This window comes from Cornus florida, unplaced genomic scaffold, assembly GCF_030987335.1.
Source record: "Cornus florida cultivar Cherokee Brave unplaced genomic scaffold, ASM3098733v1 CherokeeBrave_3.0.0_Hap2_Chr10, whole genome shotgun sequence".
Classification (NCBI taxonomy): domain Eukaryota; kingdom Viridiplantae; phylum Streptophyta; class Magnoliopsida; order Cornales; family Cornaceae; genus Cornus; species Cornus florida.
Genome location: NW_026775580.1, coordinates 70,395,368 through 70,467,456, shown reverse-complemented (window position 1 = coordinate 70,467,456; position 72,089 = coordinate 70,395,368). Strand labels below are relative to the sequence as shown.

The window sequence follows — 72,089 nt, the reverse complement described above, 5'->3', positions numbered from 1 at the left end:
CTATCCTTTAAGGAGAATGGGAAGAGATGGAGATGAAGTGCATTGTCCGGAAAACCTCTCAACCGGATGGTTGAACAGATTTCAAGGAACTCATCAAGATGCTTGTATGGATCTTCATTATCAAAGCCATGAAATGATGGAAGCATTTGAATGGTACTAGACTTGATCTCATATTGAGCTGCATCGATGTTTGGCATCACTATGCAAGATGGAGAAGCATAGGTGGTAGGGATGAAATGATCTCTAAGAGTCATTGGCTCGATATTAGGAATTTCAGCCCTTTCATTCCCCGGATTTCCTACGTTATCCCCCATTATATTGAATTCAGTTTCAAGGTCCCTTGTAAGAGTGGGTTCCCTAAGGTTCCGTCTAAGAGTTCTTTCAAGAGAATTGATATCAATGGGCGAATCGATTGTGGGTAAGGAAAGTGACCTACGACCGAACATCAACAATAAAGCATATACTCAACAAAGCAATTCATCAACCACAACTCCACATACGATGTTCCCTTTCTCCTCAATTATCAAGACGGAAAATGTAAATGGCCACGACAAGGACCGATGCTTTAACACAAAATTTAAACAGGATAAGAGCCTCAACAAGTGCTTCACAACTAAACTAAAACTAAATTTAACACATGCACAATATTCACAACTCGAAACTAGAAGTCACGAGACTTACCTGGGATCCTCTAGACTTACAATTTGCTAGCATTCCCACGGCGAGCTTCGAGTCCCTAGAATCTTACAACACTTAAAACACAAAGGTGGTCAAAACACACAAGGAATATTCACAAGACACAATATTCACAATCAAACTAAATTTAACCCTAGAAACTTCGGTTGCTAAACCGTTTGCAGTCCCCGGCAACGGCGCCAAAAATTGATCGGTTGGTCAATTAACATCAACCTTCGCAATAGCACGAATCATTGTAAAATAGGGCTATTGGTCGGGTAAGTCGAACCACAGGGACTACGCTAGTCTAATACAACCTAAATGTCTAGAATCATTCTTAGAATGATGAAGGGTGTATAGAGGTTTTGTTGGATGTCACTTAAGCTAGGAAATTAAAAGTGCATAAAACAATAAATTGCAAGAATTCAAGGGAGTGAAGTACAAGTAAAGAAGGCTAGGGAAATGAATCCACCTCCATCCCTATACACATGCTAGGTTAAGATTAATTTAAGGGGAAAACAACATATATGATAGTCATGATACATAACAATACTAGGTTGCTATAATATCCTTAAGAAGTTCATTTAATTAGAAAGGCAAGAATAAACCATCAAAGGTTCACATGATCAACTACCTAAACTAAAATGTAGCTTAGAACATGCTTACTAAGCCAAGGATTATCAAGCCCTAATTTAAATGGTGAATGCACATAAAGCTAAGAATCAAGTATAGCCCATCAAAGGGAAACCCTAAGCCATGAACTATCTAGGTTCTCCAACTCCATGCCATTAAAATCATTCCATGATTTAACTTCCATTGTCACCATGGAAGTGCAAGCAATATGATTAAGAAAAGCAACCATCCAAGACAAGATGAATAACTCACAATAATCATTTAAAACATTCAACATTCATTACAACAAAAATGAGGCTCTTGATCATGGAAAGACTATCAAAAATACATTGTAATCCCCAAAAATAAACTATACTAACACATGCTTACAAGGGAGGGGTTTCATCACCTCCCTAGATGAGGTTTAGTTACCCATTGGTGAACTAGAAGAAGGAAGAAGCATCATCCTCATCTCCATTTTCGAGCTCCTACTGTAGCACTCAAGAACACCCTTCTCCTTACTCTCTTCTCTCTCCTTTCTCTTGCTCAAGATAAAGCTTAATGATATATGTGGCCTTTGGGTAGCCTTTTATGCTCCAACAATACCCTCTCTCTCCTCCAAGGAACACCTCCAACCACTTCATAAAGAAGGAAGATGGCATTGAGGAAACCAATGTGCAAGTGGGCTGAAATGAGCCATTTCCGAAGGGCATTCTGCCTGATTTTCGAGCACACGCTTGGTGACTTCGAGCACTCTAACTTAGTGCAATGTGCAACATGCTCCTCTTGCTCAGTGTTGACCTATTTTGGGAAAACTGCTATAACTTTGTGCCCCGAACTCTGAATGACGATCTGTTTGAAGCTTTGGAGAGCTGATTCAGTGCTTTAAAAACTTCATGTTTTGATGAAGACCCAATTCTCAAGTCTGGTTGGTCGAAAATGGGGAGAAAGGCAGTACATCAGTGCTGCTAGGCAGTTATGCGCACCTCTGTTGTGAAGATCATAACTCTCTGCTCCGAACTCCGAATGATGAACCACTTGAAGATTTGGAAAGCTGATTCAGAGCTCTAAATCTTTCATGTTATGAGGGAAGTCCAGTTCTCGAGTTTGGAAGGTCAAAATGGCAAGCAAAGTCCAGGCTCTACTGCTGCCAGAATTCAGCATTGGCACCTTTTGTTGCTCAAGATTCCACAAGGCCTTATTCTTGTTCCATTTTGGCCAATGAACCTGAAAATGCATAAAAACATAGAATTGGAGTTAATCTACATAAAATAATCAATAACTGGACTTTGTTAATGTAATTTAGGGCGCTTGAATATACATTATTCGGCGCTTATCAATATGCAGTGGATGCGTAGCTGGTTATAATAGGTTGAGGTGTACCCTGTTAGGTCTAGGTACTCATGCCCACCTTTGGGTGCGTATTCGCATGTTGCCTTCTATTCAAGTTGAGACCCCTATTATAGACTAGTGAATGTCCCTTAGTGTGGATATATTTATATGTATGGACTAGATAGATATTGTGAGGTGTCTACGGTGTATCTGCGTATCGGGTCACTGTATAGATTGCAGTTAGATTAGAACTTGCTCGTGGGTCTGACCCACTCCTTTATTATTCTTTTCAGGTACTGGCCGGTTCCAGCCTTAGAGCTTGATCGTGCTTGTCGAGGACAGTCTCACATTCATCTGATTACGTAGAACTTCTCTCGATGTTTCTAGCATTATCTATTTTCAGTTTTCAGTTTCAGATGAACTTTTGGTTAGGGGTCCATCAGTGGATTCCCAAGTTGTAACCTTGAAGTTTTTGAGGATTGGAGTTTCAATTTTCAGTTACACATTGATAAGTGCTTAAATGTTGCACATTTCAGCACCTAAGCTAGGGTATTTCAGTCTTTACATCTATTTTAATTTCATGTTTTAGTCCTAATTTATGTTTATGTGTATTTCAGGGCAATAAAGTTAAAATGAGCTAAGAACGATCCATTAAAGCCTTTTTGGAGTCAAGCAAAGATATTCAGAAAAAGTTCAGAAAATAACAAAAAGAGGTCGTAGCCCATCGCTTGTATAGTGTGTTTATTCTTCGAAAGCGGTCAATCTCAGGCCTTTGATGATGTTCCCAAAGATGAAGAAGCAAACTAATGAGCTCGGGGCCAAAATGGAGCTAAATAAGGATTAAAAGAAATTTCCAACTCTGGGGGGATCGATCCCCCAGGGTGGGGGATCGATCCCCCAGGACTTGGCAACATTACAGATTTTTCTTATTGTTTGGGCTTATTTTGTGAACTATTGGGTTTTAATAGGGTTATTACTTAAGGCCCAGTAAGCCATTAGTTTAGGGTTAGTTTTTATTTTATTTAGGAGAGAGTTTTATTTTTTTATTATTAAGTTTTTTTTAGTTTTTCTATACCGTGATATCACGTTCTCTCTGGGGGAAAAAGGAAAAGCTAGGGTTTGAAGAACATTTTTACAGAGGCTTTGTCTACAATTGAAGGAAGAAGAAGAAGGAGCCAAAAGATGGAGATGGAGCTTGTTGACACCATGATCATTTTCTCCATGAGCTAGTTCTTCACTTAGGGCTTGGATGAGCCCTAAGTTCATGTAACCCTAACCTTTGTATTTCTTTTCTTGGGGAATTATTATGTTATAATTAAATTATATGGCATTGTGATTTCTTTATATATACATGCTTGATTTGATAAATTAGGGTTTGTATTGATGAATTCTTCCATTGAAATCTCCAATTGATTGTATGTCTATGTATGATTAATTAGGGATTTTATTCTTCATTAGATGATTAGAACTTAATTCTTTCATTAATTCTATATGTAATTTGCATGTCTATGTGTGATTGCTTTAGGATTATATTCTGCATTAAATACTTCTTGTAGTTGTGTTTAGTGATGGCTATAACATGATACTTATTTGATACAATTGTCAATTAATTTGATGGATAAAGGCTTAATCTTGATGGGTTGTTCTACAAATTAGCTTTCTTGTTATTAGTTAATTGTAGTTAAGTAGGCAATTTGTGCTTGATTATGTTAATCCATGCTTCTAATTACAATTAGTATTATTCTCTTGATTGATGTGTGCTCTTATTTGATACATTTGTGAATGTGTATGGTGGGTTATGACGTAGTCTTGAATGGGTTCTACTCTTTAGTTTAATTATCATTAAGTAGACAACTCATTCTTGATGTTGATAATCTATGCTTACAATTGTGATTTGTGATGATAATGTGGCTACATCTATAATTACACTAATGAATTCCCCATTAATTGAAAGCATGTGGTTAATTGCATGAGCTTAGTAGTGAATCCTAACCCTAAGACTCTCTTCATATCTCTTTAATTCTTAGTTTAATTTAATTTAATTTACTTGCATTGTCATTTCTATTTCATGCTTTCGATTTCTAGTTTAATCACTTCACCAAAAATCTTTTTTTCTCTCTCTCAATCTCTCTCTCTTGTGCAATCTCATTAGCACTAAAATAAAGTTTAATCCCAACACGTGTTCAATCCCTTGGGTTCGATCCCTTCTCACTTCATACTACATAGTATAAGTGTCTGGCGGTTTATAAATGTAAACTATGATGCCCGTTTGATACCATTTCCAAAACCAAAGTGTTGTGCATTATTTTGTGCACACACTCAGGTCGCATCATAATTTTGGCGCCGTTATCGGGGATTGACGGTTTAGTTGGAATTGAATTAGGCATTAGGGCTAATTTGATTGTTTTCTTTAAATTACTATTTTCTTACTAATTCTTCTTGTTATATTAGGTACTTAAAAAGAAGAGGAGTAAGCATTGGATCTTGGCACCATTGTGACATTGTTGCTAGGGACTTTCGTGAGCTTTCTTTAATTTATTTTACTATAATTGTTCAATTCTCTACATGCTTGCGAGATAGCCCTTGTCGAGGCTATCACATTTTTTTTAAATTCTTCTCCAAGCATAAGCCCAAAAGGAGGCTATTACTTTCTTGATAGAAAGCATCGGCCCGTGTGGAGGCAATTTAATTTTGTATATTGATATAACATGGGAGTATGGGACCATCGTATGTGGAGGTGGTGAATTATTGTTGATTGTTGTTGTGGTTTGTTGTTTCTAGTAGAATTCTTCCCATTCTTGATTATCCCACATTTAATGAAAAATTAATTCTAAAATCTAGGGCATATGGATAATCTAGGTGAGTATCGCCCTCTTAATGGGCATCCACCTCAAGGTGTGCATCCACCCTTGAGAATTCCACATCCTAATGTGTTTCCACAACCCAATCAAATGCAGCAACCTCCAATAATACCAATCCATCCTCAAGATCATGTAGTGTATCCCCTAAATCCTCAATTATCTCTTTGGGATCACTACACTCCAAATGAATACAATGCACCAACATGTATCCGGTTGCCAAACTTTCGGGCAACCCATTATGAAATCAAGCCCGCAACCATCCAAATGTGCCCCATTTTCTATGGGGTGAGCAATGAAGAACCACATAAACATTTGGAGGAGTTTTTGGAAGTTTGTTCAACCGTAAAAATCACGGACCTTCCGGAAGAAGTCTTAAAAATGAAGCTTTTCCCTTTCACTCTTCGAGAAAAGGCTAAATATTGGTTCAATAACTTGAGGGCAAATTCAATCACATCTTGGGGTCAATTACAATATGAATTCCTAAAAAAATTTTACCCCCCAAGTAGAAACGATGCTATGAGAACTTCTATCCGTGAATTCTCCCAAAATGAGGGAGAACCTTTACATGAAGCATGGGAGCGTTTGAACAATTTGCTACGGAAGTGTCCACATCACGACATTCCAAAGTGGCAGTTAGTTCGCTGCTTCTATGAAAGCTTATCTGATACCCAAAAAGGTATTGTTGATGCTTCATGTGGAGGAGCTTATTTGGACAAAAATGAAGACGATGTGTGGCATCTTTTTGATCGCAAGAGCGAAAATTCAATGCATCGTTCTTTATCGTCCCGATTTGGCCAAAATTTGAATAAAGGAGGGAAGAAAACCTCCAGTCTTTCTCAAGTAGAGAGTTCCATGGAAATTGCCGTCGAAGTCAAAAATCTTACTCAAAGGTTCGATAAATTTCTTTCGAGCCAAAACCCAGCAATTCAATCATCCAACTCTTTCCATTCTCAAAGTGTGATGTGCATGACTTGCTCTAGTTATACTCACAATACTTCCAATTGTCCTCTTGAACAAGTTTTTCCGAATGAGTATCAAGAACAAGTCAATGTTGTTTTCATTCATCCGGAAAGTAATCCAAATTCTAACTCCTACAATTCCGGATGGAGTAATCCTCACTTCTCTTGGAGAAATCAAAGAGGAGGTATCATTCCTCCTCTTCATAAAAATTTTCAAGAAAAGTATGTACCGCCCCACCTCTGAAATGCAAAGTCTCAAGCATACCATTCTCCATCTTATCCTCTTCCAAATGTGAATCAATTCTCCAATTCTCATTCTTCAAATCATCAATCTTTTTCTCATCCACCTCAAGAGCCTCCTAAAAATCCCACTTTTGAGGATAAGGTTTTAGAAGCTTTGGGTGATCTTTGAAAGGAAAATCAAGTGTTTCATTCGCATTCTCAATCAATTGCAAAACTTGAAGCCCAAATTAGGCAAATGGTTCAAACAATGAAAGGGAAAGGGCCTATTCAATCCAAACTTAACCAAAAGGCATACTCCATTTCCACCTTGAGGAGTGGGAGAAAAATTGATAACAAAGTTGAGAGACCTAGTAAAGTTAGTGTTCCGGTGCAACCAAGTGTTAGCATATTTACCATTCCCAATTCCATTCCTACTTCACTAGGGACAAATGGTCACATTAATGAGCAAATTCTATCATCATCATCTTCCCCCCATGTAGAGAAGTCTTATGAGCCCAAAGCTCCATTTCCACAAGCTTTAAACGCTACTCCATTTTCGAGGCAAGAAGGAAAAATTCATGACATGATGGAAGTTTTTAAACAAGTTAAAATCAACCTTCCTCTTCTTGATGCTATTCAACAAATTCCACCATATGCCAAGTTCTTGAAGGACTTGCGTACTCAAAACAGGAAGAACAAGGGACCAAGCCCAAAGAAAGTGCTTCTCACGGAGTAAGTGAGCTCTATCATTAAGCTTAACACCCCACCTAAGTTCAAAGACCCCAGCGCGCCAACCATCTCTTGTACCATAGGGAACCATGAGGTCAAAAGGGCTCTTCTTGACTTAGGGGCTAGTGTTAATGTTATTCCTTACTCCGTGTATCTTCAATTAGGTCTGGGAAACCTTAAGCCAACTTCGGTAGTTATTCAACTCGCCGATAGGTCTACAAAACAACTAAGGGGAATTGTTGAGGCCATCCTCATCAAAGTTGACAAATTCTATTTCCTGGTTGATTTTGTTACGCTTGACACTGAGCCGGTTCCCAATCCTACCACTTACATTCCAATAATCTTAGGAAGACCATTCATTGCCACTGCTAATGCGACAATCAATTGTAAGTCCGGCATTATGGACATATCTTTTGGCAATATGATGGTTAAGCTTAATGTGTTCAACACGAGCCAACATCCTGTCAATGAAGGCGAGTGTTTCATGGTGAATGTCTTGGATGAAATTGTTGAAGAAGCTATTCCTTCCATTCCTTCTGAAGATCCTCTTGAGGCATGCCTCTCTCACTTCAATATGGACGCATTTGACATTGAAAGCTCCATATATGAAGTTAATTCTCTAATGGACTCCATGGCCATCTTAGACTTCCCGCCATAGAAAAACTCAAAAGAACCTCTTCCTCCAATCGCAAGTACTATTTCTTATCAAAAAAAGGAAGAAGTTGTAAGTTCACCAATGGCCAATCCAATTTATGAGGACATTCCTTGTAATATTGAGCATGAAGTCATTGAGGCAACCTTAGTGAAGGAGGAGAAAGTGATCAATGTGGAAGTTGACAAAAAAGATGAAGAGATTGAGTTTTCTAATAATCCAACCGAGTCTTTGAAAGACATTACCTTGGCAAGTGCAAGGCCAATCATGATGGACTTTATTTTCAAGACCGTGGATGAAAGGGAACAAATTGCATCTTCCATCATTTCTTTCCAAATCATTCTTTTAGGAGATGTATTCATTGTTGTGAGAGAACATCCATTGGGGAAAATAGATAAACGGATCAATGAGGATGTCTCATATCCGGTTTTTGATTCTTTCGACTAGTGAGTCGCCCCAATGTTTTTCTAGTGACGTTAAACACTAGTTTTTCGTAGAGTTTCCCGACTTTACTTCTCCCTCATTTCTTTTTATTTTATTTCTTACATCTTCGTCTAAATAAAATTTTATTTTATTTTCTTCTTTTACTTTATTTTATTTTTTGTGCAATTCTGCTTTCAGAAATTCAAAATAAAAAAAAAAATTGTAAATGGGTAATTTAGGTTGGTGTTTGATTTTATTTCTATTTTATTATTATTATTTTTATATATATTTCATGTTAGTTTTGTTTTATTCAAAAACATAAAAAAATTAGAAATTAAAAAAAAAAAAAAAAAGTACTAGTTACTATAGATTGATAAGTGATTTTATTTTAATTTTATTTATTTAGTATTATTATTTTTTATTTTTTATTTTTTTATCTATTTTTCATTTTAAAAAAAAAAATCGATTCCAAAATAGATGGAGATCAATCCCATTTTCTTGGCAGAGAACAACAAAAAAATAGCCCAAGTGGATTGATCCCCGTCCACGTGGATCGATCCCATTTTACTTGTATTTTTCCCTTCTTATTAAACAGTGAAGGGACATTTTTTTGCCTAAAATTGCCGATCCCCCGTCAAAGCAGATCGATCACCCCTTAGCCCTTGAAACCACGAATACATTCCTCTTGTCTGTTTCTTCAAATTTCTATTCCTCCCCATAAATTTCTTCACCCAATTTTCTTCCTGGCGTTCGAGTGGAACACGAACCGAGATCTCCCGCAACAGAACGATTCCGGCTGGGCTTTAATTCCAGCGCTGTTTGAGACTCACCCTTTATTTTTCCGGCGTTGCGATCTCGGCTAGGACGCTGTTCTTTTCTGATCGCGTCTGTTCTGTTCTTCTTTGGTCGCACCATCTGATCGTCTTTCCGGCGATCAAATCTGTTCGTATTCCGGCGTCGGATATGGGTCACGGCTGCTTCATATTCCGGCGATTTTGACTGGGCCTGTGCAGTGATTCGCGACTGGGTTCATTTTTTCGGCGTCGCGGGTTCGTTTCTCTCTGGCGATCTCGGCTTGGTTTCGCCGGCGAACAAGGCTGGTTTTTCTCCGGCCACGATTTCCGACGGTTGGTTCTTCCAACAGCGGTCGCGGCTGTTCATCTTCTCCGGCGAGCTTTTGGCTTCGCCGTTCCAATTGATACATAAAAAAAAAAAAAAAAAAAAAAAAAAAGAAAAAGAAAAAGAAAAAGAAAAAGAAAAGAAAAAAATTAAAATAATAAAAAAACAAAAAATAAAAAAATAAAAACATAACATAAAAATTTTAATAATTAAAAAGTATATATATATATATATATATATATATATATATATATATTGAATTGATTTATTAAAAAAAATAGATAAAAAATAAAAATAAAAATAAAAAGAGTAGCATTAATGTTTAAAAAAAAAAAAAAAGCTAAGTAGAATTTGTAATAGTGTTTTTCGTTATTTATTTCTTTATTTATTTTTGATAAAAATAAAAAAATATATTAAAATAAAATAAAATTTCAGTAACATTCTGTCTTGCTAGAGACGTTAAACTTAGCCCATTTTTCTTATTTTATTTATTTATTTTATTTTGTTGGTTGTATATACATGTTCTTTTCCTTTGTTTTTTTTTTTTTTTATAAAAAAAAAAAGAACACTGGGAGATCAATCCCATTCTTGAAATTAAAAAAAAAAAACATATCACAAAAATTTCAAAAATATGTGTCCCCGTTATGCCCTTCTGCTTAGTTATGCATGTTTTCATCTTTTACAAAGGGCTTGATATCATATCTCTTTACATCTTGTTCTATATTGTTTTGGAATGTATGCTTTATTTATCCCATTTGATATTTGATGTGAGTTGCTAGTGTGGCTTTTCTAGTAGGTATTGGCATCCAAGTTTGGGGGACCTCTTTTATCATGGATCATTGTCGGGCGTCATAAACTTTTGCAATCACGGTATACTCTTTTCATTTCTTCCATTGTTCTCATTGCACATTGAGGACAATGTGCAGTTTAAGTTTGGGGGTAAGGTAACCTTGTTACATTCTACTTTAAGTTGAGCTTTAAATGCATGATTGAGATTTGAGATATATTTGGCAATGATTTTGAACTTTTGAAGCATAGTGCCTTTAAAAAACAAGTTGTTAGAGTCTAATACTTCTTGTATGCTCTAAGATGCCATTTAGGGGTCAATTTTAATTTTTGACATCATGTTTGCTTTTGTGGTACACATCATCTTGTTGGTTGAAAATGCTTTGAGAGTTGATTCTAGAATTCTACATTTGCACTTGCGCACACTAGCATTCAATTTGTGGGGTACATGCTTAGTTGATTATTGTCTTGGTTTATCCTAATTGAGCTAGTATGTTTTGAAAGCTTTCATTCTTGATAAAATGACATTGCAGAAAAGAAATAAAAGCACTTACCAAAGTTGGAAGAAGAAGAAGAAAAAAAAAAAAAAAAAATTGCATTCTTTCAACATGTCAACTGATTAAAAAAGAAGACAAGGAAAGAATGTAAGATGTATGATTAGTTTGAGTTCGTAGCCTAGCCATTCCGAGTCATTACGCCCTTAGGAGTGTCTTTACACTTAACGCCCTAAGACCATCTGGTTTGGGAGTCGTTGGCTCAACGCTTGTTACATGGGGTGATTAGAGAGCTTAAGGAACTTGGACATTGCACATGGTCATACATAAAAAAATAAAAATGAAATCAATAAAAAATAAAAATAAAAATGTTTGATTGAATAATAAGGTTCATTCAATGTCTTGATATCTGGTACTATATTTATATGCTAGTTTGAGGGTAAGGCTATGCCATTACTTTGATTTGCTAGGATAGCAACACATTTTGATGCCGGTTCACTCAAAAAGGATGATAGAATTGATTCAATTTGCATGATTAATTGATTGATGTGTGGAGGACCATTTTTGCTTACATGATGTTGAAATGTTGATAATAGCTTAGAAATGGCAGAATTTGCATACTTGAGGTAGTCTACTTTCAACACTTGTTTAATATGTGTCGTTGCTTCTCAAGTAAGAAAGAGCTTTTGATGTTTGTGGGTACCATTTCTGGAAACCCTCACAAAACTTCACTCGTCCACTAGGGGAATCCTAGGGGTTTAAAAGGCTTGTTGCATATACTAAATGCAACCGTGATCCCTACGAAAGTGGTGTTATCTTTATTTGCTTTATTAGTTCATAGTTGTATATATGTTTGTTTTATTTCCATGCTTTAGTTCATTGCTAAGGACTAGCAATATTTAACACATGGAGGGTTTTATTATTATTATTTCTTTCAGCTTTATTATATCTTTATTGTTTCTTTTTGTCATCTGTGTTCGTTTTAAAATACTTTAATTGTTTGATATTCCCTCAGGTTTGGGCCTGAGCCTGATCAACCCGTGTCTCGGATCTGAGGGGTATCACAAAGAGTGACCATGTCACTAATAATTTTAGTGAGACATTAAATTTTGGGAAGCTTAGGTCTAAACATATTTTAGGGCTGCTTAATGGTATTAGGAGCAAATTGATGAGCAAACTCCAAATGAGGGTTGAAAAGGGTAGTACTTGGGTAGGATTGGTGACCCCAAACATTAGGAAAAAATTGAACAAGTTGATTGATGAGTTTAGATCATGTAATGTTACCCTAGCAGGGCAAGATGAGTATGAAGTCATAAATGGGGAAGGAAAACATATAGTAAAGCTTAGATCAAGGTTATGTGATTGTAGAGGATAGCAGATTTCTGGCCTCCATGCAAACATGCAACTACAACCATAACACACAAAAGAATAGATATTGAATAGTTCTGTGATCCGTGTTTCTATAATGAAACATACATGAGACTCATTCTAGTATGATTCACCCAGTACCTGATCAGAGAATGTGGACTCCTGTGCATTGTAACCCTGTGGAACCTCCAGTTCCAAGGAAAAAGTCTGGCAGACCAAAAAAAGCACAAGAAATGCAGATGTGCCTACAGCTGTAACTAGTGATGCTAGAAAGAGCAAATGCCTACTGATAAGTGCTCAAATGTGACAAATTTTAGTACGTAAGCTAGAAAAAATATATAAAGAAATATAGAAAAAATTTATTTCCTCTCTTTAGAACTAGGGTTTTTGGGAAGAAAGAAATAATGAAGATGATGATGCCAACCTCTAAGTTAGCCCTAGAGGGTTCCATGACCACTACAATGAGTGGCTAAATCCTTCTCTTAGGGCTAGAGATAGCCCCTAGGCTTGCTTCCTAAACCTAGGTTTTGTGTATTTTTGGAGATTTTAGTTGTAATAAATGTTTTGATCTTGAATTAATATAGATCTTGTGATTTCTACTTGATTTGTATGGATTAATGCTTTCAATTGATCATTTAGTTCTATCCATATGTCTATATATGCTAGAATGGATGTTCATGTGCTTTTCTCTAGATTTAATGAAATTAATGCATGTCTATGCGTGTTGATGATGTTAATCTAGTGATACTCAAAACATAGTGCTTAATTGAATACTCTTGTGATTTATTTGATGGTTCACACTTGTTTCTTGATGGATTGTACCACACCTTTAGTTTAATTAGTTTAATTTGCATGTCTCTAGCCTAGATGTAGTGTAATTGCTTTAATTTCTTAAATAGGTGGACAATCCATTCTTGTTTCTTTATGTTCCATACTTATGAATGCAAATAGTAAATTTCTCTAGACTTTTGTGTGTGCACTAATTATGGTTTAATTGAATGGTCATTGGTCTCATTTAATAGGTTGTGCTATTCACTAGATTAACTAGACAATTTATGCTTATTTGCCATCCATCATGCTTTGTTTTTAATTAGTGGCACACACACACATTTTACACTTAAATTTTCCATTAATTTACAATTGCTAGTGTTTAGTGAAGTGAAGCTTAGTGGTGAACTCTAAGCCCCAAGACTTCTCTCCTATATCTTTTCCCTAATTTTTAAATTGTTATTTACTTGCATTGTTTTTAATTGCATTTTAGTTTACTTAATCAATGACCAACTATCCTTGATCACTTGACCTACTAATCCGACATTAATTTCCAAGTACAAATACACCTCCTTTCCCTTGGGACAAACCTTACTCATTCTTGCTATATTTTAGTTAACAGAGGTAGTGACATTCTATAAATTCAAACTTGGCTATACTACACCCTTCATTGCATGCTTTGGTATTGACCACAACACCTACAATGTTCACAGTGTGAAGAATTTGGGCACAACAGGAGAACATGCAAAGTAGGTCAACCCAAACAGGTAACTCACTTTTAATATTAAGTCATGAGTTAATGCCCTTTAACTTGTGATATTATTTGACACTATATAAGAACTTACAGGGACATATAATTACAGCAACAACCAGTCAAGTTGGAAGTGGAACTTCAAGTTTTACCAGTTTAACAGAAAAGGTATAACTTTATTTTTATTTTTACAGAAGAAGTTTAACTTTATATCTATTTTTCTTAAATAGACTAAATTTATTTTAATTGTAATTACAGATGATGAGGCCTACATCAACTACTCAATTTGCGTGTCAAAACTCAACTTTTCCACAACAAGTATAACTTAACAACTTCTCCACAACAATTATAACTTAACATATATACCTAATGTCTTTTTTAACTGACAAACTAACATTGGTTTCCTTTTAATCATAGATAAAAGAGGAATGTAGGTAGAAAAGCCACTGCAAGCACCAACCAAGTTGGAAGAGGGTGTGCAACCTCAAATCAAACAAGAAACACTAACCAAGCTAGAAGAGGGTATGCAAGCTCAAGCTCAAATCAAGTAGGAAAAGGCATTAATGCAAGCACCAACCAAGCTGAAAAAGGCTCTGCAACATCAAATCAACCAAGAAGACCCAATGCAGTCAAATTTCAAGTTCGAAGAGGAACTGGAAGAAGCAGCCAATCTGGAAGGGACACTTGAAGATTGAGAAGAAGGCAGTTGAAGATGCAGCTATAATATAGTTTATATAAATATATTTTTGTGGACAATTTATGAAACTTTTGTTATTTTAGTACTTTTTGGGTGACACAGTTGTCCAAAAAGAATAGACAGGTATATAGTAGACTTTATGGAGTTGGGATTAACTTTTGGTATAGCTTTTGGTATAATTTTTGGACAATTGACTTTTGGTATACCTTTTGGACAACTCAATGTAATACTTTAAATTTTATTGCTAAATGATATAGGTCTGAATTATTTGTCAATGCAGAGTTTGTCAATGCAGTTTGTCAATACAATAGTCATATAGTAGTGAAAGCCATGCCATACCATCATTCATTAAGAACTGAAGATCATTCATTACAAAACATAATTACTGAAGGCATACCACCTTCACTATACAATTGAGAAAAATAATACAACTTCAACATATTAATGTAATCACAACTGAAAAAAATGCAAGAAATAAACTTGCATTGATAAACAGTTTCATGAATCCAAGGGGTTTTTCAAACATTGTAAATTAAGACCTTATCTCACCAATTTCACACATTGTCTCACCAATCTTAGACCTTAGTATACCAATTTCAGACCTTATCTCCCAAATTTCAGACCTTAGCTTACCAAGCTTAGAACTTATCTCAGCAACATGTATCATAATCTCAACAAATGCATCTTCTTGGTTACATGTAGTAGCAGAGTCCACCACATCGTCCGTAATGCAACTTATTGGATTGCACTATTCCTAAACACCACAACTTCTAGTTGGACAAACATAATACCACTTCCCCTTATTGTTATAATCAGTAGAATCTGTGACCTTAATTAGAGATTTTGTTTTTTATTTACATTTGCAATACAGATCCCTGTACCTTAAATCAACCAAGCTTGAAGCTTTTGCCTTTCAACTTGTAGACATGTTTTCAAAAATGAAAATCCAGATATTCGAAGAACAAATCGTAACCCACAAGACCTTTGTTATTCTCCAAATATTTGAAGAACAAATCATTACCCAAAAATATGAAATTTTCAGATTTTTGAAGAACAAATCGAACATCCAAATATTTGTTTTGAAGATGAACAAATCGTAACTCAGAATTCAACCTTTAATTTGTAGATCAACAAAACTTACCCAAATGGAACCCTAAGTTGCAGACAAAAGAACAATCTTCTTCTTCATCATTTTTCTTCAAATTACAGAACAATCTTCTTCTTCTTCTTCCTCTCCAAAGCTCCCAACACTTGATTTGCATAACACAACCAGTATGGAGCAGCTTCTCACAACGGCAACAGATTCGTCTTCTTCTTCTCTGTCTCACAACGGTTATATATGTCTATGTAATATATATATATATATATATATATATATATATATATATATATATATATAATTTTAAATATAATATAAAATAATATAGCCAAGGGTATTTTTGGTAGTTTAGTAAAAATAGTAGCTGATGTCATTATTTTCCGTCGTTGATTGCCGTTGACTCTAACAGAAGGGAGGTCCGTGTAGATTATTTTCATTTTTAGGGGAAGTTCGCATAATTTCCGAAACAGTAAGGGTGGTCCCTGTAATTAAGGCAAACCATAGGGGAGGTTTGTATAAATTACCCAATTGTGTTTGTACTAAAGTTTCTTTAGTTACATTTGAATTAAAAATTTCTTTTGCTACCCTTGTATTAAAGTTTCTGTTGTCATAATAAAGTCTAAAAATGAACTTTGCATGATATATATAGGCATGGATCTATCAAATGCATTGGTTAATGGCGATGATATATGTCTTATAGACAGTGAAATGACACACACAATTTTTCGAGATAAAAAATAATTTTTCCACTTAACATTGACTGAGGCTAGCGTTAGTACAATTTCTGGTCCCACAAGTTTGATTCAAAGCTCAAGAAAAGCCGATATTGTTTTATTGAGGTTTTCTAGCAATAGTTGCCTATCAGACGCGTGATTTAATTGGTCAGTTTTGAGCCATTTTCTTGGTTCAAGAAACCCAATTTGGGAATCACAAAAGCAGTTTATTTATATTCTAATTATATTATATTATGGAACATGCTTTGAAAAGGTTGCCTTTTCTTTTTCTTTTTTTTCTTTTTTTTTTCTCTCTCTCTCTCTATTCTATCTAGACGTCTCTCTCTTTTGCTAGCTTCTAACTTGTACTGAAAAAACTTGGCTAATTTTATCTATCAACGCCTCACTCAACGGTTTTGTTTAGAGGTATGTATTCTTTTTTGTTCTGTAAATTTCTTTTTTTTTTTTCCTTTGTTTTTCATATCATCTCTCTGTTTGTTAAAATATTTTTGTGCGTTGTTTGTTTGTATTTCACGGAGTCTAAATGTTGTTTTGGTAAAAATTTATGTAAAAATAATTCATGTAAGAATTTATGTAAAATTTATGTCAAAATAATAATTCATATGTGGAGGAGGAACTCCCTTGTAAAATTTTTAAATCCATAAATACATATCTTCAATACATAAGAATTTTTACTCAAAACTATTTGAAAAAAATGGACCAAATAACCTTGGGAAAAAAACAAGTGAAATGCATACTACAAAGTGGGACGCAAATCTAATTTTTCCATAAATAATGTTATATATATAATAATTTTACGGTAAAGAGAAATAATTATATATACTTTTTAAAATTTAATTTTTTTATAAAGTGCAACACACTAAGAAATTTATTGTAAAGGGGGAAAAAAATCATATATGTTTTTTAATTGAATTTTTTAAAATGTTATTGATTTCATGTTGTTTCTGCTGGTACATAACGCGTAGAAATCGGCCCATATGTTGTACTCGGTGTTTTGAATAGAAGTAATTGTTGATTTATTAGTTTGCAAAGAATGAAGAATCTGTTTAGCTAATTTTTTTATATATAATTTTATTAGCAAGCAAAATAGTGCATCCGTTTTTAATTTGTTGCCAATTGCTTAGGAGATAATGGTTGAAGACATCTCTAAATGTTTCTCCTATATTAGGTAATCATGGGTCAAAATATTGATTTGAATTTAGCATATGAGGAATGTGACAACTAGAATGTTTCACGTGGAAGTGACAATATGATGGATGGTGAAAGACACGAGGGGACGGGAAAGGAATTGGAACTTTACAATGGTATGGAATTTGATTCACATGAAGAAACATTTTCATTTTATCTAGAGTATGCAAAGTCTGCCGGGTTTGGTGCCTTAATAAAAGCTAGTCGATGGTCAAAGGCAAAAGGGGCAAATGTAGAATTTATTGATGTAAAGTTTGCTTGTTCAAGGTATGAGTTTAAACGAGAATCCGATGCATTTAATCCACGATCTTGTTTGAAGATCGATAAGGCAATTTTACATGTAAAGAGAATGCAAGATGGAAAATGGTTTATGATAAGCGAACAGAACTTGTTATTTTATACTTAACAATAAATGATTAATTAATATTTTTTATTAAATAAATGTTCTTATCTGTGCTTTTTATGTTTTATACGGGCTGATTTCAGAATAAAAAGAAAAGAGACAAAAATAACAAAAATGTGATATTACAAGATCAATGAAAGTCAAATTCAAATTTGACTTTTCCATCAAATCAACAAAGATCAAGCCAAATTGGAAAAAATATTATTCAAAATTGGAAAGCACATCAAGTTAAAGATATCAAGCCAGATTGGAAAGCATATAATTCAAAATTGGAAAGCATCAAGATTTTAAGAAGATTTTATTTTATTTTCACTTCTGTAATTAGAATTTTCCCCTCTCATTCTATTCTAAACTCTATAAATAGGGACATATGTAGAGGAGGTAAAATGTACATTATTAGTTTGGAGAAAATAATAAAAGTTAGAGAGTTTTTGTCTTCAAATTATTTCTTATAATTTTCGTTATGAAGATTGTTTTTATTTCGTTATTTTGTCTTCTTATTATACTAGCTTAAACACCTTATCTCGAGGGAATGATGAAGCCACCATGTTAACATATAATTGAATTTCTTTTATATCTTGTTTTAATTTTCCTCTTTAGAACATGTTTTTTTTATTATTATTCTTCTATTATGTATTATTTTATTGAAAAAGAAATCAGAGGGAGGATTCTTCGTGTTTGCCAATTAATGGTAATTCGGAGAATACCTACTTCTATTTACTAAAGATTTACCAGATTAAATAAAAAATTATTCTCTCTTATTTAAGCGAGTGTTGTTTAATTTTATATTTTCCTTCATCTTTCTAAGTTCTAATTGGATTAATGAAGTGAATTGCTTATAAAATAAAAATGCAAGAATAAAATAAATTTGTTTATATGGATATGTGGTGGTGGATTCTTACCCCTCTAGATTTTTTTCCCATTAGTTGAAAAAAAATTATTATTTAGTCCTATTTAATTATTTTGTTTTTAGTTCTTCAGTAAAAAATCATCAAATTGTTTTAAAAGTTTTTCTTCCTTAAATTTTGGTTTTAATTTTAATTTTGAGTTCAAATCTTGGATGTGTGTTCGACCCTGTTTATCACTATTCAATTGTTAATTTAGTCTTTGCAGGTATTTCTTTTATTTTTGTACGAAGTGTAGAAAAGTAACAACATAATCAATAAATCTACACACGTCAGTTTGTTCACGAGTTCATCAAGGAACAAAACCATAAACTTTTTTCTAACCATACACATTATTTGCCATGTCATAAGAGCATATCTCCCTCCATCAAGCATAGCATTGATACTTTACATGCAGTTAGGGTGAAGACAAGTAAGATTTTTGCTGCAATGGCCAAAGAAAATGGTGGATGTGAGACTATAAGATTTTTAGAAAAAGACATTCGAAACCATTTTGATAAGGAAAGACGTTTGGATTTAGCATAAGGGGATGCTTAAGTGATATTGGAATGTTTTATGCATATGCCTGAAGATAATGTTAATTTTTTTATGCATTGGATTTGGATGAAGAACAACCTTTAAGAAATAGTTTTTGGGTTGATGCAAGAGGAGGAAAAGATTATAAGATTTTTGGAGATGTTGTTTCTTTTGATACAACATACATCATAAACAAATACAAAATGCTATTCGCTCCATTTGTTGGTGTGAATAATCACTTTTAGTCCACACTTCTTGGATATGCATTACTTGCAGATGAGACTACGTCAATATTTATTTGGCGAATGTAAACTTGGATTAGAGAAATGGGTGGAAAATCTCTAAATGTTATATTAACTGACCAAGACAAGGCTATGAAAATAGCTATTTCAAAGGTATTCCCCAATACATTACATCGGTTTTGTTTGCGGCATATATTGAGAAAGATTCCTGAAAAACTTGGTCATGTTATAAGAAAATATGAAAATTTTATGGGAATATTCAATAGATGTATTTATAATTCTTGGACTGAAGAAGACTTTGAGATAAAATGGAGGAATATGATTGAAAGATTTGAACTTACAGAGAATGAATGGCTTGAAGCTTTATTTGAGGATCATAAACATTAGGTTTCAATATACATGATAGGTACTTTTTTTGCTGGAATGTCTACAACTCAAAGATCTGAAATTATAAACTCATTTTTTGATAAATATGTGAACAAGAAAACTTCATTGAAGGAGTTTGTTAAACAATATACAGTGACTTTGCAAAATAGAGAAGAAAATGAAACATATGCTAATTTTGGTACAATATACAAAAAACCCATTTAAAGGTCTTCTTCACCTTGCGAGAAACAAATGTCAAAAGTTTACACACCAAAAGTATTTAAGAAATGTCAAGTTGAGGTTTTGGGAGCATTTAGATGTTATTCTCAAAAAACATCGGAAGATGGTACATTTAAGAGTTTAAAAGTTTAAGATTTTGAAAAAAAGTAAGACTTCTTGGTAGAATGGGATGCAAGTAAGGAAAAGATTTTTTGTTTATGCTATCTATTTGACTACAATAGGTATCTCTGTAGACATGCCTTGGCGGTACTATAATCATTTGGTGTTTTTAACATCCCAGCTCAATGTATCTTAAAGAGATGGACTAAAGATGCAAAATGTGTTAATACCATAAGACACATTCCAAAAGATGTTCATTCGAAGAAGAAACGTTTTAATGAGCTGCTTCAAGAAGCCACCAAATTGAGTAAAGATGGGTCAACATGCACTGAGAGTTTTAACATTGCATATGATGCACTAAAGGAAGCTATGAAAAATGTGCAATGGTTAATAATTCTCTTATGGGCTTTGAAGATCCTTATAATTCTCATGATCTTGATAAAGAAAATGTTAATAATAATGTGATGTTTGACATTTCAGTCTTTGATGTAATGTTTCCGATTTTTGTCATTTTTCATTTCCTGGAATTGTTTCTTTGATTTTTTTTTCGGGATTAATTCAGTTTTGTCTCGTTTTGCGTGCCAAACATCGTGGGGTATGCCGGGTGTGTTTAATTATTGATTGGGATATTTCCTTAAATTCAGAACTCTTAAAAATGAATTGATTGCCATTTCGACATTTTTATGTTTTTCGGACCGGGAGGTCCTAGGTGGGACCCGCTACCGGGATTGTTGTGCATGGGGGTTATGTCATGGGTCCATTATATTTTATGCATTGTTTTATTATGCACATTTATCTGGTTAAATGATTAGTATGTGGTGATTAAGTGATTGGTGTATATTATATATATATATATAATAAAGTAAGTTATTTATAAAGCTAGTGGGACCCACCATTTTTATACATTTTAAAGGCCTTAAGGCCATTAACTAGATCAGCTCTTTCTCTCACTGCATGAATCTCTCTCTCTCCCTTTTATTTATTTTTTTTCTTTTTCTTTTATGCCACATCTTTCTCTTTCATTTTTCGGCCAATCGATCGAGTTTTCGGTCTTGGTTCCTTAACAAAAAACGTTCCTCTCATCGTTCTTTATCACATAGTTAAAGGGTTCATTTTTCAAAGGAGCGGTGATTATTTTACGAATTTTTGAAATTTTTGGATCTAAGGCTTCGGAGGGGGTTTTGGGCCACTTAAAGTCGGATTTCGGAACTGAGCCTTTGGAACAATAGAATCTCCTCGTCGACGGCTATGTTCCCACCAAACGGTTTTCTGTTCTGCAGCCGTTAACCAACGTTGACTTTTCCGGCCGGGGATGTATTTTGGCTACTTTCGAGGTAGGGATGCTCTAATTCACAATTTCTTAGGTTCTATGTGAATTTCCTTCTTAAATTGACTATAAGCATGTTTAATTTCAATTACTTTGGCTATGTGATTGTGGTTGATTTTATGTAAAGTGGTGGATGTATAATATGTGATAAATGAGTTTGTAAATTTAGTTACATCCTTGTAGTGAAGAAGCATGCATAGAAATGACAAGTTGTTTACTTTATGTATTTCAATTGCCATGAAAATTTGATGTCATAATCGTAGAAATAAATGTTTAAAATATTCTTTTACAAGTTATGATTATGATATGGGTAAAATGTATAGAGTATAGTTGTTGAATTTGACATTTGGAGTCATGAAGCATTTATGCATCCATTGGGAAAGAAAAAGGGGAAAAATATATATTTAAAAAAAAAAAACCAATGAAATTGTTTTGGGGAAAAGTTTTTTTGAAAAGTGTTTGTGAAAATCCGGATGCCTAGGAGGCGCCTAGTGGTTCGTGGTGTTAGCGTAGTCTATAAGGCAGTGTGGTTGAGTTAACTAGGTCGGATGCGACGCCTTGGAGGTGCTTTGTGGTCGTGGATAGTTAGTCAATCCTCCTTTCATGACGCCTTGGAGGTGCCTTGGGTCGGATTACACTAACGGTTTGGAAGTTGAAACGGAGATGTTTCGGATAAGGGGAGCGACATGGGCATGGCATTGCACTTCATTGTTATGCAGGGTATACTTGTGACTTTGATAACAATTGTGGTTATATTTGACATTCTGGTTATGGATTGTATCCCTGGTATAGTATAATCTCGTTCTCTTGATTTCTATTCTATACGTGGATTCACGGAGTCAAAAGAGGTGTGTCTTAGACACCTCCTACTGAGCTTATGCTCACCCCATTATTTTAACATTTTTCAGGTTTGGGAAAGGAAGTGGCGGACGGCATTCCTCTACAGGTCTTGAACCTCTCCTCCAAAATTCAGCTCGATCGGACCACGGACGAAGCGGGATCGGATGTTTGATGAAATCTGGGCAGAATGGAAAAACTGCGTTTTTCCTTCTCCACTTCCACAAAACGTGTGCTTTGTTTAAAAAAAAACCCTACACAGACGTCTACCTTATACTTATAGAGTTTTCCTAAACCCTAGGTTTATTTAAGTCCAACTCACAATCCTAACCGGCCCATCCAATTAACGTAGAAACCTACGACGGCTATAATATAAAACCCTAATTTATACTGTAATTAAAACCCTAGTTAGATGTATTTACCTAATTACCCTATTCACCATTAAATACTTAACAAATAATCTAATTGAACAAAATAATAATTAGTAAACCAAATAAGACACACATAAAATAATTAAACCAATTACACTTAAACCATTAATGCCAATTAAATAATTAAAACACTAACAAGTAATTCCAATCAAATAACTAAAAATAAATATCATTTAAATAAATTAAATCACCACAAAAGAAAATAATTAAGCACCTAATAAAAAAAATAATGACACATAATCAAATAAAATGCACTTAAATAATAAATTAAATACCATTAAATACCAGGAATATCCTTTTTAAAATTAGGGGTATTACATTCTTCCCCCCTAACAAAAGGAATTCCGTCCTCGGAATTCACTCCTACCTTCTTCCAATATTTTAGGAAACCGTGAGCGAATGACATCCTCTCGTTCCCAAGTGGACTCAGACTCATTGTGATGACTCCATTGAACACGAACCAAAGGAATAACCTTATTATGAAGAATCTGATCTCGTCGGTCGAAAATACGACACGGTGGCTCTAAATAAGTTGCATCCGACTGCAACGCAATCTCCCCAACATTGATATGCTGATACCGATCCGCATCTCGAAGAAATTTTCGCAACATGGAAACATGAAATACGTTGTGGACGCGATCCAAAGTATCCGGAAGTGCCAACTGATAAGCAACAGCTCCAATGCGATCCGTAACCATAAATAAACCAACAAATCGCGGTGACAACTTCCCTTTCTTCCCAAAGCGCATAACACCCTTCATAGGAGACACTTTGAGTAGAACCTGATCCCCAACCTGAAACTCCAAAGCCCAAGTACGACGATCAGCATAGCTCTTCTGCCTACTTTGGGCAGTACGCATGCGATCTCGAATAAGAGCAATCTTTCAAAGGTATCCTTAATGAACTCAGGACCTAAGAATCGATTCTCTCCAACCTCCATCCAACAAACAGGTGACCGACACGGTCGACCGTACAATGCCTCAAATGGTGCCATACCAATAGTCTTCTGGAAACTATTGTTATAAGCAAACTCCACAAGTGGCAAATATTCCTCCCAGTGGCCCTTGAAATCCAGAACACACGATCGAAGCATATCTTCCATAATCTGATTCACCCTCTCAGTCTATCCGTCAGTCTGAGGATGATAAGCAGTACTAAGGTCTAACTCCGTACCTAAAGCCTGCTGAAAACTCTTCCAAAATCCAGATACAAAGCTTGAATCCCTGTCCGATATAATAGACAATGGAATGCCATGTAGCTTCACAATCTCTGAAATGTAAAGCCTCGCCAACTGCTCCGAAGTGTAGTCAGTGCAAATAGGCAAGAAATGAGCTGACTTGGTCAACCTATCCACAATGACCCATATGGAATTATGCTCCTTGAAAGAATTTGGCAACCCTTCCACAAAATCCATAGATATGCTCTCCCATTTCCACTCCAAAATTGGTAGTGACTGTAGAGCTCCTAGCGGCCTCTGATGATCAATCTTAGCCATCTGACAAGTACTACATTGAGAAACAAAAAGAGCAATGTCCCTCTTCATACCTGCCCACCAAAACTGCCGCTTCATATCTTGATACATCTTATCGCCTCTTGGATGAACAGAGAACTCAGAGTAATGAGTCTCAGTCATCACATCCTTCCTCAAATTATCAGCAGAAGGTACCACTAACCGTCCCTTGTACCTTAAACCTCTATCAGCCCCAACATAGTAGAATGGAACCTCTCCGGAAGCTATCTCTGCGACCTTGTCGACACACTGCTGATTGGTGAGTTGTGCTTGTAAAACCTTATGAATGATGGAAGGTGTAACCACCATGCAAGCCATAAAAACATCCGATAACTCATCCACACTCTTTAAAGCATTCCACTCAGTAGTGAATAGAGCAAAAAGACTACCAACAGGTCGGCGACTGAGTGCATCCGTCACTACATTCGCTTTCCCTGGATGGTACTGTATAGAAAAATGATAATCTTTTACAAACTCCAACCACCTGCGCTGTCTCATATTTAGCTCCCGCTAAGTGAACAAGTACTGCAGACTCTTGTGATCACTGAATAATCTGAAGGACTCACCCAACAGATAATGCCTCCGAATACGCAAAGCAAAGACCACTGCTGCCAACTCCAAATCATGTGTTGGATAATTAAGCTCATGAGGCTTAAGTTTCCGAGATCCATAAGAAATCGGTCGCTCCTCCTGCATCAATACACATCCAAGACCCTGCAACGAAGCATCCGTGTAAACAAGATACTATATCCCGCTCTGCGGAGTAGCCAGAACCGGTGCAGAAGTCAGCTTCCTTTTCAGCTCATCAAAAGCTCGCTGACAGTGTTCATCCCACACGAACTGTACACCCTTCTTGGTCAGATGAGTGAGTGGTCCTGCTATCTTGGAGAACCCCTGGATGAATCTCCTGTAATATCCTGCCAGACCGAGAAAACTCCGAATCTCAGTAGGTGATGTAGGCTGTCCCCACTCAACCACCGCTGAAACCTTGGCCGGATCCACTGCTATCACCTTTTCTGACACCACATGACCCAGAAATTTCACCTCCCGCTGCCAAAATTCACACTTCTCGAACTTAGCATATAACTGGTGCTCACGAAGCGTCTGCAAGATTATGCGAAGATGTCTAGCATGATCGTCCTCCGACTGAGAATAGATCGAGATATCATCAATAAAGACAATAACAAACTGATCCAAATAAGCCCAGAAGACTCTATTCATTAAGTCCATGAATACTGCAGGTGCATTAGTCGTCCCAAACGGCATAACTCGAAACTCATAAGAACCATATCGCGTGAGAAATGCTGTCTTAGGAACATCCTGCTCTCTGACCCTCAGCTGATGATACCCAGAACGCAGGTCAATCATGGAGAAATATGTGGCTCCCCTTAACTGATCAAACAAGTCATCAATCCTGGGCAAAGGATACTTGTTACGAATCGTAACCTTGTTACGAATCGTAACCTTGTTCAACTCTCTGTAATCTATACACAAACGAAGCGAACCATCCTTCTTCTTTACAAATAGAACCGGTGCTCCCCAAGGTAATGTACTCCTACAAATAAAACCCTGGCTGAGTAACTACTGAATCTGATCCCTCAGCTCTCTCATCTCTACCAGTGCCATCCTATAGGGTGCCCTAGCAATAGGTGCAGTGCCTGGAGCTAAGTCTATCACAAAATCGATCTCGCGACTAGGTGGCAACCCTGGAATCTCCTAAAATACATCCGGGAAATCCTATACAATCGGTATGTTATCCAAAGACACAATAATCCCCTCCTCATTTTCCTCCTCCACATGGAACAAATAGGTGCTACCGCCCCCTTTAGAACGTGGCATAGCTACTATATACATATCCTGACCAGGTATGGTAAAAATAATAGATCTATCAAAACAAACAACTTGGGCATGGTAGTGAGATAACCAATCCATCCCAAGTATCACATCATAAGTGTGCATGTCCAGGACCAATAGATTGGCTAGAAATCTGAGTCTGCCAATATCTAGTGTCACAGGCCCATCACTCTCATGTATAATAGCTGTATCACCCAATAGTGTAGAAATACCCTGAGGTCTAATACATACCCTCATCCTCATCCCAGACAAAGCAATAAAAGTCCTAACTACAAATGAGTGTGTAGCACCCGTATCAAATAAAACACGTCCATGCAAACCATGAATAAGAAACTTACCCTCAATAGTCTGAGGTGCCTGAACATCCTATGGCATTGGGTTATACACCCTGCCATAGTGCAACTGCTGTGGTGCCTGTCCCTGAGTCTGCGGCGGTACCGGTAAAGCCAGATGTGTCTGTCCCTGAATCCGTGGAACCTGTGGAGCTGGTAGAGGCACTGGCGCCCTCTGTCCCTGCTGCACATACTGTATCTGTCCTTGTCCTTGTCCTACTTTAGGACACTGCCTGGTGGTATGACCATACTCTCCACAAGTGTAACAACTACCCTGGAAAGTACCAAATGGCCTCCTCTGTCGATTAGCCTGTGGCTGACCCTGTCCTGCCTGTGGTCCCCCATTCTGTTGCCTCTGAATAGGTGCCCCATTCCGGTGAGCATCTGAACCACCTTTGTGCTTCTTCCAAGGCTGTTGTCCTTGGAACTTGCCTTTGTTGTTCTGCCGGTAACCATTGCCATTCCCCTTTTTAGCTGACTGATTAGTAAAGTCTTTATCTCCCCGCTTCTCACCACGAGCCTGTCTGATGTCCACAGTCAACTGATACTGTTGTAGAGCGGCGTCTACCACCTGAGCATAGGTAGTATAGGCTGGACTACCTGTAATAGCTCTCTTGATAGATCACATCAATCCCTTGACAAAACTGTTGCGCTTCTTCTCCTCTGTATCCACCTCCTCCGGTGCAAAGAGAGACAAGCGTGTGAACTGCTGCTCATACTCCGCCACTGTCATGTTTCCCTGCTGCAGACTTAGAAACTCAGTCTTCATAGCTGCCCTGACTGCATAGGGAAAATATTTCTCATCAAAGCGAGCACTGAACTCATCATAAGACAATGTCATCCTCTCCTCTGAGGTGGTAACTGACTCCCACCACTGTAGTGCATCCCCAACTAGCTTGAAAGTAGCAAGCATCTGCTTCTGAACCTCCGTGCACTGAACCAAACGAAGATGACGCTCAATGTCCTGTTTCTACTGGTGAGCTGCTCTCGCGTCGGTTGAGCCTGAGAACACAGGTGGACTCCCCTCTGTGAAAGAGCTCCTAGCCTTTCCCCAAGAATTTGTCTGAACCACTGGTGCTGGTACAGGTGCCGGCTGTACCTGAGGCTGATTCCGAAGTGCAGCTGTTACCCCAGCCTCTATAGCCCGAGCAACAAGGTCATTGAGGTGAAGAGGAATCTCTGGATCTCTGACCTGGTCCAGAGTCTGTTGAACATTCTCCTGTTCCTCCTGAAACTGATCCATGTCATCTTGAAACCCAAGCCTTTGCTGCTCTTCCTCCATTTGCTGACGCCGTAGGAGATATTGTTGCCTACGTGCCGTTCTCCTTTCCTTCCTAGTTCCTTGCATGTTCTGTCCATTTCTAGCGTTAACCATCTGTTAACACGAAAAGACAGACGTCAGTACCCTTTCTATACGAACCATAAGGAATACAATGAATCCTAACTTAAGCTCTATTCAAGAGAAAACGCTACGCGGAAGACTTAATACGAAAACATCCTAGAGACACTTGAACCTGGAGTGCTCTGATACCAACTGTGATACCCCTCGGATCCGAGACACGGGTTGATCAAGCCCAGGCCCAAACCCGGGGGAATATTAAACAATTAATATTTTATAATGAACACGGAATACAAAATAAATTAAGAAATTAAATTAAAGCTGGAAGGAACTAAAAATAGAATCCGCAAAATATTATAATTATTAAAATCTATCAAACCCAAACTCCAAAACTCCATCAGTTTACAACTTGGGAATCCATCTCTAGTGGACCCCTATTAAACATCCAAACGGAAAATAGAACAACTGTAATAAACGTCCAGAAATAAAACTATAGAGAGAGCCCTACATCGTCGGAAGAGTGAATAGAGACCTCTGCTCAGCACGAACACGTCTAAGCCTGGAACTGTCGTGTACCTGAAAAATAGAAGTGGGTCAGGCCCACACGCAAGTTCTATACTACTACAATCCAAACAGAGGCCCGATACGCATGTACATCCTAAACAATTCAACAATAGCTAATAGTCCGTAAATATATATATAGTCACACTAAAGGACTCTCACTGGACTACAGGCCGGTCTCAACCTGAATAGAGGTAACATGCTAAAACGCACACGAAGTGGGCATATGTACCTATACCTAAACAGGGTACACCTCCAACCATCGTAGCCAGCTACACATCCCGATGCATATACGCTCCCTAGCCATCGGTCCTGAGGCTCAAGCTCATACCGAGGCACCATAACAGTACATATATAAAATCCATCCAAAATCCCTGGTATTGTCGCTCAACAAGTAGTTGCCATGACAATACAAATCCACGGGACTTAATTTTAGTTAATCCCATTCTTATTCCAAGTAGGTGGGTAATGGTATTGATTTAAAAACCAAACCCATCCTTAGTATGCCACCGTCCTATACCGGTGCCTACTTTCCAATCCTCCAGTAGTCAATAATACCAATAAATCAAGTATACATTAACAAAATTCCAACATCCAACATTCAATGTTAGTAGTGATAAAATAAGCATTGATAAACAGGGTCACAACAACAACATATACATGCCTAATTTAAGTTATTCCCTTTAGTCTGATATAAAGACAGAATTAATTAAAACTTCCATTTAACACCTTACAAATGACATACAGATATGTAGAGTATGTATCACAAAATCCTAACCTCCACAATTGATACTAACTGTGATAATGTAAGCATCAAAACAATATTCACAGTATGTATGTAGACATGCTCAAGTTATAGCGTTCCCCAAAACCGATCTAGTGTTAAACTCAAATCCTCCTAGTATTTAAGTTCCAACAGTTGCTATTTCAGAAGTTAAGATAGCTATCATCTAGACCCATCCTTCCAACAATTTATACTAGCAGTGGTAAGGAAAAACGTGAACCACAGAACCACAATGCATCCACAAACATGCTTAGTCTAGGTTGAACAAGCATACAACACTACTGTAACTACCAGTTTCATAGCAAAACAGATATCATTTTAGTTTGGTTTAATCTTCATTAATCCTGGAATCATTTAAAAGTGCAAAGAGTATGAAGCCTAAGGGAAAGAGTAAGGATAGAATCTTGCCTCAGAAACTTTTGTTCAAAGTTTCAACGTCGTCTTCTTAAAAAATCCCGGCGAGTTCCAAAATCCGGTTACTGTTCAAGGTACAAAACACTGTTCCCGAGGTCAAACTCTGATCTCCACCGTTCAGATTATGCGTCACTAAGTCGTAAACCTCTCCTCCAAAATTCAGCTCGATCAGACCATGGACGAAGCAGGATCTGATGTTTGATGAAATCTGGGCAGAATGGAAAAAAAACCTATGCGACCCGGTTACTGTTCTCGAGTACGAATCACTGTTCCCGAGGTCAAACTCTGATCTCCACCATTCAGATTGTGCGTCACTGAGTCATGAACCTCTCCTCCAAAATTTAGCTCGATCGGACTATGGACGAAGCGGGATCGGATGTTTGATGAAATCTGGGCAGAATAGAAAAAACCTGTGCGACCCAGTTACTGTTCACGAGTACGAATCACTGTTCCCGAGATCAAACTCTAATCTGCACCGTTCAGATTATGTGTCACTGAGTCATGAACCTCTCCTCCAAAATTCAGCTCGATCGAACCACGGACGAAGCGGCATCGGATGTTTGATGAAATCTGGGCAGAATGGAAAAACTGCGTTTTTCCTTCTCCACTTCCATAAAACGTGTGCTTTATTTAAAAAAAACCCTACACAGACGTCTACCTTATACTTATAGAGTTTTCCTAAACCCTAGGTTTATTTAAATCCAACTCACAATCCTAACCGGCCCATCCAATTAACGTAGAAACTTACGACGGCTATAATATAAAACCCTAATTTATACTGTAATTAAAACCCTAGTTAAATGTATTTACCTAATTACCCTATTCACCATTAAATACTTAACAAATAATCTAATTGAACAAAATAATAATTAGTAAACCAAATAAGACACACATAAAATAATTAAACCAATTACACTTAAACCATTAATGCCAATTAAATAATTAAAACACTAACAAGTAATTCCAATCAAATAACTAAACCAATTACACTTAAACCATTAATGCCAATTAAATAATTAAAACACTAACAAGTAATTCTAATCAAATAACTAAAAATAAATATCATTTAAATAAATTAAATCACCACAAAAGAAAACAATTAAGCACCTAATAAAAAAAAATAATGACACATAATCAAATAAAATGCACTTAAATAATAAATTAAATACCAGGAATATCCTTTTTAAAATTAGGGGTATTACATTAAGAGAGTCTCAAAGTGGTGTATAGTGGTCAGTTTTAGTCGTGTAGTGCAGGGTTGCACAATAAGACAGGTAGTATGGGGTCATTGGAGTACTGGATCGTTTGCAGATGAAGTGATGGAGGGTAGGTACTGTGTATCAAATGGATTATGTTTTAAAATTTGAAAGTCGTGGACTGGAGTTGTATTTCGGTTGTGTATGGACCATCAGGAGATGGTACTTGTTGTTTGAGGATCCAAGGAGATAGACTGTTGATTTAAAATGATTGGGGCAAGGGTGATCCCTTAGGTTTAGCTGGTAGCCCCATTTGACTTTTGTCGGGGCCAAGGGTGTTCTAAGGAATGTTGAAGAGGAGATGTAATGATGTTGACACTAGGGCATAAGGTTTCTTTGGTTGAGTATGTAGGTTGTCTTGGGAAGAATGGTCGAAATAATTGATTAAGTGTTAGTAACTAATTGTGTTGAAAATGGTTTGAGGAGACAGTTGGATATTGAGTATTCTGGTTTTTGCGCTCATTCCATTTCTTTGGGATCTGTCGGCATGGCATTACTGTGTAAGGGGTCTTTTCTAGTGGCGAGTGGTAGTCGTTGTGGAGAGTATCGAAAGTGAGGCATACGCTCTTGTTGTGATGGTGTTATCCTAGGGATGCTTGAGGGGAGATCGCTTGGCGGTAGTCTGTTGAGTTAGTGAGACGTGAATCTGAGTTGTCATTTAAGGATGATGGTAGTAAAAGCGTTATGGTGAGATGTTTAGTACTAATGAGCAGAATAGTTTAAGGTGTGATCCAAATGTGGTTTAAAATTGTAAGTGTTGTTGTATGTTGTCAGGTAAGTGATGGAATTATGCGCCAATTGTGGTCAGCTTAGTCTTTAGAACTAAAGAGAGGTATTACCATGTAGGCATCTTTTTCTTTTGAAGAATCAGTGGGTTGCTGAGACTGGGGTCACAAGTCTTATGCGCACGGCGATTAAGGTAGCGACACCAAGGTAGGTAGAGATGAAGTGGATAGTAAAATGTCATTTTATGGCGTAGAGGTTGTCAGTTAAGAGTGACTGATTCTAGGTAGAACGGGACGTGGTGTCCGAAGGGCTGTGATTATTTCTAGTGTTGGTGTGCCGTGAATGTCGGTGCTTTTACCTGATTGGTTTTAATTAGCAATGTTATCGTGGTGTATCGTATGCAAGGTTTCTGTGTTGATAGAGTGTGATGGTCCGTTGGTGGCGAGGTCACCTGGAATCGAGGTCGTAGTCCCGTGTGTGTTTCCAGTTGGTTTTTCTCGTTATGTGTATAGTGTTCAATTTTTCCCATGTGAGATTGGGCGTTCACGGTTGGACGATTGGTGAGCAGCGTATGACAGGGTGTCAGGTGCATTCAGGTGCGAGTCGTCAGTCTTTGGTAAGTGCAGGGTTCATTACCTCTCCGTTTGTTCTAATCTTGGCAAGGACGTCGATTGTCACAAGTCTTGTTCTCCATTTAGGAGTTGTGCGCGTTTGTAGGTGGATAGAATTGTGTGCGGTTTGTTATGTTATTAGAATTTATCGGTAAAGGTTGGTTGATTTAGTTGACTCACTCCCACGGGGGAGATAAAGACGGCACGAGTTGTTGAATAGGGATTGTGTTTCCGGCGTCTACTACTATTGGTGATGGCTAGGGGTGTGTCGTGAATTGAAAGCTTGAGGATGGTTAGGTAACGTGATCTGAGTCTTGTACTCGGATGTTTTAATAGGCGTTTGATTTGAGCAGTGTCTTGAGGACAAGTGTCGATGTCGCCTTAGAACTACTTGATTAAATAAAGTGAATGTGGGATTCCGTTGAGGAATAATGGGAATGACTAATTTTGATTTTAAGGTTTCAGGCATGAGACGGTCGTATTGTGTGTTTTGAAGAAGTAAGAATTGAACCGAATGATGTTATAAAGTTGTCAACCTAGTATGAGTGCTATGAGATCATTAGAGAGTTTTTACGCTAATTGATGATTGTGACATTTGGTGTTGTGTTATTACTAGCTTATTAGGGTTGAACGATTAAAGCATGATTGGGATTTTAAAATAAGTATGTGAATGTTTAGCCGTCGTGGTTACGTAGTGATCGATGGATCGATTATCAATTATAAATTAACCCATTTGCAATAGCACAAATCATTGTAAAATAGGGCTATTGGTCGGGTAAGTCGAACCACTGAGACTGCTAGCCTATGGCAACCTAGGTATCTAGAATCTTTTTAGAATGATAAGAGGGTTTATAGAGGATTTGTTGGATTATCACTAAAACTAAGAATGTAAATTGCATAAAATAAAAGTGTGCAAGGAATAAAAGAGATAGAAATACAAGTTAGAGAAGACTAGGGAAGTGAATCCGCTCCCAACCCTATACACATGCTAAATTAAGATTAATTTGGGGAAAACAACATATATGATGGTCATGATACATAGCAACACTTGGTTGCTATAATATCCTCAAGAAATTCATTAAATCAATAAGCAAGAATAATCCATCAAAGGTTCACATGCTTGAACTACCTAAACTAGGGTGTAGTCTTCAACATGCTCACTAATCCAAAGATTATCAAGTTCTTAATTAAATGATAAAAGCACATAAAGCTAGGTGATCGGTCCTTTACAAGGGTCGCGATACCAAGTCAAGCTTGAAGAGTTGTGTGTGTTTAGAGGTGGCCAAGTTTTACATTTATAAAAAGCCACTACTACCTTTCTCTATATAAAATATAGATAGAGCGAGTAGGGATCGTCCCAAGGTATTTGATGGTGTATCGAATTGTGAAACTATGGTAATTAGGGTTAGTAGGTCAAGTGATCACACAATTGGTTTGTTGGTTGATTAAGCTAAATTGAATTCAACTAAATAAAATAATATGAGGTAAACAAGAGAGAGAGGTTTTGGGTGTAGAGATCACCACCAAGCAATACTTTTCTATACTACTAACAAGTGATCAATTGAGGGTAATGGATGTGTTACAATATGATAAGGGTGTGTGTGCATTAGGTTAATTCAATTGGCAAGGATGACAAATCAAGCAAGTATTGTCTAAACATCATGTGAAGAGCACAATATATCTAAGCAATAGAGCATATATTGTCTAGACAACATGGGGATAGCACAATAGATCAAAACAAGTCATTAATCCTTCATTAAGCTCACAATCCACATGCAACACAATATTAGAGGAATATGCCATTTGGACTCACAAGCATGGAACATCAAACATCAAGAGTAGATTGTCCTCCCATCTAACATTATACTACCACTACACTAAATCTACACTACTAGCATGAAAATAAAGCTATCTAGACTAAGGGAGAGGCACAAACCATCAAGAATAGGCATAAACCATCAAATGAACCAAAATAGCATTCATTAAGCATATCATCTTGATAATCTCTAGATCTATAGCATCAATACACATAGACATGCATCAAAAACACTAAATCTAGAGATAAGCACATGAATATCCTACTCTAGCATACATAGACATATGGGTAGAATAGAATAGTCAATTGGAAGCATTAAACCATACAAACCATGAAATAATCAAGATTTATATATACATGAATATCAAGATGTATCATACAACACTAATCCCTCAATAATACACAAGATTATAGTATAGAAAGCATGCTTGGGGCTAACTCTAGCCCCAAGAAGATGTCTAGCCACTCATGGTAGTGATGATCCAACCCTCAAGGGCTAACTCCATGGCTGCTCCTTGTAGATGAAGATCTCCTCCAATGGTTGCTCTAGCTTCCTCCCTTCTTCCTCTCCAAGAATAGCCTCCAAGATGATTTTCAATGTGTGACAAGAGACTCTAGGCTCCTCCCCAAAAAGTGTATCATATTCCTTATATAGGTAGGTCAAATACACCCTATGATGAGCTGTGGTCGTGCAAGGCATATTCTCCAATGATTGGGTGAAGGACAGAATAAATGAGCTGGACTTTAACTTTTTCTCGCTGGAGGAAGTTCGATCGATCGAACCTTAACTTGGATCGATCGAAGATGGGTTCGATCGATCGAACTGCATCTTGGATCGATCGAAGTGGTCTGACTCCTCCGGATAAGGACAAGGCTGAGATATTTCGAAGATATTTATGGGGAAAAGGACAAAAGTGGTTGGTAGGCGTACAGCTGTGGATAAGATCAATCATTTGAATAGGACAAAATAGGGTTCGATCGATCAAAGGTGATGTTCGATCGATCGAACTTGGAATTTCAGCAAAGACCAAGGTTAGATCTATCGAGAAGTACTGTGATCGATCATAGATGTCGATCGATCGAACTCTAAGTTGGATCGATCGAACTTTTCAGCTGCACAACTTTGATTCTTTTTTGCTCCTTGCTTTCTCCACTTTGCTCCCTCCTTTGGTTTATCTCAGGATTGCTTCAATTAAGCTCTTATTTGGCTGAGTTAGCTCAATTTTGGGATTAGTGCCTGAAAATATAAATAACACGTAATAAGTCTAAAACGGCAAAGTAAGATAGATAAAGGTACTAGAATGCTTAAGCTTAACGGGTTTAAATGCGCACTTTTCAGTACTCATCACACCCCCAAACTTAAATATTGTTAGTCCCTAGCAATGAACTAAGAAGTAAAGAAATGAAATGAACAACTAAACAAGTATAAACTGGAAAGCAAGTAAAATGATAGCGCCACTTTCGTAGGGAACACGATTGCATTTAGCATATGCAACAAGCCTTTTAAACCCCTAGGTTACCCCTAGTGGACGAGTAAAGTCTCGTGAGGGTTTCCAAAAATGGTACCCACAAACATTAAGCTCATTCTTTCAAAAGAGGCACCAATATTGCAAACAAGCATTGGGAGAAAATTACCTCAAGTATGCAATTTTTCAACCATTTCTAAGCAATCTCCCAAAATTTCAATATCAAGCAAGCAAGCATGGTCCTCCACACATCAAGAAAATGATCATGAAAATCGAAACAAGTCTAGAATCCATGTGAGAGGTCCGGCATCAAGTGTGTTGCTATCTTAGCCAACTAGAGAAGTAATCACATCCTTACCCTCAAACTAGCACACAAATCTAGTACCAATCATCAAGATAAGAGAGTGGACCTTTTATTAAAGCTTTATTGTTCTAGGTGCGCTTATTCTTTTCACTCATTTTCTTCTTCTTTTTTTTTTTCTTTTTTTTTTTATTTATTGAGGATCAAAGATGGAAATATTGTGCAATGTGTTGATCTCTTAAGCTTTCTAGAAGATTTATGTAGCGAGCTTTAGGTCAATGACTCCCAAACCAGATGGCTTTAGGGCATTAGGTGTTAAGACACCCCAACGGACTTACAAACTCAAATCAACTAGGTTACAAATCAAGACAACAACCATCTAATCATTTCCAACTTCTCACCTTTTGGGAGAAGTCCTCACTTTTATTACTTTTGCAACTTTTTCTCTTTTTTTTTTTCTCTGTTTTTTTTTTTTTTTTAATCAATTATTAACCTAGAGTTTGGACCCTCCACCTTTCGGCGCGAGAAGTTCACTGCTTAATGAGGCAAGAATCCCGGCTACTTGATAGGCGCCGAATATTGTATATTCAAGCGCCCTAAATTGCATTAGTAAAGTCCGTTGTATGTTAATTTATGTAGATTATCTTCATTTCTATGTTTTTATGCATTTTCAGGTTCATTGGCCAAAATGGAACAAGAATAAGGCCTTGTGGAATCTTGAGCAACAAAAGGTGCCAATGCTGAATTCTGGCAGCAGTAGAACCTGGACTTTGCTTGCCATTTTGACCTTCCAAACTCGAGAACTGGACTTCCCTCATAGCATGAAAGATTTAGAGCTCTGAATTAGCTTTCTAAATCTTCAAACGGTTCGTCATTCGGAGCTCGGAGCAGAGAGTTATGGCCTTGTTACCAAAGGCGCGCAGAACTGCCTGGCAGCAATGAAATTCTGCCTTGATCTTCATTTTCGACCAACCATCCTTGAGAATTGGATCTCCACTAAAACATGAAATATTTAGAGCTCTGAATTAGCTTTCTAAATCTTCAAACGGTTCATCATTCGGAGTTCGGAGCGCAAAGTTATGGCTGTTTAATCAAAGTAGGTCTGGGCGGAGCAAGTGAAGCATGGAGCTTTTTACACTAAATTCGAGTGCTCGAGGCCTTGCTTAGAGTGCTCGAATTTTGGGCAGAATGCCCTTCGGAAATGGCTCATTTCAGCCCACTTGCACCGTGGTTTCTTCACTTTGCTTTCCTCTTTAATGAAGTGGTTGGAGATGTTGGTTGGTGGCCTTTGGGTGGTAGATAAGAGGGATATGAGCCACACAATAGAGGAGAGCTTCATTTAGCAAGATAGAGGGGAGAGAAGAGAGCAAGAAGAAGAGCGTTCTTGGAGCAAAAGGAAGGGAGCTCGAAAATGGAGGAAAAGGGCAAGCTTCTTCCTTCTTCTAGCTCACTCATGGGTAACTAAACCTCATCTAGGGAGGTGATGAAGCCTCCCCTTTTGTTCATGTTCTAGATTAGGTTCTATTTTGGGGATTATAATGTATAAACTTTGGTCTTTTCATAGTTTAAGAGCTTATTACTTCTTGTAATGAATATTCATGTTTAAATGATTGATGTGAGTTATTTAGCTTGTCTTGATGATTCTTACATTAGTCTTATTGCTTTTATTTTCATAGTGACAATGAAGATATTAACTATGAATGGTTTTCAAGGCATGTTGATTTTGAAACTTGATATTCCATTGCTTAGGTACCTCCTTTGATGGATTATGCTTGATTCTTACCTTCATGTGCTTCATCATTTGATTGAATGCTTGATGGTCTTTTGCTTAAGTTAATGTATTTGATACTACACCCTAGTCTAGGTAGTCCAAATGTGTTGTCTTTTGATAGACCATTCTTGTTTTAATCTCATGAACTTTTTATTGGTTATGAAGCAACTATGTGTTGCTACATAATTCTTGATCATTGCTTATATAGTGTTTATCCCCAATTTAGTCTTGATTTAGCATGTATTTAGGGCGTAGGTGGATTCACTTCTCTAGTTTCCCCTTTTATTATCTCTAACTCTCATTTACTAGCACTACTATTTTATGCATTCTAAGTTCTAAGTTTAAGTGACAAACAACCAAAACCCTCTATAAACCCCTTATCATTCTAAGAACAATTCTAGACACTTAGGTTGCCATAGACTAGCGCAGTCCCAGTGGTTCGACTTACCCGACCAATAGCCCTATTTTACAATGATTCGTGCTATTGCGAAGGTTGATGTTTAGTTGATCAACCGATCAATTTTTGGCGCCGTTGCCGGGGACTTTCATACGGTTTAGCAACCAAAGTTTTAGGGTTAAACTTAGTATGATTGTTAATATTGTGTTTTGTGCATATTTCTCGTGTGGTTTAACCATTTTTATGTTGTAAGATTCTAGGGACTCGACTCTCGCCGTGGGAACGCTAGCAAAGTGTAAGTCTAGAGGGCCCTAGGTAAGCTTCTTGACCTTTTAGTTTCGCATTGTTATATTTTGTGCATGTGTTAAGCTTAGAAGTAGTTAATTTATTTGCAAGCCCTTGTTGAGGCTATATTATTGTTTATATTTTGTGTTCAAGCATCGGTCCTTGTCGTGGCCATTTACATTTTATGTCTTGATAATTGAGGAGAAAGGGAACATCGTATGTGGAGTTGTGGTTGATGAATTGCTTTGTTGAGTATATGCTTTGTTGTTGATGTTCGGGCGTAGGTCACTTTCCTTACCCACAATCGATTCTCCCATTGATATTAACTCTCTTGAAAGAACTCTTAGACGGAACCTTAGGGAACCCACTCTTATAAGGGACCTTGAAACTGAATTCAATATAATGGGGGATAACGTAGGAAATCCGGGGAATGAAAGGGCTGAAATTCCTAATATCGAGCCAATGACTCTTAGAGATCATTTCATCCCTACCACCTATGCTTCTCCATCTTGCATAGTGATGCCAAACATCGATGCAGCTCAATATGAGATCAAATCTAGTACCATCCAAATGCTTCCATCATTTCATGGCTTTGATAATGAAGATCCATATAAGCATCTTGATGAGTTCCTTGAAATCTGTTCGACCATCCGGTTGAGAGGTTTTCCGGACAATGCACTCCATCTCTATCTTTTCCCATTCTCCCTAAAGGATAGGGCAAAATATTGGTTGAACTCCGTCGCTCCCAACTCTATTACTTCTTGGGCTCAATTGCAACAAGAATTTCTTAAGAAGTACTATCCGGTGAGTAAAACCAACCAAATGAGGCGTTCCATTCTAAGCTTTTCTCAAGTTGATGGAGAACAACTCCACGAGACTTGGGAAAGGCTACAAGATCTTCTTCGAAAATGTCCTCATCATTTGATCCCAAAATGGCAATTAGTGCAAGCTTTCTATGCCGGTTTGACCGACACCCATAGATTTATGGTTGACTCTTCTTGTGGTGGGATGTTCATGTCCAAGAATGCGGATGAGGCTTGGACCTTACTTGAGAATTTGAGTGAAAATTCACTTCAACACAATTCTCGTAGGGCTCCGACCTCAACCACTCCAAAGAACACCAATCCTTGTCAACAAAAATCAATAAGGGAGGAATCATCTCAAGTGGATGCCATAGCTCATAAATTCTACCAATTGATGGCACCACATCTTCCTCCTTCATTGTCTCAAAATTCGGCAAGTTCGGTTTATGCCTCATGTAATAGTCCATTTCATCTCTCGGAAGATTGCCCCACACCGGAGCAATTTCCCAATCCCAACCAAGAGCAAGCTAATGCCATGTTCTCACGGCCCGGGAACAATCCATATTCCAACACCTACAATCCGGGTTGGCGAGACCATCCGAATTTTTCGTGGAGGCAACAAGCCCCACAAAATTCCCAACTTCAAAATCAAGGGCCTCAAAATCAACCCTCTTCTCAATATCAACGTAGGCCTTTCCAAGCCTCTTCAAGCTACCAACCTCCATACAATCCAAATGTCTCCACTCAACCTCCTGTGAATCCAATTGATGAGATAGTGGCTGCAAACAAGCAAATGATGGAATCATTAAATGTGCAAATAATGGAATCATTAAACAAGCAAATCATAGATTCCAACAAGCATCTCTTGACATCCTTGCAACCTACTCTCCAAATGGTTCACTCCCATACTCAATCCATAGCTAGGCTCGAAAATCAAATGGGACAAATAGCTAACCAAGTGAACCAACTTCTTCAAAAAGACAAGGGTAAGCTTCCCGCTCAACCATTTGAAAATCCTAGAAGAATGCATGTGATTGATGAAACCCCTCCTCCGAGTGGGCCGACTCATGAACAAGTTCAAGCTATCACCACCCTTCGGAGTGGTAGAGTGGTTGACAACAAGGTTGATGGAGACACAAGTGAGAAAAACCCTCCGTTGAAAAATCCAAATTCAAGCTCTTCAAGTCCAAATCCAAGTTCTTCTTGTCCAAATACCATTCACGGAAGTCCCACGCATGTCACCCCAAATGTGGAAACTACTTATGAGCCAAAAGCTCCGTTCCCTCAACGTCTTCAAGAGTCGACACATTTTGGGAATAAGAATTGCAAAATTCAAGACATGTGGGAGGTTTTTAGGCAAGTAAAGATCAATCTTCCTCTCTTGGATGCTATCAAGCAAATTCCTCCCTATGCAAAATTCCTTAAGGATTTGTGCACTCAAAAGCGCACTTCCAGAAGTCATTTACCAAAGAAAGTGAGGTTAACCGAAAATGTTAGTGCGATCATTCAGCACAGCACTCCTCCGAAGTATAAGGATCCGGGTGCCCCCACAATCTCTTGTGTCATTGGTGACAATAAAATCGAGAGGGCCCTCCTTGACTTAGGAGCTAGTGTGAATTTGATTCCATATTCGGTTTACCTACAACTTGGTTTGGGAGATCTAAAGCCAACTCCGATAGTGTTGCAATTTGCTGATCGATCTATTAAGCAACCACGGGGAATTATTGAAGATGTGATCATAAAAGTGGACAAATTCTACTTCCCGGTAGACTTCGTGGTTCTTGATACGGAACCAGTCCATGATCCAAGAAAACACATTCCCATAATTCTCGGACGTCCTTTTCTAGCTACAGCTAATGCTTCCATTAACTGTAGATCCAGATTGATGGATATCTCTTTTGGGAATATGAATGTTAAGCTCAATATCTTCAATGCTGTGCAACTTCCTTCAGATGACAATGAGTGTTTTGAAATCACTATTGCTGATGAACACATTCAAAATCCAATCCCACCTCCTTCAACGGAGGATCCCCTACATGCTTTCTTGGTCCCTTTTGATTTTGAGGATTTTGGTGTGGACAAATCCATTCGGGAAGTCAACTCCTTGCTTGATATTCCATCACCATTTTCCTCTCCTTTATGGGAAGCACCAAATCCATCTCTATCGTGGGATTGTCCATCTCCTTCCATTTCTTCACCGGAGTTACCTCAACATTTTGAGGGTGAACCACCGGACAAAGGTAAGGAAAATGTTGACAAGTTGCTGAAAATTCTTCCAATCATTCCAGCCCAATCTAGAATCATTGTCCATGATACTCAACCTGTGAACAAACCATTTGAGTACAATGAGGTATATGACTTGGAGATTGCAAATATGAAAGGTCATGATCCTACCATTGTTAGTCAAAACAATGACATTCAACGAGCCTCCATAATCTCGAACAAGCAACACCTTTACTTAAATCTGAAAATAAAAGAAGTGAGATTAAAAGCGATGCTCAAATCCTCTAAGGCCAAACTTGTTTCTCTTCGGAAGGATCAATATCCCTCACCATTCATTGATCCAAGTTTGAGACCATATGAAGGAGGCAAGTTGCATAGGGAGCGTTAAGGATCCATCTCTCCAATGGATCCTGATCCTGGTTCGTCTAGCTATCGACATTAAATTTAGCAAAGCAAGGGAAGAAATTCTTTCGATGTTCCAAGCTTCCCTACCTTCTCAAATTACTCGTGCCTTGAAATTTTCTGGGAAATAGTTTAGAAAAGCCAAAAATTTGATTTTTCTGAAATGGTCTTCAGTTGTGTTCCGCAATTTTAGACTGGCCTCTTAGACCTTCTCAGCTCTAATTTTCATTCCCGGAAATTTCCATCGCTTTCGAGCAAGTTCATAGGATCTTTGGCATGCAACTCATGTGCACAACCTCTCATTTTCAACGCATTGTTGGATCATGGTTCCCCAAAATTTTCCATGCATTGGAGATGAAATGCAAAGTTTGAAAATTTTTCATCTAGGCTTTTGAAATGTTGAGCAATTTGACAATTTTTCCAAAAATTTTCCATCCATGCAGTGGAATGGACTGAATTTGCAAATTTTAAAATTTTTTCCATGCTTTAGAGATAAAGTGCTAAGTTTCAAAAATTTTCCATCCATGCATTGGATTGGAATTCTCTTGCAAAGCTTCAACAATTTTCCCTACATTAAAATTGGAATGATGTTGCGATGCAAAAGTTCAAAAATTTCTTCTATGCATGGGAATGCCATGCAAAGCTTCAAAATTTTTCTATGCATAGCTTGAATTTAGGTTGCCGCATGCAAAGTTTAAAACTTTCCCCATGCATTACATGGAATGACATGCAAAAAAAAAAATTTCAAAATTTTTTTTTTCCATGCATGGGAAGGTTGCATTCATGGAAAAATGTTGCCACATTTTCAAAATGCATACCTTAATGGGAATGAAGTTACCACTTTCTAATGCCATGCGAGGTTTACAATTTCCATCTCAATGTTGCAGTCCAGTTTAATGATTCCATAGCATGCATTCATGCAATGCATAAGAATAAAAAAAAATCATTCATCCATGCTAGCACACCATGCATGAAAATGCATCCAATGCATGCAATAGTGCCCATTGTCAACCCACAATGAAGATGTCCAGTTGAGTGCTCGAAACCAAATATCCTGAGGCTACTGCTATGATTTCGAGCAATCTACCTTCCCTGTCGAGTGCTCGTTGCTGCCTCCAATCTTGCTTGCACCACTGTCCTAATTTCGAGCACTCGAAGACCAAGCTTCGAGTGCTTGCAGTTGCCTACCTCAGTTCCGCGGCTACTGCTTCTAATTCGAGCACTCGAAGACCCCATGTCGAGTGCTCGAATTACACCCCACTCTCTCCTCACTCAACCCCGAGCCTACTGTCCTATCTTCGAGCACTCTACTTCAATGCTTAGAGTGCTCGAAAAATAACCCCAGCAGCAACCACCTTCCTCTATCCCTCATTCTTCATCTCTCTATCTCGAAACAAAACCAACCCACCAAAGCCTCACTCCCTCACCTCAACCAACCTGCTGCAACACCCCAAGCAACCCCTCTCGGCATCTCTCTTCCTCATCCACTCTTTAACTCTCGGCTACCACCAAACCCAATCTCACTTCTATCTCTTCAAACCATGCACCCCATTCCCAGCTCCAGCCAACTTCCCTTCATCAACCAACCAACACCATTCCCTCAACCTTATGCCTGCCCAAAACCATCTCTCTCTCTCGGCACTTTCATGCAACTTGCATGCACCTTACAACCAACTCCAACCACCATGCAACCCAACCTCCATTAACCATGTTCCCACGTCCTCCATGCATAACCACCACACCTCCTTCATTCTCGACCTTCCTCACACCAAACATCCCGAGCTCACTGCCCTCCATTCGAGCTCTCTCACTCCCCTGCCGAGTGCTAGAACCCCCTCTCAACCTCACCCAAGCTCTCTCACTCAACAGCCGAGCCCTCTGCCAAAATTTCGAGCACCCCAAGCTCTTATTTGGAGTGATCGAGATTGCTCAACCTCACCCCTACACTCTCTCTCTCTCTCGGCAACCACCTCATGCCTCCACAAACCCACCATCCAATCCCATGCAACACTACCACCTTTCGGTTTCCGCCCACAACCTCCATGCATGCATGCACCTCTCCATACATGCTTATCCATTTCCTTCCACTCCCCATGCATGCTTACCCACCCATCTATCAATCTCTCATCCACATCCTCCATTAACCACAAATAATGGGCCTTGTGTTCTCCATTGTTGGGTAAGTGTCTAACCCTCTTTTTCTTTTAATTTTTGATCCATGGAGGATGGGATTGCTTGTGTGAAGGATTTGTGATTGTTTGGGAGTTGTGTATTGCATTTGCAGGGCCAAATTTTTGGATTTTCTCATCTCTAATCAACCTTAGGCCCTCTTCCTTTTTGTCTTGCACACCACGTGTTTGACGAATTGCCTAAGCCAACTTTATCTCTCTAAATGCACGGCTTTTGGCATTATTTTGTTTTCCATTTTACACTTATGACTCATGTGTGTCAATTTGTATTTTGTATGGATTTTTACCTTACAATCACATTCAGGTTCGTATTTTTATTTCTGTTTTGATTTTTCTTAAGAGACCTATGCTTTCACCTGTGTACATTAGTTTTGTTTTGATAGGTCTTCATGTCCCAGTTTGGGGGACGCCGTTGCGCACTCACATGGCTGAACATCTACGTCGTCGTCACTCCACTTGGTATTATTGTTCTTTTCCCTCTTTGCGCTTATTTTGATTTACTTGTCTTCTCACATTGAGGACAATGTGACATTCAAGTTTGGGGGTGCATTTATGTATTTTTGGTTTTACATTTTTGCTAAGCAATGATAATGGAATTTGAAACCTGTTGGAGATGAAAGCATATGTTTAAAACTTTGTGTATAGAAGCAGCTGATATTTTTGAAAATAAAGAAATTTTGAGTTGAAATGATCATGTAGATTCAAATTAGTCTGTATAAATGTCTCAATTAAATTCTCGCTGGATTTGACACTCTTTTAAGCTTCACAATGCACAGATGCACATTGGAAACTTAACTGTGAGGCATGCAACTTGATTGACCTTGACCTTGCCCTAGTTAATCTGATTTGATGAACCTAATGGATGAATACTTTTGGCATGAATCTAAAAAAAAAAAAAAAAAAAAAAAAAAAAAAAAACTTAGAAAGAAAGAAAATAATGATCAGTTGACGTTCGTAGCCTTTCCAACTCGAGTTATTAAGCCCTAGGAGTGTCTCTACACTTAGCACCCTAAAACCGTCTGGTTTGGGAGTTGTTGGCCTAACGCTTGCTACAGGGGTTGGTTAGAAAGCTTAAGGGACTTAAACATTGCACGGTCATTCAAAAAATAAACTGGTAATAAACATGGTTCGTTGGAGTTCGTAGCCTTTCCAACTTGAGCTATTAAGCCCTATGGAGTGTCTCTACACTTAACACCCTAAAGCCATCTGGTTTGGGAGTTGTTGGCCTAACGCTTGCTACATAGGTTGGTTAGAAAGCTTAAGGGACTTCAGCATTGCACAACCATTCTATGTTTCGCTTATGAGTTTCAATAAATTGTCAACAAGCAACAAAAGTTGTCTTGTAAATAAAATCATGCCTTAGGGACCTCATTTAAAGGGGAATTCAATGATTTGAAAACTTGTGCTTTGGAATTGGAAAAGAAAGTAAAAGCCGCATGTTGAGAATCCAATTCACTTTCACTGAAGCTAGAGTTGATTTCCATTCAAGAGATGATAATTGAGTTATTTATATAGACTTTGATGTTGATGCATGTATGTGGAAATGTATTTAGCCAATTTTTGTATCAATGCTTCATATATGCAAGGTAGTCTTCCCAATGACTCCATCTCCAGCTCTTTTTCTATTTCAAGTTATTTTGGAGCAATGTATATATCTTATTTTACCATGGATGATATTTTTGTAGTAGCAAGCCCATGGTTGTCTTTTCATTAAGTTTTTCATTGTAGTTTTGTTAAGGGACTAGCAAAATGTAAGTTTGGGGGTGTGATAGGCGCCGAATATTGTATATTCAAGCGCCCTAAATTGCATTAGTAAAGTCCGTTGTATGTTAATTTATGTAGATTATCTTCATTTCTATGTTTTTATGCATTTTCAGGTTCATTGGCCAAAATGGAACAAGAATAAGGCCTTGTGGAATCTTGAGCAACAAAAGGTGCCAATGCTGAATTCTGGCAGCAGTAGAACCTGGACTTTGCTTGCCATTTTGACCTTCCAAACTCGAGAACTGGACTTCCCTCATAGCATGAAAGATTTAGATCTCTGAATTAGCTTTCTAAATCTTCAAACGGTTCGTCATTCGGAGCTCGGAGCAGAGAGTTATGGCCTTGTTACCAGAGGCGCGCAGAACTGCCTGGCAGCAATGAAATTCTGCCTTGATCTTCATTTTCGACCAACCATCCTTGAGAATTGGATCTCCACTAAAACATGAAATATTTAGAGCTCTGAATTAGCTTTCCAAATCTTCAAACAGTTCATCATTCGGAGTTCGGAGTGCAAAGTTATGGCTGTTTAACCAAAGTAGGTCTGGGCAGAGCAAGTGAAGCATGGAGCTTTTTACACTAAATTCGAGTGCTCGAGGCCTTGCTTAGAGTGCTCAAATTTTGGGCAGAATGCCCTTTGGAAATGGCTCATTTCAGCCCACTTGCACCTTGGTTTCTTCACTTTGCTTTCCTCTTTAATGAAGTGGTTGGAGATGTTGGTTGGTGGCCTTTGTGTGGTAGATAAGAGGGATATGAGCCACACAATAGAGGAGAGCTTCATTTAGCAAGATAGAGGGGAGAGAAGAGAGCAAGAAGAAGAGGGTTCTTGGAGCAAAAGGAAGGGAGCTCGAAAATGGAGGAAAAGGGCAAGCTTCTTCCTTCTTCTAGCTCACTCATGGGTAACTAAACCTCATCTAGGGAGGTGATGAAGCCTCCCCTTTTGTTCATGTTCTAGATTAGGTTCTATTTTGGGGATTATAATGTATAAACTTTGGTCTTTTCATAGTTTAAGAGCTTATTACTTCTTGTAATGAATATTCATGTTTAAATGATTGATGTGAGTTATTTAGCTTGTCTTGATGATTCTTACATTAGTCTTATTGCTTTTATTTTCATAGTGACAATGAAGATATTAACTATGAATGGTTTTCAAGGCATGTTGATTTTGAAACTTGATATTCCATTGCTTAGGTACCTCCTTTGATGGATTATGCTTGATTCTTACCTTCATGTGCTTCATCATTTGATTGAATGCTTGATGGTCTTTTGCTTAAGTTAATATATTTGATACTACACCCTAGTCTAGGTAGTCCAAATGTGTTGTCTTTTGATAGACCATTCTTGTTTTAATCTCATGAACTTTTTATTGGTTATGAAGCAACTATGTGTTGCTACATAATTCTTGATCGTTGCTTATATAGTGTTTATCCCCAATTTAGTCTTGATTTAGCATGTATTTAGGGCGTAGGTGGATTCACTTCTCTAGTTTCCCCTTTTATTATCTCTAACTCTCATTTACTAGCACTACTATTTTATGCATTCTAAGTTCTAAGTTTAAGTGACAAACAACCAAAACCCTCTATAAACCCCTTATCATTCTAAGAACAATTCTAGACACTTAGGTTGCCATAGACTAGCGCAGTCCCAGTGGTTCGACTTACCCGACCAATAGCCCTATTTTACAATGATTCGTGCTATTGCGAAGGTTGATGTTTAGTTGATCAACCGATCACTACTCAATGAAAAGGGGTTGTTATCCACCTTTATCAAGAATGAAAGCTTTCAATGCACTACTAGCCCAATTGGGATATAACCACTTCAATAATCAACAAAGCATGTACCCCACAAATGAATGCTAGTGTGCACCGGTACTAGTGTAGAATCCTAGAATGAATCTCAAAACAATCACAAATTCAGGATGATGTGGACCACAAATGCAAGCAAGATATCAATCTTTTGAAAAATTTACTTCTAAATGGCATCCTCAAGGCATACAAGGAGTATTTGACTCTCAAGTCAAGCAATTTTTAAATTTTAAGCAATATAGTCCTCAAAAGATCAAAATCATAGCTAGAAATGGACCAAGTATAGAAATATCCCTCAAATACACAAGACATGCTCAAAATTTGAATTTTAAAGTAACACTGAAACATACACCAATACCCCCAAACTTAAACTGCACATTGTCCTCAATGTGTGAAGAGAACAAAGGAAAGAGTATACCAGTGCTTTAGACATGAATGATCGGGATAGAAGTATCCAAAGTGGGTGGCATGGCCCCCCCAGGGATAAACTGTGGTCCTGAAAAGTTTACACTCAGATAAACTCATTAGATAACAAGATAGGATAATCAGTGCACAGTGGACATGCAAGTGTAAGATGGGATAAATAGAGAATAGAGAGAGAGGTGTAAGAGTGGTCCTGAAAAATTAGGCAGCACTCTCTCACTGAAGTCACTGTGGTGTACCTGATGGAGTCAAACATACGAAAATGAGATACTAAGAAACATCCATAATCAAAAAGCAATATATAGAGAATATAAAGTGCAGGTACATCAAGAAAATAATAAAGCCGACAGACCGGCCGCAAGGTATAATACAGTAACAGTGACAGTATAATACAGATCTAGAATAAAAGAAATGAAAGCATAAAACAACTGGAAGTGGAGTCTCAGGAGGCCTGATCGTGAAGATCTGCAGTGGCTGGAGGTGCAGGTGCGGGGGCAGGTGCAGGGAGTCGGCTGGAGAGATCGGCAAAGCAAGCCATGACATCCGCCCTGAAAGAGGTGAACTCAGCTCGGTGGGCAGTGATGTCGGCTCGCATGGCTGCTACGTCCTCCTCCAGTGTCTGCAAGCGTGCTCCGAATCCGAGAGTGGGAACTGGAGACTCAAGCAGAGATGCCTCTGAAGAAGACTCCCGAACTCGCTCCTGAGCAGCGGCTCGATCACTGGTATCATCGGCATCAGCATCAACTGCAGCATCGGCATACTCATCCGCAGGTTGCTTTAGGTCAATGTCCATGCGATCGGTAGCCGAACCGACTGGTGCGTCATCCGCTGTTATATCTGCTGCTTCTGGAGGTGCCGGCTGTGCCTGGGCTGCCTCCTCCTCCTCTAGGTCAGCTGCTGCCTCTACAGCTGGCTCCTGAAGACTCCGAATAAGAGCATTGTAGCTCTTATTCCAGTCGCTCCTCCTATAGAAGCTGGACCGTGCAAGGGGCTCCTCATCTGGGGGCACTCTGTAGCGCTGGTCAGGAAGGATCTGCGTGATGAGGTGTCCGAAGGGCAAGACCTTGGACCGCTTAAGGTCCTTCCTGGAAATGAAAGAATCATACAGTAACCTCATCACGCTCCAGATGAGGACTGGGATAGATACCCAACAGCCCGTGTAAAAAGCGTAAAGAGCTGTCAAGTAGTCATGACGCCTCTGGATCTTGTGGCCCGTCATGTAAATGTTCTGGAAAAGAACTGTGTCAATGAACCAGAGGTCATCAGGCAAGAAGGTCCTGGTGGCGAATGTCTGGCCACTAGCATGATGGCCTGTCAAGGAGACAGCCATGTCAGAAAATGAAGGCCTATGCAGCCTCGGGTATGTCTCTAAAAGCTCAGGTGGACACCGGTGTGGGCACCGGCAAGCACGGGCCAGAGTGTCAACTATGATGACAATCTCATGGCCGTCCAGTGTAGTGATCATCTCCGCGGTAGATCGTGGCGAGGGCCGGAGATGCTGAAAGAATAGCCGCACCAGTCGCGGGTATACAAGGCCGGTGACTGGGGCAAAGATGGCTGAGAGGCCCCGCTGCATGATATCCTGATAGCCAGACCGGGTCAGGATAGACTCGGAGAAGTACGCAGTATCGAAGTACGACTCCTGAGCCACGGTCATAGCTACATATCTCGGCAGCAACTGGTCACGGCGCTGAGCCGGTAGAGGTGGCTGCGGTGATGGCATGGCGGCTGCATCTGCCGGATGGCGCACAGGAAAAGGTGATGGTGTGAAGGCTGGAGGAGCCTGGGATGTAGATGGCATGTGGTCAGCTCCTTCCTCAGCCTCATGAGATGGGGACTGAGGGGGAGTAGCCTGTGCGGGCTCCGCCTGAGCATGAGATGGCTTTACAACCATCTCTATCCTGGGCCGCATATGTCTGTGGGGTCGCTGTGGCCCCGAAGATCTCCTGGCTGTACTCTTGTACCACGGAGGCATGATCTGCAAAAAAACAAGAAAATTTCAATATAAGTCAGTGCCAGATATATAAGAATTTAAGTGCATAATAGAAACATGTATGTCAAATAAGATAGACAAAATACAGATGACATGAATCTATGATGATGATGATATGTGAATCATGCTAAGCAATGTAGGTATGAAATGCATCCAATGTGGAATATCACAGGCATTGTGCATATAAAGATAGCATGAAGACGACACAAGATAAATGGAGTGTGTATGTATGATCTGTGAAAGTTCGATCAATCAAACTTTAAGTTCGATCGATCACAGAAATTTTCGATCGATCGGAGTGAAAAATGTTCAAAAGTTGGATCGATCGAAGTGAATTGGAACAATCCAACACTTGGATCGATCGAAGCATGAAAGTGCACAAGATTGGATCGATCGAAGATAGTGAAATGAAGTTCACTACTTCGATCGATCGAAGCACAAGTTCGATCGATCGAACTGTGCGAATGCCGAATTTGAAAAGTCACAGATCTGTGAGATCTATAGCACGGGGCCCACACAAACGTGTTTGTGGGCCCATCTACACACCAAACATCCCATCCTCAACATCCAAACACTCCCCAAATGCCAAATTAAATCAAAAATCCCCAATTTGGTTCGGCCAAATGCATGTGTGAATATGTATACCATAATCATGAAATTGATACTTCAAAATAGATGATTAATACACATACAACATAAATCAATATAGAAAATCATGAATCATGCATTGATTAAACTTTTAAATCAAGAAGTGGCTCGCGATTTACCTCAAAACCGAGAGGGATGAGATGAGAGAGAGGGTGCGAAGCCGCAGTGAAAACAAGGCTCTACCTTGCCGGAATTGGCTCGCCGGAGATGGGGAAGATGATTAGAATGGAGGTTGAGAAGAGGGAGACTAGGGTTTGGTTTCTTTGTGAAGTTGGATCGATCCAAAGTGATCGATCCAACTCGGTTATATTTTTAAAAACACGATATGCAGAGTTCGATCGATCGAAGATGGAGTTCGATCGATCGAACTTAGGTCTCCACTCTTAATGGCATTTTTTTTTTTTTTAATGAGATGCAAATTTTGATCGATCGAAGAAAGATTTCGATCGATCGAAGAGGATAAAGAATGTACAAGTTTAAGGGTTCAAGAGTTGATATGTGTTGGAACCTTGGATCGATCGAACTTGGAATTCGATCGATCGAACATGAAAAATTTTGAAAAGTCCCGAGAGCATGCATTTTGGAATTTGGATGCAGGTCCAAAATTTTTCTAAGTGTTGGGACTTATGATCGATCGAACCACATGTTGGATCGATCGAAAGGTAGTTCGATCGATCGAAATGGTTTACGATCGATCGAACTTTTGAAAATTTGGAGATCCCGAGAGCATGCATTTTGGAGTTTGGATGCAGGTCTAAAATTTTTCTAAGTGTTGGGTGCAAAATGAGAGCTGGATCGATCGAGTCCATAGTTGGATCGATCGAACCAAAGTTCGATCGATCGAACCAAGACTTGGATCGATCGAAATTATGTCTAAATGCTCAAAATGACTTGAATGCTCATGCAATCCCTTACTCAGTTCCTTCCAATGTATATGAACCACAAAAACAGTATCTAGACTTCGCAAGAATCAAAATGCAAGATAGAAATAAGGGAGGAATAGGGTTTTAACATCCTACGAATTTCGGTGCTAGTCTTTAACGTCTCTAGCAAGACCTTGGGCTCTTTTAGCCCGGATCAAAGATCTTGCAATGCATCCCCTCCTTTTTGGGATGAGAGATGTTTCGAGTCACTCCCAACAAATGGTTCTTAGAAGAACTTATTGGGGTAAACTCAAAAGACGTCTTGAGTTCTTTGTCAAAACCTTCCTTGGGCTTCCACGCCCTTTCACAACAAGAGTTCGAAATCACTTTTCTGGCATGCAATGCTGAAGATGAAGATGAAGGCTTTGAAACATTGTTCATGCACAAAAGCTCATTGTTCATGCACATGATTGGGTGAAGGACGGAATAAATGAGCTGGACTTTAACTTTTTCTCGCTGGAGGAAGTTCGATCGATCGAACCTTAACTTGGATCGATCGAAGATGGGTTCGATCGATCGAACCTTAACTTGGATCGATCGAAGATGGGTTCGATCGATCGAACTGCATCTTAGATCGATCGAAGTGGTCTGACTCCTCCGGATACGGACAAGGCTGAGATATTTCGAAGATATTTATGGGGAAAAGGACAAAAGTGGTTGGTAGGCGTACAGCTGTGGATAAGATCAATCATTTGAATAGGACAAAATAGGGTTCGATCGATCGAAGGTGATGTTCGATCGATCGAACTTGGAATTTCAGCAAAGGCCAAGGTTGGATCTATCGAGAAGTACTGTGATCGATCATAGATGTTCGATCGATCGATCGAACTCTAAGTTGGATCGATCGAACTTTTCAGCTGCACAACTTTGATTCTTTTTTGCTCCTTGCTTTCTCCACTTTGCTCCCTCCTTTGGTTTATCTCAGGATTGCTTCAATTAAGCTCTTATTTGGCTGAGTTAGCTCAATTTTGGGATTAGTGCCTGAAAATATAAATAACATGTAATAAGTCTAAAACGGCAAAGTAAGATAGATAAAGGTACTAGAATGCTTAAGCTTAACGGGTTTAAATGCGCACTTTTCAGTGCTCATCACTAGGAATCAAGCATAGACCATCAAAGGGAAAACCTAAGCCATGGACTATCAAGGTTCTCCAACCTTATGCCATTAAAAACCATTTCATGATCTCATTTCTATTGTCACCATGAAAATACAAGCAATATGATCAAAAGAGAGAACAAGCTAAGACAAGCTTGTAAACTCAAAATAATCATTTATAGACATTATAATCCATTACAACAAGTATGGTGCTCTAAATCATGAAATGACCAAAGATTATACATTGTTATCCCAAAATAAAATCTACACTAGAACATGCTTACAAGGGAGGGCTTCATCACCTCCCTAGATGGAGAATTAGTTACCCATGGATGGACTAGAGGAAGGAAGAAGCTTAGATGCCAATCCCATTTTCGAGCTCCCCTTCTAGCCACAAAAACTCTATCTTCTCCTCTTTTCTCTCTCTAGAAAATCTTACAAAAATATATGTGATGATTGATATATGGTTCCCCCTCGCTTTTGTAGATAATATGTCTACCAAACCTCCTCAAAACAAGGCTCCACTCTCACCAAAAGACATCTCCAACCAACTCATAAAAGACGGAAATCCAAAGTTGAGGGAATCAAGGCACAAGTGGGTCTGCATGCTCTTTCAAGCGCTCAAAGAATGGGTTTCGAGCGCTCGAAGATTGCCGTGGACCATTCTGTCCTAATTTCGAGTGCTCGAAGGTTCTCCGAGCGCTCGAAAATGCATTAGAATGCATTTTCTTCTTCTTCTGCTCTAAATTCTTCTACATGGATTTAGCCTTGGCCTATTGAGAATCATTCACCCCTTTTTCATTGTAGAAGGACTTCGTAGACTTGTTTTAACAGAGTCCTCTTGGAGATTTCCGGATGCAAAAGCCCGGAATGATTTGATTTTCAACAAGCCTTCTGGGCTTCCATTTTATTCCTTTTTTGCAGACAAACCTGAAAAAATGCACAGAAACAAAGAACTGGAGAAAATATATACATATAAACCATAAATGGATTTAACTAATGCAAATAAGGGCGCTTGAATATGCAATATTTGGCGCTTATCACTTAGAACAATGGATTAATAGAGAGTGAATCTCATGGTTGTCTTGTGGATTGTGTGAGAGTGTGTATGAGGTTTGGACCTGAGGACAGGAACGACACCTATGTTAAGATCGGATCGATGATGAGAATGGCCTAGCAAACCATTTCTGCTGAATCAGTACCTCTTTAGCACGATGTTGGGTCAAAGGTCAATGATTGTTTCGTTTTGTTAGGGACAACGAGAGCATGGTATTGTGCGTCGTGTCGATGTGATAGTGTAGATTCAGGTGGTTTGTCTCGGGTGACGAAGTGTGTTAGGTAGGACCAAGTATCCAATAAAGGGTTTTACGGTACGATTGTTGATTATTGAAGATCTTGTTTTAAGGATTTATGTCTTGGGTACAAGATAATACGTTTTATTGATCTGGTGACTCATAATTATGTGATCGTTGGGAGATCTGTCGTTTAGTCATTTTGAGGTTGTTAAGTATAATGATTGCCGTACAGTGCAGTTGTAGTCACTGGTATGGATACATGATGGCGTGGCTATGCGTTAGTTAGCGAGTGTTTGGTCTGACGAGGATGTGTGGATTTGGGTTTAAGCTTGATTGTGAGATACACGGGGTTTCTTGTCGAGCGTTTTATGTATCCTTTAAAGGGTGGGTCTAGATTGGATGTTGTCATATTCAGTGGTCTGATGATTGTTCTTCTTTTGAGCTTTGGAATCTTTCATAGCAGTGTAAAGTAGACTGATGTCCGTTTTGAGTCGGGTATAGTGTAAAACGTACCAGCTAGTTTTGAGTTATGATGTGGTGATTAATGAGTACCCTCAAAGGGTGGTGAGCTTTGTGTTTTGCGGCAGTGGTATAGGATTGCCTGTGGATTTCTAATGTCAAAGGCAATAAGGTTGGTGAGTTTTTAGTTTTGCAGTTTTAAGAGGTGCTTCTTGGAAAGGTCTGTATTTGTGGGTCTCTTTCTTCTTTAAGGAGGATAGATTTCGAGGACGAAATCTTTTTAAGGAGGGTAAAATGTAATATTTTCAATTTTTGTCATTTTTCATTTCCTGGGATTGTTTCTTTGATTTTTTTTTCGGGATTAATTCCGTTTTGTCTCGTTTTGCTTGCCGGACATCGTGGGGTATGCCGGGTGTGTTTAAGTATTGATTGGGACATTTCCTTAAATTTAGGACTCTTAAAAATGCATTGATTGCCATTTCGACATTTTTCTGTCTTTCGGACCGGGAGGTCTCAGGTGGGACCCGCTACCGGGATTGTTGTGCACGGGAGTTGTGCCACGGTTTCATGCATTGTTTTATTATGCACATTTATTTGGTTAAATGATTAATATGTGGTGGTTAAATGATTGGTGTATATATATATATATATATATATATATATATATATATATATATATATATAAAATAAAGTAAGATATTTATAAAGCTAGTGGGACCCACCATTTTTATACATTTTAAAGGCCTTAAGGCCATTAACTAGATCAGTTCTCTCTCTCACTGCGTGAATCTCTCTCTCTCCCTTTTATTTATTTATTTTTTTTTTCTTTTATGCCACATCTTTCTCTTTCATTTTTCGGCCAATCGATCGAGTTTCCGGTCTTGGTTCCTTAACAAAAAACGTTCCTCTCATCGTTCTTTATCACATGGTCAAAGGGTTTATTTTTCAGAGGAGCGGTGATTATTTTACGAATTTTTGAAATTTTTGGATCTAAGGCTTTGGAGGGGGTTTTGGGCCACTTAGGTTCGGATTCCGGAGCTGAGCCTTTGGAACAGTAGAATCTTCTCGTCGACGGCTATGTTCCTACAGAACGGTTTTCTATTCTGCAGCCGTTGACTAGCGTTGACTTTTGTTGACCGGCGATTGACTGCGTTGACCGGTGTTGACTTTTCCGGTCTGGGATGTATTTTGGCTACTTTTGAGGTAGGGGTGCTCTAATTCACAATTTCTTAGGTTCTATGTAAATTTCCTTCTTAAATTGACTATAAGCATGTTTAATTTCAATTACTTTGATTATATGATTGTGGTTGATTATATGTAAAGTGGTGGATGTATGATATGTGATAAATGAGTTTATAAATTTAGTTACATCCTTGTAGTGAAGAAGCATGCATAGAAATGACAAGTTGTTTACTTTATGTCTTTCAATTGCCATGGAAATTTGATGTCATAATCATAGAAATAAATGTTTAAAATATTTTTTTACAAGTTATGATTATGATATGGGTAAAATGTATGAAGTATAGTTGTTGAATTTGACATTTGGAGTCATGAAGCATTTATGCATCCATTGGGAAAGAAAAAGGGGAAAAATATATATATATATTTTTTTAAAAAAAAAAAAACTAATGAAATTGTTTTGGGGAAAAGTTTTTTTGAAAAGTGTTTGTGAAAACCCGGACGCCTAGGAGGCGCATAGTGGTCCATGGTGTTAGTGTAGTCTAGAAGGGAGTGTGGTTAAGTTAATTAGGCCGGATGCGACGCCTTGGAAATGCTTTGTGGTCGTGGATAGTTAGTCAAACCTCCTTTCGTGACGCCTTGGAGGTGCCTTGGGTCGGATTACATTAACGGTTTGGAAGTTGAAATGGAGATGTTTCAGATAAGGGGAGCGACATGGGCATGGCATTGCACTTCATTGTCATACATGGTATACTTGTGACTTTGATGACAATTGTGGTTATATTTGACGTTCTGGTTATGGATTGTATCCTTGGTATAGTATGATTCCGTTCTCTTGATTTCTATTCTATATGTGGATTCACGGGATCATAAGAGGTGTGTCTTAGACACCTCCTACTGAGCTTATGCTCACCCCATTATTTTAACATTTTTCAGGTTTGGGAAAGGAAGTGGTGGATGGCGTTCCTCTACAGGTCTTGATAGGTTAGTAAATTGTTTGACCTATTTTGTAGCTATGACCTCATATTATTATTATTATTATTAGTATTATTATCATTATTATGTATTGACATAGGAAAGGACGGTAGTGCATTTAGTTGATCTCGAGTTCGGATAAAGACCCGGTTAGCGATTCGGACCCTCGGGTTCGGGTCGTTACATCCAACCCACAAGTGTCAACTACAAAAGAAGCTCCTAAAAGGATTAAAAATGGAATCGAGAATGTTACTAAAAAAAGATGCAAAAACAAACCAAAACAGGTTAGAGTTTTAGTTATCTTGCTTATGTATTTCAGGTTTGCATGTCTTAAATGTTATAATTTCCTTTTGAAATACAGAAGATGCATCTTAAACTTGTATTTATATTTGATATTTGTAAGAGGAAGAAAATTATCTTCGTGTGTTTGTTTCCAACGAATGAGATTAGAGCTCTATGTTAACACCACCTCCTACACAAGATTTTTGAGGTACAATATTAATTTATTAATTGTACTTTTCTTATTACTTGCATAGAATAAAAATAATGTCTTATATTAATAAGAGGGATGGAAAATGGTGTTTGATTTTTAATAATTTGAAAATTTTCAGGTTTGATCAAACAAACTTTATTTTTGTTGAGGAAAAGCTATGTTTCATCCATGAAGAAGCAGGTTTATTTTGCTATCGATAGTAATCTTTTGGGATGTGATGGACATTTGAGAAGAAGCAGGTTTATTTACATTTGATTTGATTATATGTATTAGCTTCGAAAGTTCAATTATGTTGTAATCTTTTGATCATTGATGTAAACAAACTTGATGTGAGTTGATGTTAAGGAATTATTGCAAGGCCGTTGAAATTTTAATTTATTTACTGTCAACATGTTTCAATAGTATAAATATGTTGAAACTTCAATGTTGTTTTTTTTTTTTTTCTTTTTTTTTTTTTTTTTTGTGTCGAAGGATGTTAGTATAGAAAAGGGAAAAAAAAAAAAAAAGATTTCTTTAAAAAGGTCATCTAAAAGTGGGTTTCTCAAGATAAGTAAAAAAGAAAAAAAAAAATAGCAAGTTAGCTAAGTTTTTTCCAGTACAAGTTAGAAAAGGCAACCTGGTAGAACCGGTCACAAAGTAACTTAAAAGACTATTTATAAAGTGTGTTCCATAAAATAATATAATTAGAATATAAATAAACCATTTTTGTGATTCCCAAACTTGGTTTCTAGAACCAAGAAAGTGGCTCAAAACTGACCAATTAAATCACGCGACTGATAGAAACAATCGCCTTATATTCTACTAGCAAACCTACTATGTGGGACAATAATACACATTGATAATGCCTTATATTCTACTAAATTTCGAAGAAATTTGTTAAGCTTTAAAGACTTACGTTAAAATGGGTATCATATTGAGACCATGAATGAAGGAAATGTGGAATATCTTTGCCTACTTCTAAAAATCATGTACTTAAAAAAATTTCTATTTTTTCTTCTGTGTTATACTATACAACCAACAGGACAGTTCAGTCAAATACTGTGATACACCAAAAATCTTGTGACCCAAAACTTTTTATGTTTTGGCACGATCGACTTGGTCACCCAGGGATTACAATGATGTGTCAAATTATTGAAAATTCATATGGGCACCCACTAAAGGATAAAAAAAAATTATTTTACTAAATAATCTTCTATATACCATCTGCTTGCAAGGCAAGTTGATTATTAGACCATCCCCTTCAACAGTCATTGTTGAATCTCCCACCTTTTTATAACGAATTTACGGGGATATATGTGGGTCGATTCATCCACCCTGCAGACCATTTCGTTATTTTATGGTCTTAATTGATGCCTCAACACGGTGGTCACATGTTTGTTTGTTTTCTACTCGTAATGTTGTATTTGCTAGACTCTTTGTTCAAATTATCAAATTGTGGGCACATATTTCTGATTATCGAATTAAGACAATCCGTCTTGATAATGCCGCTGAATTTTCTTCTCAAACTTTTGATAACTATTGCATGTCAGTTAGAATTAATGTTGAATATCCTGTTGCACACACTCATACTCAAAAATGGTTTGGCATAATCTTTTATTAAAAAACTTTAATTAATTAGTCGACCTTCACTTATGCAAACAAAATTACCTGTTTCTGTTTTGGGACATGTCATATTACATGTTGCATCATTAGTTCACATACGACCAACTGTTTACCATAAATTTTCACCATCACTACTTGTGTTTGGACAACAACCAAATATCTCTCATATACGAGTTTTTTGATGTGCCGTATATGTTCCTATTGTACCGCCACAATGCACTAAAATGGGTCATCAACGTTGACTTGAAATATATATTTGTTTTGATTCTCTTTCTATCATTAGATATCTTAAACCTCCAATAGGTGATATATTTAAAGCATAATTTGCTGACTGTCATTTTGATGAGGCTGTTTTCCCACTATTAGGGGGAGAAAAGAAAATTTCTAAAAGGCATAATGAGATCACTTAGAATGCCTTAACATTATCTCAATTTGATTCTCGCACAAATCAATGTGAAAAAGAAGTTCAGAAGATTATTCATTTGTAAAATGTTGCAAATTAATTACCTGATACATTTTCTGATACAAAGAAAGTAATAAAATTACATATTCCAGCTACAAATGTTTCAGCAAAAATTGATGTCCCTGTGGAACAATATGTCAATGTTATAGCAAATGCATCTAAAATACACCTAAAGCGTGGAAGACCAATTGGTGCAAAAGATGTTGTTCCTCGCAAGACGAAAACACAAAGAAAAGTTGTTACTCCAGAATAGGCCACAAAAGAGCAATAGAAATTATTGATAAATCTGGAATTATAGTCCTTGATGAGGCCCATGTATCTAAAATTGATGAAATGATAAGCCTTAATGAGGAAAGACAGTAAATGATAATAATGTGACCATTGATGAGGCACATACCCTTGATAAGGCAATGGTACCTGAAAATGATGAGATCTCACTAAATTATGAATTAAGATGGAATAGAAATGAAATTATTGTCAACAACATATTCTCATATTTCGTTACTCTTGATATTGAAAATGAGGATCCAAAACCTCGAAACGTCGAAGAATGTCGACGAAGAAATGATTGGCCAAAATGGAAAGAAACAATATGGGCAGAGCTAAATTCATTAACTAAATGAGAAGTATTTGGACCAGTCATCCAAACATCCGAGGGTGTTGAGCCTGTTGGATTTAAATGGGAATTTGTACGCAAATGTAATGAGAAAAATAAAATTGTGAGATACGAAGCACGATTGGTAGCTCAGAGTTTCTCATAGAGATCTGGTATTGATTATGATTAAACATACTCTCCGGTAATAGATGCAAACACTTTTAGATTCATAATACATTTGGTAGTCACAGAAAAATTGCTTATGCATTTAATGGACGTGGTAACGGCATACTTATATAGATCACTAGATAATGATATTTACATGAAGCTTTCTGATGGTTTCAAAATGTTAGAAACAAAACCACGTAGTATGTACTCAATAAAATTACAACGATCTTTGTATGGATTGAAGCAATTTGGGCGCATGTGGTACAATCTCCTTAGTGAGTACTTAATAAAAGAAGGGTATGTGAATAGTCATCTTTGTCCATGCATTTTAATTAAGAAAACAGAATCTGGTTTTACTATTGTTGCAGTATATGTTGATGATTTGAATCTGGTGGGAACCTTTAAAGAACTCTTAAAAATTGCCACTTATTTAAAGAAAGAATTTAAGATGAAAAATCTCGGAAAGACAACTTTTTGTCTGGGACTGCAAATTGAACATTTATCAAGAGGAACCCACATCCACCTGTCAACATATATAGAGAAGGTTTTGAAGCATTTTTATATGGATAAAGGCCATCCCTTAAGCTCACAAATGGTTGTCCGATCACTTGAAGTTAAGAAAGATCCTTTTCGACCTCTAGAAAATGATGAGAAACTCCTTGGTCCTGAAGTACCATATCTTAGTGTAATTGGTGCTCTTATGGATCTTGCAAATTATACACCAGTCAACTTAATAGTAAGATACAGTTCTACACCAACTCGTAGACATTGGAATGAAGTTAAACACATATTGTGATATTTTCATGGAATAATTGATATGGGATTGTTTTATTCAAAAGAATAAAAAATCCCAATTAATTGGATATGCAGATGCTGGTTATCTCTCTGACCCACATCAAGCTCAATCACAAACAGGGTATATGTTTACTTGTGGTGACACTGCTATCTCATGGCGCTCTATAAAGTAGACAATGATTGCCACTTCTTCAAATCATTCTGAGATACTAGCAATTCATTAGGCCAGCAGGAAATCCATTTGGTTGTGATCCATAATCCAACACATTAGAACAACATGTGACCTCTCATCAATAACAGATAGCCTCACAATATTATATGAAGATAACGTTACATGCATTGGACAGATGACAAAGGGTTATATCAAAAGTGATAGGACGAAACATCTCACCAAATTTCTTTTACGCATATGAACGCCAAAAGAATAGTGAAATTGATATTAAGCAAATAAGTTTATGTGAAAATTTAGCAGACCTGTTCACTAAGGCACTGCCAACCACGACGTTCAAAAAATTGGTACACAATATTGGGATGCGACAACTTAAAGATCTTTGGCATTAATGAGGGGGAGTACTTAATTGAAATGGTATTGACATATACTGCATGTACTCTTTTTCCATCGCAAAGTTTTTATCCCGTTGGGTTTTCCTAGCAAGGTTTTAATGAGGTAGTTCTAACCTATGCATTACTCTTTTTTGACACACAAGAATAATGTACTATTTTTCCTTCATTAAATTTTTATCCCACTGGATTTTTCTTAGTAAGGTTTTAACGAGACATATTCTTAGTGTTGTATAGTGGATCTCAAGGGGGAGTATTGTAGAAGTGGGCTCCACTATATTTGATTCATATAAGTGCAAGTTGGAAATGCAGAGATAAATGTGAGGCGGTGATTGCTGATGTGGAAGAATTGTGTTGGTCTACTTATGTGTGTCCATGCAGGGGCGGAGCCAATTAAGGCCCAGAGGAGGCACGTGCCCCTCCTCACTTTGCTCCAACTTACTATACATGGATACATATTTTTGGTATATATATATACTTACATGGTAATTTTAAATAGTGCCCCCCCTCAAAATTTTAAATTCTTTTAATTTCCTTTTGAAAAAAAAAAAAAAAAAAATTACATATATCCCTTCTTTGAATATACAATATATTTTTCCTTTTCTAATTTTTGTTTCCTTTTTCAAAAAATTTCTTTTTTCACTTATGTTTAATTATGTATTTTTCTATTTTTTAAAACTTATTTCTTTTTATCAATGACATTTATGATTGTATTTAATTAAAATATTATTAATTAATATTTTGATTCTTATATTTGTAACTATATTTTTTTTACGGTATTTATTTAATATATTATTTTACAACTATTTTTTTCTTATTTGCTTTTTGGATTTAAAAAAATTATATTGTCATATTTATTAAAAAAAAAAAAAATTAACAAGTGTATTGTGCTCCCTCTGAAATAAAATTCTGACTCCGCCCCTGTGTCCATGCCATTAGCTCAATGATGTATATGCCATGCAATTGATTGGTTACTAAGCAGTTATAGGCGATGACTATTGACTTTATATATATATGTGTGTGTGTGTGGTTGAGGGTCATGTAGAGTGTAACTTTCAGCTTGTGAATAAATAAAGTTCTCTCTTCTGGTATCTTTTCTTATATTCACAACAACAAGAAGATTAATTAATGAGATAAAAATAATAAGAAATGTGATATTTTGTAAGAAGATTAATGTAATTGACTAAAGAGTAAATAATATGTACGATTAAAAATACTAAAAATTTCTTATGTTTGAGAAAATACAAAGGCATTATATTTAGTTTAAATTTTTTTAATATATTTTTTTATGTTTTGAAAATGAGTAATCCTTTATCTTGTGATCTTTGATGCTTTAAGGTTGCAGGATAAATCTCATATATGCGTAATCAACTGTAAATTATATATATAATTTAAACTCTAATATTTTTTCACTTTGTGAAAATGAAATTCAAAATGTTTGAGTCTATCATTCGCCTTAAAAAGACTCGTTAGACTCAAGTCACTCAACCTAAGATGAGAGAACAAAAAAGTTATATTCACACTTACAAAATATTCCACTTAACCTCTATATCACACTAGAAAATATTCCACTTAATCTCTCCCCTAGAATATAAAAGGATAGTAATAGTATTTCAGTTTTGAAATGTGCTAACACATTTTGGTTCTTACAAGGGAAAACTATACTTAAGTAGACTTAGGAGCCCTAAATAACAAATCAATCTATTTTAAAAGTTAATTTTTTAATTTGACTGAGTTAAGCAAAATAATTACATATGTATTGAAAATTATTATTTAGGTCCAAAATATCCTCCAAATTCTTATTTTAAAATACCAAATTATCCTTCATAAATCAATATTTGTTTCAATCAAAAAATTTAAAAAAAAAAAAAAAAAACAAGATTTTCTAGTTAAGTTTCAACTTGGAGGCATTTTTGCATGTGATATATATATTACCAAAAATAAATAAAATAGAAAAAAACCTATATATATTTATATAGAAAAAATTTTGTGCATTTAACAACAGTATCTCCTAATCTATATCGGTTCAAACTTATAATGTCTATTTAGAAATGTACAAATAATTTAGTAAAAATTCATTATATATATAGATTTTTTTTTCTCGGTAAGTGAAAATTCATTATATATATATATATATATATATATAAATTTTTCTGTGCACATAACTTTAACCATATTTCCTAATTCATACCAATAAATTACTAATTAAAATCAAAAAATTATCTCTAACCCCTCAACTTTAAAATCATTTTCAAATTGGTTTATATAATTATAACATTTTTAATCCTCGAATGAAGGAAACCAGCTGAGAAGATCCAAATCATTTTTATTTTTTTTTTTAAATTATTATTATTATATTTTTTTCTTCCTTTCCGTGTATATATAGTAGGTATGGGTAAATAATTCGTGAATCTAATACGGTTCGATTCGTGCAGATTGAATCGGATTACTACATCCATGGATCAGTGACGGCTTTAAAAAAAATCGTAATTCACGAATCTGATTACGAATTGAGTTGTTAAAAATCCGATCCGATCCAATACGATCCATGAAATATATATATATATATATATATATATATATATAATATTAATTATTTAATGATAATTTAATGAATTCTAAGGATGTATTAGTTAATAATTCTTTAAATATATGAATTAATATAAATAAATTAAAATGTTATGATATTGTTAAAACTTAAAAGACAAATAAATAATAAATAATATTAATTATAAAAATAAAAAATAATGATAATACTCACTCTGTCCCAAAATAAATGTCATACTTTCTTTTTTTATCTGTCCCAAAATAATAGTTCATTTTCCTTTTTCAAATAATATATTTGCACATCTTTCCATATTATATCCTTTGAGTTTAAAATTTTAAACTTGACTATTCAAAATTTAAAAAGGCAAGTTAGTAATTTTCTAGACCATGTCCCACATCTCCTCTTAAAAATTACTACTCTCCATAAGTGATATTTAAATTGAGACGGAGGAAGTAATAATGAATCATTTAGATAAAACTTAAATTGAGACGGAGGGAGAATCATTTATATAAAATCTAATCAATTCTATCGATTTGTTATTATCAGCGGGATAACGAATGGGTGGCGGATTAAGATTTGTCTAAACCGTTAGGAGTAAATTGGATTAAGACGGATCGGTGATGGAGTAAAATTTGTCTAATCCATTATAAATGAATTGGATTAAGATTAAAGCGACCACAATAGTATCGGAAATACGCGTGTGCTACCCGTGATATTTCCACTGTTATCCTACAGACGAGAAAATATTAAATACGGTATGTAACGGGATTTGGACAATTTAACAACTGTCAGTCACATGACCCACAAGACGATGACTCACTGGCTAGGCTACCAAAATTAATATACTGCCATTTCCACACCAACCCCTCTCTCTAGCTAGCTTAGCTAGCACATTCTCGCTCTAAAAACCCGCTCTTGACTTTCTCTCATCGGCAATTCAACAACAGCGGAGACGGAGAGGTAAGACAGCGAGACGTTGTAGTAGTATATGAATATAATATAAATAAGATCACTTCTTTCTCAGTGAGACAGTGACTGCTTGTAGTTGGAAGAAGAAGTTCTAGAGAGAGAGAGAAATGAGTTTCAGAGACGAAAATGAAGATGGGAGGGATCTTAAAAAACCTTTTCTTCACACGGGTAGTTGGTACCGAATGGGTTCCAGGCAGTCCAGTGTGATGGGCTCCTCTCAGGTCATTCGTGAAAGCTCAATCTCTGTTCTCGCTTGTGTTCTAATCGTCGCATTGGGTCCTATCCAGTTCGGTTTCACTGTAAGATCTTTCTTCTTTCAATCTTTCAATCTTTCTTAGGTTGCCAATAAACTCAGAAAAAACCCATAAATCAGAAACCCATAAATTCAATTGATCGAAAATCAGAAACCCATAACTTCACTTGTCATAAACAAACATTAGTTCTTCGATTCTAATGAAACTAAGGCTCCATTTGGATTGAACGAATTGAAATGAATGGATTTGTGTTCATAAATTTAGAGTGAGTAATTGCGTTTTGAGTTTTAACAAAGATTTGGAAGGCTTGTATTGTGTGTGTGGATTTCGAATAACAGGATGGAAGTAGTAATTTGAAATTCATGCCGGTCTAATACCCTTTTGGGTTTTGGGATCCAACTTCAATAAACAATATTTTGTTTAAGGTCAAAACCATTCATATATCCTAATGGAGCCTAAAAGTTGAGGGAAAATGACATACTTGAAATTTTCAATTTTCATTATTTTATTAGCAGCCAAACAGATCCTTGTATATTTCTCGATGTTCTGTATTGCAATTATATGTTTCTTGATAATCTCTAGCTGCCTTATATTTTTATATTTGTGTAATGAATAATTTTGACCTTCTTTCCAGTGTGGGTATTCTTCACAAACGCAATCTGCTATCACAGAGGACCTTGCACTTACGGTATCTGAGGTATGAAATGAATCTTGTTGCCTTGATTTCATATGGCTTTGATTCGGTACTATTTCTAACTCAAACTGTGGGATCAGTTCTCTTTATTCGGTTCTTTAGCAAATGTGGGTGCAATGGTTGGTGCCATAGCTAGTGGTCAGATTGCTGAGTATATTGGGCGGAAAGGGGTAAGAGTGTTTCATTGATTCATTTTTCTCACTAGGTTTCCGCTTGTTTTAATTTGCACAAGTAAGCTCTACTTTATTCTCTTATGCTGCAGTCTTTGATGATCGCAGCCATTCCTAACATAATTGGTTGGCTTGCTGTATCATTTTCAAGAGTGAGTTCTTCTAATTATCTATCTTTTGATACCAATTCATGCCTCTGTAAGGCGACCTGGAACCTCTACTTATGTCATAGTAATTGTTATTTTGCTTAGGATGTTTCGTTTCTGTACATGGGAAGGTTGTTGGAAGGATTTGGTGTGGGAATAATATCTTACACAGTAAGTATTAAAACCGCATGTGGTTGCTCTAGAAAATAATTGAGCATGAGAAATCTCTTAATAGGATTTATCTTGTTTTTGTAATTGTAGGTGCCTGTATATATAGCTGAGATAGCTCCTCAAAACTTGAGAGGGGGGCTGGGTTCTGTGAACCAGGTCTGTTGCTTAATAGCCTATTCTTATCCTGTATTTGTGGTGTTACAAACTTTAATTCACTGGCCAATGAGTTGACTTATAGTATTTTTGTGGTGAAGCTCTCTGTCACAATTGGAATACTGCTGGCTTATGTGCTGGGTCTTTTTGTTAATTGGAGAGCACTTGCAGTTCTTGGTAATCTTCTAAAAGACTCAGTTTAGTCTCTTAATACTAATGGATATAATTCTGTTATATGAATTTTTCTTATCCGGATGAGGCAATCTCTGCAGTTTCCTTTAACATCCCCCAGCACACTTTTTGAAATCAATCTTTATAAGAATTTCTCTACAGTGGTAACTCTGCGTAGCTTGATGTTCTTTACTTATTTGTTAATAAGTGAGGGTTGAACTAAAGATGTTATGTAGGGATCTTCATGATGACAAAATTCAGAAAGGACAGTGGTTGACTTTCTAAATGTGCCCGGGATAAGAAGTTTCAATGTCATGTATTAATCTGTCCAAGAGAGCGCAAAATGAAGTTTGTTTCAGTGCTCATTTAGTAAAGAGAATTTCTCAACCCAGGTTTCTCATTGTTTGCCTTAATTACGTTCCAGTTTAAACCTGATTAAAATTAATTTCTTATATTGGCTCTAGCTTTGCAAGACAGCAAGGTCAAGTTGGGTTGAGATTTTTCTTTTTAATCATTCTTTCATTTTTATATTTTTTTGTTTTTGTTCTATATTTGGGGGGAAGGGGTTGGGGTGAGGACTACAAAGGAAGAGATACATATATAGGCACAGGCATATAGATGAGAAGAGAAGAGGGAAGAAGAGGGAAGGAAAGTTTAAAGGGATGGTTTTGTCTTAAACATATTTGGGTCTTAATGTTCGTCGCGAAAATTGAAAAAAAAAAAAGAAATAAGTAAAGGAAGGAATTTTTTTAAGGTTTATCAAGATTGACAATAACTGTCCCATATATTAGCTAAAACTGCAGCATATACTGAATGCAGGAGCCTAACTGCATCACACCTGACAATTTAACTCATCAGACTAAGAAACCATTGTAAAACTTGAACTGATGGCTCAATGGAGCTATTCATGAAACAAAATCCATCTTTCTTTCGCAGGAATTTTACCATGTCTAGCATTGATACCTGGCTTATTTTTTATTCCAGAATCTCCTCGGTGGCTGGTAAGCTTTAGTTTGCTCCCATGTTCATTGTTTATCTTTTTGTTATAGACACTATTCAAGCAAATTTTCTTCACTAACTCCAGGCAAAAATGGGGAAGACGGAAGATTTTGAAACTTCTTTGCAAGTTCTCCGGGGGTTTGATGCTGATATTTCCACTGAAGTAAATGAAATTAAGGTAAAACTCATTGATTAAATGGTATTGAAATACCACCACTTAAACTGCTTCAACTCAACTGCATTTAGAACAATGTAATATGCGCCACTTGTACACATTTTCCTGCTAAAAATTTCCATGTATGAACTAGTGTCTTTATGATCCCTTTCTACGATTTACACTTCACAATGGTTGTTTTCCTTGCGTTTTGTAGATGTTCTTATTGAAAAATTTTGGAATGTGCAGAGGTCCGTAGCATCAAGCAGCAGAAGAGCTACAATCCAATTTTCAGACCTTAAACAAAGAAGATATTGGTTTCCACTTATGGTATTAACTGTTGCAGCTTTAGTTTTCTTACATTTGTGTTATGCTTTCATTCTTGAACCTAACAAATCAACAGGACTAGTTGCTCTGTGTCATCTTATGTCCTGCAGATAGGAATTGGATTGCTTGTCCTGCAACAGCTAACTGGAACTAATGCTGTTCTCTTCTATTCCAGTACCATTTTTGAAACTGCTGGTAAGTATAAACTGGTTAGTTAGCTCATGCATCTACATTTTTGGGTAAGGTGACCTGAATCATGAAAGTATCATATTGCAGTCTACTTTCTCACTTTCTTTTGACCACTTGGAGTATCGTGTTTGTAAATTTTCCTCTAGTGTTGGACATGCAATTGAAACTGCATTCTTATTGGTTATGGTTGTGTCATCAGAAGATTGGAGCAAAACTTTGTGAAATTGCTAGTTGCTTCTAGCTACTATTTTTGTTTCTCTTGTAAATGGTAGTCTTTTGTTACACTGGTATTGTTGAACAAATTAACATCTTATCCTGATTCAATATTGACAACATGCTGGTTATATATTTTACTCTCACGTAGATTGTGTGTTGATTTTTTCTGTTAAAGTTTGATGGCTTTAATCAGTTGCCTTAAATTTGAACAGGGATTTCATCAAGTAATATTGCTACTTGTGGGCTTGGTGCTGTCCAGGTAAGGCTTATTATTTGAAAAACCATTTCCTCGAGTCCAATACAAATTCTAATATTGCTTGAGAATTTTTTTTTTTCTCAAATCGTCAACAACAATTTATGTACTATTTAGGTCATTGCAACTGCAGTTGCTACATGGTTGGTTGACAAAACAGGCCGTAGACTTCTGCTCATTGTGAGTTTGTGCAGAATAATCTTCTGTTATGTTCTGTAAGTCATTATGTCATTTGTCTAAAGAAAATGGAAAATGTTGGATCTTTTGTTGCAGGTGTCCTCCTGTGGAATGACTCTTAGTCTCCTAGTCGTCTCGGTTTCCTTCTTTTTGAAGGTAGTATCTCAATGTAGTTTGCTAATCAGCATTACTTATGGAAACCAATATTCAAAGATTTATGATTTCTTCTGTGAATAGCACTCCTTAAAGATTTTTTGCTTACATTTTAAACTCAATTTCAGGACTTTGTATCTGATGATTCTACCTTCTATAATGTATTGAGCATCCTGTCGGTAGTTGGAGTTGTGGTATGTCTTTATAACCATTACACGAATATGTGGTGATTTTTATTGATTTTTTCTTGCTCATGTATCCTTGTTTTTCTGACTCTTCTTATCAGAGCATGATAATTGCCTTTTCTCTTGCAATGGGACCGATTCCTTGGCTTATAATGTCTGAGGTACCCATATTTGAATTACAATGTAACTTCAAATATTTTCAGTGAATTTGCTCTCTTGATCAAAATAACCGCAGCTAAATGTCAAATATTTTTCCACTCTCTCTCCCCACCACTTTTATTTATTTCCTTTCTTGCTGGGACTTGCACCACCTGTTAACAAATTGCTAACTTTCCAATACCTCATCTTCTAGTAAGAACTCTTTCCAAATGGCAAGTTCTCCATAATTCAAAACCTGCAATAGGTTTGTTCTTAGGAAGTTGAGTCCTGAAATCAGAGGTCTGAACTCCATGTTATGATAACCATGGCTAAATTTCTTACGTATAAGTTTCAAGCTCTTTACTTAATACGTATCGTGTTTGTATTTGTATTCCATTAGCAACTAGTTGCAGAAGGTTTTATTTTGAATGCTCAGCTCCCATTTTCGAAATCACACCTTTAAATGTCTCTTACATGTAATCATGTATTTGCCATTACCTACTCATCGTCTAATAGGAACCATGCAGCTGTTTGTAACAAAATTTATTGCACGAATTCATGTCTCTTATATATAATCATGTGTTTGCCATTACCTACCCATCTTCTAATTGGAACCATGCAGCTGTTTGTAAGAAAATTTATTGCACGAAGTCACTTCATAAGTTGCATCTGCTATGAAACGCCAATTCATTCCAGAATTTGAGCTTAGCTTTCTGCAATTAACCCTGTGGCTCATGCCTTCTTGTACCTGTCAATGCAGATTCTCCCAGTACAAATTAAAGGCCTTGCTGGAAGTGTAGCAACTCTAGCAAACTGGTTCTTTTCTTGGCTAATTACGATGACTGCAAATTTGCTTTTGACTTGGAGCGCCGGAGGTCTCTCTCTCTCTTTCTCTCTCTCTATGCATACATACATAGATTGATATACGACATCACACGCGTGCACACTCCACACAAACATGCACCCACACTTGCTCACACCAAGAGTACAAGCTGTGCAATGTGCAAGGTCATACTGATGCTTTGGGTGTTAAATGCGGAGTTTTGACATTTGAGTTGTTGATTGATAGATTTATCTTATTATGAGTATCATCATTTTTATCGGTTTCTGACTAATTAGTTCTTCATCTTTAACAGGAACCTTTTTTCTTTACATGCTTATGTGCGCTTTCACCGTCGTGTTTGTGACCATTTGGGTGCCTGAGACAAAGGGCAAAACCTTGGAAGAAATTCAGTGGTCCTTCAGATAATTTTTTCCCCCACCTTAAACTAAATTTGTCCTTTTTTTTTTTTTTTTTTTGCCCTTTTCTTTTCCATTTTGTCATGATGTTGTCATCATCGGTGTTGGAAGAAGTGAATTTTTGCATTTCCAATTTTGCAATATCGACACGGAGTACACACGATCTTTTTTCCCAGTGCCTTGAGTTCCTATGCTTGTATTGTTGATCGGCTTTACGAATTCTTTGTATGAATACTGGAATAATGTATGTCCAACTCTAGTTGTAATGAATTTTGAGATGAATGCTATAACTAGGGTTCCAAGTTGGGCAGGCTCAATCCAGCCGGTCCCAATCCAAACTCAACTCGAAGTTGGGTTGGGCTGGGCCAACCCGATGTCACCCCAGCTTTGGGCTTTCAACCCAAATCCAAAAAAAAAAATCGGACAGGGCGAGTTGACCCATTCAACCCGTCTTCTTTTTTTTTTTTGTAAATATGAATTTTAGTAACAAGCGACGTAGGAATCACTTAAATTTTATTTTTGAAATTCATTCCTGTAAGAATATATAAATTGTGTTATTACATGTGCTTAATTGAAAAATAACTTAAATTATTGAGATAATACTAAAATGAGTTATTAAACAGCAATTAATTTAATTAGGTTTCACCACTCTTTGATCACCGGCCCTGGTTCTGAAGTGATACTACGTATATATGCTTACATATTATGCATAAATATTTGTGTATATATGTAGGGCCTGACCTATATATATATATATATATTGATACAGGGACCATCGCCGTCTCAAACCTTTTTAAAAAATCCTATTTATAAAGATCTAAAATAGTTGAAATTAAATATCAGGGCCGACCTTTAAGCTTTACTTTTAGAAATCCATGTTTATTAAAAAAAAAAGAAAAATGCTAATATAAACCATAATTTTTTATCTTCTCCTTATATTATTTTTATTTTATTTTATTTTTTTCTTTAGATTTAAATACATATTATATGTTAAATTTAGATATATATTTTTATGCACGGACCGCATGTCCGCATGGTTATAACAATAGTATAATATAATTTATTTATTCTTAAAATTTTACTTTCATACTACTAGTTCGTCCTCCTAAATATAAATTTCACAGTCGCCCTTGCATATATGTTGTGTATATTTATACATATACCTTTACATTTATATACCCATTCAGGAATTAATTTAAATGTTGGCTTGGGATGGGGAGTGCCGGCAGCAGAATTGTAGCTTATTCCATTATTCATATTAACAAATATATTATGTCTAAGTGATGCAATTTTTAATCATTGTACGATTAACAGCAATGTTGATTTAAAAAAAAAAAAAAAAAAAAAATCCCAACGGATTTGGAAGTTTTAAAAATAAAAAATAAAAAATAATTTGGGTTTTGGAACCCGAGCCCGACCCAAACATGGTTGGGTTTTGAGAAAACCCAATCCGATTTGAGCCAATTTGTGAATTTCAAAGCCCAAGTTCCAAAAGTTTTGGGTTGAGTTCAGGTTGGGCCAGGTTGGCCCGCCCAAGTTGTACCCCTAGTGTTACAAGGGGAGACTTGTCTCACATCGAATCCAGATGGGAAGTGACATGGGTATAAATGGGTAGGTATGCAACATTACCCAACAGTTTGAGCTTTTGGGTAAATGGGTAAGAGCCCACCCTCT

The 72,089-nt window shown here is 37.0% G+C and overlaps 1 protein-coding gene across 3 annotated transcripts; it reads left to right on the top strand.

Moving 5' to 3' along the window:
- The first annotated feature begins 64,524 nt into the window (after positions 1 to 64,524).
- On the top strand, positions 64,525 to 70,691 carry LOC132277155 (sugar transporter ERD6-like 6). Of its 3 annotated transcripts, XM_059778906.1 has the most exons (18): positions 64,526 to 64,925; positions 65,515 to 65,577; positions 65,655 to 65,744; positions 65,837 to 65,896; positions 65,996 to 66,061; positions 66,152 to 66,217; positions 66,316 to 66,391; positions 67,322 to 67,386; positions 67,470 to 67,562; positions 67,788 to 67,868; positions 67,976 to 68,060; positions 68,483 to 68,529; positions 68,641 to 68,703; positions 68,797 to 68,856; positions 68,982 to 69,047; positions 69,140 to 69,199; positions 69,937 to 70,051; positions 70,313 to 70,691. In XM_059778906.1, exons 1-18 carry the CDS (start codon positions 64,734 to 64,736, stop codon positions 70,423 to 70,425), a joined length of 1,461 nt encoding a protein of 486 aa, XP_059634889.1. In that variant the 5' UTR covers positions 64,526 to 64,733; the 3' UTR covers positions 70,426 to 70,691. The 3 variants fall into 3 exon arrangements, with proteins under 3 accessions (XP_059634890.1, XP_059634889.1, XP_059634891.1); XM_059778907.1 differs by lacking the exon at positions 69,140 to 69,199 and having other exon boundaries at positions 64,525 to 64,925; XM_059778908.1 differs by lacking the exon at positions 65,837 to 65,896.
- The last annotated feature ends 1,398 nt before the right edge of the window (positions 70,692 to 72,089 follow it).

Excerpts from the sequence above, each read along its gene's own strand:
- LOC132277155 (XM_059778906.1), top strand. The coding sequence starts at position 64,734 with ATGAGTTTCAGAGACGAAAATGAAGATGGGAGGGATCTTAAAAAACCT. Across the intron at positions 64,926-65,514 it reads CTATCCAGTTCGGTTTCACT|TGTGGGTATTCTTCACAAAC; the intron begins GTAAGATCTTTC and ends CCTTCTTTCCAG. Across the intron at positions 65,745-65,836 it reads AGTATATTGGGCGGAAAGGG|TCTTTGATGATCGCAGCCAT; the intron begins GTAAGAGTGTTT and ends CTTATGCTGCAG.